The following is a 72089-nucleotide window of genomic DNA, read 5'->3' on the forward strand; positions in this document are numbered from 1 at the left end:
TTTGCATAATTTTAAGTGTTTCACTTTTTAAATTTAAATTTTTGTTTTTCCATTTTTCTAGTTTTTTTTTAAAATCTCTCTCCTATCGTTCTGTCCAATCCATTTCCCTCTCTGAGATTAGGACTTGGTTAAATTCACTCTCCTTTTACCTCTCCACATCCCTTTAATGCTATTTCCCCCCACATTTCTCCCTAAACCTAATAATTTCTGGTTTGACAAATTCTTCTTTGCTGTTCTTAGCCTATTAATCCATAGTTGTTTGATGTTGAATAGATTGTATTTGCAGCCTTTTGGCTGTGCAACTAGAGGACTTTGGTTGATGGTTGCTTTAAAATAGTGTTCTAGCACAAAATTGGTGTTACTTTCATACCAAATGGGCAGAACAAGCCAGAAAAACACAAGAAAAATGGCAAGTCCGGGTATCTGAACTCCCACTCATGAAAATCAGGTGACAGAACAGATAATGAATAATCTAGAGGAGAGTTCCCAAAAAGCTCTACAAACATTACTGGTAAACATGGTGAATGAAAAGATTGAAAACCTGCAAAGGACTCAGTATGAGCATGAGAAGAAGAGAGAGGAAGCAAACCAAAGATCAATACAGGAATTTCAGGAACATGAGGAAGCTACTCAAAGATTGATACAAGAATTGCATAAACAAGTTGAGAACACTCAAAGAGAAATAAAGGAATTGCGTGAGCAGGCTGAGAACAGTCAAAGAGAAAGACAGGAACTGCATGAACAGGCTGAGAACAGACAAAGAGAAAGTCAGCAATTGCGTGAGCAGGCTGAGAACAGACAAAGAGAAAGTCAGGAATTGCGTGAGCAGGCTGAGAACAATCAAAGAGAACTAAAGAAATTGTGTGAACGTGAGGAAGCTAATCAAAGAGTAATACAGGAATTGCGAGAGCGGGATGAGAATAAACAAAGATCAATAGAGGCATTCATGGAATCCATAAAGGAGACCACAAAGGGAATGCTGAATGGAGCCCGACAGAAGGAATGGGAGTCCAAGGAAACCATAAGCAATCAACTAAGTGATTTGAGAATAAACACTGAACACCAAATTAAGGAAGTAAAGAAGTTCATCCAAGATCTAAAACAAAGCTCCAACAAAGAATTTGAAGTCATCAAAGCCGACCAATTAGAAGGAAAAGAAATAAAAACAAAGTAGAAAGTCTTGACAGTAGGTTAGACCATGCAGAAGATTGAATCTCGGAGATTGAAGACAGCGTAGGTATTATAGAGAAAGAACATACAACTATCCAAGACAAATCCAAGAAATATGATAGATCTATTCAAATTTGGAAGACACCATCAGAAGGCCTAATCTGAGGATAATGGGTATAGAGGAGCACCTAGAGACAGAAGTTAATGGTCTAGGAAATTTGTTTAACAGGATCCTAGCAGAGAACTTCCTAAACATGCAGAAAGATAGGCCTATTCAGATACAAGAAGCTTTTATTTTTTTATTTTTTTCATTTAGTTTTTGGGTCCGGTTGTGGGGCCTGAACTCTGGGCCTGGGCGAGTCCCTCAGCTCTGGAGCTCAAGGCTAGCACTCTACCACTTGAGCCACAGTGCCACTTCTGGCTTTTTTCTTCTTATGTGGTGCTGAGGAATCGAACCCAGGGCCTCGTGCATGCAAGGCTAGCGCTCTACCACTGAGCCACCTTCCCAGCCCACAAGAAGCTTTTAGAACCCCAAATAGATCAGACCAGAACAGGACATCCCACCATCACATTATAACACACACAGGATCAATTCAGACCAAGGAAAAGATCCTTAAAGCTGTCAAGGAGAAAAGATCAATCACCTATAAAGGGAAACCAATTAGAATCAACTCAGATTTCTCAGCAGAGACAATGAAAGCAAGAAGAGCCTGGAATGATGTATGCCATGCCCTAAAGACAAACAACTATCAACCAAGAATATTGTACCCAGCTAAACTCTCCTTCATAACCGAAGGTCAAATAAAAATCTTCCATAGCAAAGAAAAATTGAAACAATGTATCTCCACCAAACCAGCCCTACAAAAGATTCTTAAAAATGTCCTACACATAGAAAACCAACAAGACCAAAATAAAGGCCAAGAAACCTCACCCAAACTGAGAATCCAAGAACCATAGGAAGAACCCAGTTGCCACAGCCCCCAAGAAGGTGGATAAAATGGCAGGAACTCCCAAATACCTCTCAGTCCTATCTCTCAACATTAATGGAGTTAACTCTCCAATTAAGCGACATAGACTGTCTAGTTTGATTAAAAAGCAAGATCCTTCTATCTGCTGCCTTCAGAAGTCACACCTTGCCCATAAAAACAAACAACTTTTGAAAGTGAAAGGCTGGAACAAAATCTACCAAGCAAATGGCCCCCATAAACAGGCGGGAGTTGCAATCCTAATATCAGATAAAATAGACTTCAAATTAAAATTAATGAGAAAAAATAAAGAAGGTCACTACATACTAATTAAGGGATCTCTCTTTCATGAGGATATTACAATTCTAAATATCTATTCACCAAACAACGGAGCACCCAAATTTATCTAAGAAACAATACTTTCCCTCAACTCTCACATAGATCCAAAGACATTAATTGTTGGAGACTTTAACACACCACTATCCCCACTAGATAGATTAACTCAGCAAAAACTCAACAGAGAAACAGCAGATCTAAACAACTGCATAGGTCAACTAGATTTAACAGACATCTACCGAATATTTCACTCAGCAGCATCAGAATACATATTTTTCTCAGCAGCACATGGAACATTTTCCAAAATAGATCACATTTTAGGTCACAAAACAAATGTGTTCAAATTCAGAAACATTGAAGTTATACCTTGCAGTCTCTCAGACCACAAGGGAATAAAATTAGAACTCAACACCAAAAGCCACCAAAGAACATCCTGTAACACATGGAGGCTGAACAGCACACTGTTGAATCACCAGTGGGTCATGGAAAAGATTAGAAAGGAAATTCAAATGTTCATGATAGTCAACAAAAATGAACACACAAATTACCAGCTCCTCTGGGACACAGCAAATACAGTACTCAGAGGCAAGTTTATAGCTCTGAGTTCCTACATCAACAAATTGGAGATATCTGAAGCCAACAATTTAACGAGGCACCTGAAGCTCCTTGAAAAAGAGCAACAAGCTAAACCCCAATCCAGTAGATGGAAACAAATAATTCAAATTAAATCAGAATTAAATGAATTAGATTCAAAAAAAAAACATAGAAAGAATCAACAGAATAAAGAGTTGCTTCTTCTAAAAAATTAACAAAATTGACAGACCCTTAGCAAATCTTATCAGAAAAAGAAGAGAACACACCCAAATAAATAAACTCAGAGATGAGAATGGAAACATCATCACAGAAACAACCAAGATTCAGAACATTATAAGGGAATACTTCTCAAACCTTTATGCTAATAAGTTTGAGAACTTGGCAGAAATGGACCTTTTCTTAGCAAATATCGACATGCTGAAACTAAACCAAGATGAACTAAAACATCTTAACAGGCCCATATCAAGCACTGAAATAGAAACAGCAATAAGAGACCTCCCATCTAAGAAAAGCCCAGGACCAGATGGATTTACAGTGTAATTCTACAAAGCCTTCAAAGCAGAGCTCACACCAATACTCCTCCAACTTTTTAATGAAAGTGAAAGAGAAAATTCACTATTGAACTCATTTTAATGAAACCATCATAACCCTCATCCCCAAACCAAGCAGGGACTCATCAAAGAAAGAGAACTATAGACCCATTTCTTTGATGAACATTGATGCAAAACTTCTCAACAAAATTTTGGCCAATCGAATTCAACAATTCATCCCAAAAATCATACACCACGATCATTTCAGGGATGCAAAGCTGGTTCAATATATACAAATCAATTAATATAATTCACCATATAAACAAGAGCAAGGATAAGAACCACATGGTTATCTCAATAGATGCAGAAAAAGCATTTGACCAGATCCAACACCCATTTATGATGAAGGTTCTGGAAAAATTAGGAATCCGTGGAACATTCCTCAATACAATAAAGGCTGTATATGACAAACCTACAGCCAGCATTATACTCAATGGTGAAAAACTAAAACCATTTCCTCTTAACTCAGGAACAAGACAAGGATGTCCACTCTTTCCACTTCTCTTCAATCCAGTATTAGAATGTCAAGCTACAGCAATGACAAGATGCAAACATAAGAGGGATCCAAATAGAGAAAGATGAAGTAAAACTCTCCCTCTTTGCAGATGACATGATTTTGTATTTAAAGAATCCCATGGACTCCACTCACAAATTACTCAAGCTGATTCAAAACTTTGGCAAAGTAGCAGGGTATAAAATTATCCCTCAAAAATCAATGGCTTTTCTGTATGCCAACAATGAGAAAAGTGTGGGTGAAATCAGGAAAGCAACTCCATTTGTAATAGCCCCACAAAAAATAAAATACCTAGGAATTAACTTAATCAAAGAAGTGAAGGACCTCTATGATGAAAACTTTAAAAACCTGAAAAAGGAAATCAAAACAGAACTTACAAAGTGGCAAACCTCCCATGCTCCTGGAGTGGAAGGATCAACATCGTGAAAATGGCAATACTTCCCAAGACTATCTACAAATTCAATGTCAATATTCCAACCTCATTCTTCAAGGAAATAGAAGAGATGACCCCAAAATTCATATGGAATAATAAAAGACCTGTAATAGCAAAAACGATCTTTAACAGAAAGAACAGTGCTGGAGCAATATCAATACCAAATTTCAAACTCTACTACAAAGCCATAGTAATCAAAACAGCGTGGTACTGGCACAAGAACAGACCTTAGGACCAATGGAATCGAATTGAAAAACCCAGAAATGAACCCACAGAGTTATAGCCATCTAATCTTCGATAAGGGAGCTAAAAAAATAGAATGGAAAAAGACAGTCTCTTCAGTAAATGGTGCTGGCAAAATTGGTTAACTACTTGTAGAAAACTAAAACTAGATCCTTATATATATATATCACCCTGCACCAGAATCAACTCCAAATGGATCAAAGACCTCGGAGTTAAAACAGACACTCTGAAAACATTACAAGATGGAATAGGAGAAACCTTAGGTCTGCTTGGCACAGGCTGAAATTTTCCTAATAGAGACCCAAAACACAACAAATCAAAGAAAGGTTGGACAAATGGGATTGCATGAAATTGCGGAGCTTCTGCATGGCAAAGGACATAGCTAGCAAGATCAACAGAAAGCCCATGGATTGGGAGAAGATCTTCACTAGCCATACAACAGACAAGGGTCTCATATCTAAAATATACCTGGAACTCAAAAAATTAAATCCCCCAACAATAAATCCTCAAAGAAACAATTGCCCAATAAATAAGTGGGCTAAAGACTTAAAGAGAGGGGCTGGGAAGGTGGCTCAGTGGTAGAGTGCTTGCCTTGAATGCATGAGGCCCTGGGTTCAATTCCTCAGCACCACATAAGCAAAAAGAAAAAAGCCGGAAGTGGCGCTATGGCTCAAGTAGTAGAGTGCTAGCCTTGAGCTGAAGAGCTGAGGGACAGTGCCCAGGCCCAGAGTTCAGGCCCCATGACCGGACCCCCCCCCCCCAAAAAAAAAAGACTTAAAGAGAAACTTCTCTGAAGAGGAAAGAAGGATGGCCAATAGACACATGAAGAAATGCTCAACCTCCCTAGCCATAAAAGAAATGCAAATCAAAACAACATTGAGATACCACCTCACCCCAGTTAGAATGGCTATAATAAAAAACTCTAATAACAACAGGTGCTGGAAGGGATGTAGACAGAAGGGAACTTTACTGCATTGTTGGTGGGAGTGTAAACTTTTTCAATCACTTTGGAAAGCAGTATGGAGGTTCCTCAAAAGACTCCACATAGAACTCCCATATAACCCAACAATCCCACTTCTGGGCATTTACTCAAGTGATCACAAACAAGACCATACTAAAGCTACCAGCACAACATGTTTATTGCAGCATTATTTACCATAGCTAAGATATGGAACCAACCCAGGTGCCCCTTCAGTAGATGAATGGATCAAGAAAATGTGGTATATATACACAATGAGTTCTATGCCTCCATCAAAAAGAATGACATTGCCCCATTTGTTAAGAAATGGAAAGACCTAGAAAAAATTATATTAAGTGAAGTAAGCCAGCATGCCTTGGGGCTGAGGCAATTGACTAATTTGCTCCATTCTTGATCCATCTTAATCTCCCCACTGCAATAAACAACCCCAACAACTCCTTTTCAATACTGGAATTGCCTGGTGTGATTTAGAAAATCCTGGTGCTCAATTCCACCTGAGGTCCTAACTCAGTTGGTTGGGGAGGTCCAGACTGTAGATGTCCAAATACTTCTTATTGCGTCGGTGGGGACAATGAGGGCAGGGCAGGACTCAGTAGGGGGTGCATGTTGCAGGGTCTGTGCTCAGCCCTGTGCAGGATGCACTGTGCCACTGACATGAATGGATCGCCCACATTCTTGAGGGCAAGGTCCCTGATGCAGGCATAACTCACTATGGTTCCAGGTAGCTTGAAGAATTCATTTGTAAGCAATCTGTTTGTATCTGGTACCCCAGGTCTGGATGACAGAAGGATTTCCTAGGGACGTTTGAAGCAGAGAGAGAGAGACAAGGGAAAAGACAAGAAGGGAGAAATGGAAGATAAAGCTGAGTTCTGAGCATCTATGATCTTTGCCTGAACTCGAGTATTGAATTAGAATTTCTGAAGTCCTTCCTTAGCTACCCAGTGTTACAAAGCACCTGGTGTAGCTAATACCACTTTTGCTACTTTTAGGAACAGGGACAGAAACATCTGCCCTGAATTCCAGGAGTGGCCCCTAGTAGTTTTCCACGTGTTCATGTTTACCAGAGGCATCATCTGTAAGAACCCCAAACCTCACTAATCTCTATATCTACCCAGTCATAATTTCCCTGGATACCAAGTCCCTCATGTCTGAGTGATGGGGAAAGGGGATTCTGTGGATGTCTTGAAACTTTGCAAAGGGTACAACTATCCATTGTGTCCCTGGGAGCCTGAGCAGACCTCATAATTTATGGTTTATATATTAGAAGCTATGATAGAAGAAGGCGTCAAGTTTTCCCAACCACAAATGTGATAGTTCTATACGATGTGCATTCATTATGTCAAAGTTTCTGGGGCTCTATTGCCTGGAAACAGCTTAGTTTTACATAATGTGCATTCATTATGTCAAAGTTTCTATGACTCTGATGTCTGGAATCAGATTTGCTGGGCTTGTGGGGGCTTCTACGTTAGTGTGTGACTTCAGTTTTGTTTGAGGGTCAAGTAGGAATGCTCTATATGCTCTAACCTTAATTGTGTCATCATTCAGGATACAGATCCTTTAAGTTGAAGACTGAAGCCACATATGTATTTCCTAATGTTGATCAGACCTCGCTGCCCTCAGCTTCTAGAGTTCACTTTGTCTTTCTATGTGACATTTTCCAAATAATGGCTCCCATCCTTCAAACTAATTAGAGAGGCAGACTTAAGTGAGGTGACACCAGAACCTCATGTGGAGCAATCATGAACATGCATGCTGTTACCTTTGACATATTCTCTGAGACAAGTTATGGTTCTTCCTCACACAAAGATCTGGACATTAAGCACCACTATAGGATCTACTCTGTGTGGAAGACCACATGAGAAAGTGGAGAGGAAATCAATGAAACCTGCTTGTCAGTACACAAAACACAAGATGGTTGATAATCATGGGTTCATACTTTGCAGTGATTGATAACTGGTTGCCCCAGAAAAGTTTGTCTCATCTTACCGAGATCTTTTCCTACTTCCCCCACACTACAATCATCTGTGAGTGCTTGAACACATTGTCACAAGACTTAACTGCTTAAACAGCACAATTGTAATAGTCTTGCAGTCCCAGGCCATAATTCCATCTAGATCTGGAAGGTTGCATTGGTTGCAGAGGGTCTGGGGGTGGGGGATATATTCCCTTGTGTATTTGCTATTTTGGAAGAAGTTATGGCTAAGAGAATAACTTAAGGGAGGAAGGATGGATTTTGCCTATGATTTCAGGCGGTTTAGTTCATGGTTGATTGGCCTCATAAAGGAACACATAACACCATGGAATTGAGAGTTTCTTCCCCTCATGGTGAACAGGAAGCTGAGAGAGAAGAAAGAACCAATGACCAGGCATGACATTTAGAGGGGGCATTTTCAGCTACCTAATTCTGTCACCAAGATCTTATTCAAACATTAATACCTTACCTTTGCCATCTTTTCCAGTATACTCTCTTTTTGTTTCTGGGGCTTGTTCTTCACCATTCAGTGCCAAGACCATCCATCCAATCTTGCTTCTGTCCTTGACTTCTGTCCTCATGCCTTCATTGAATGTGAGTGATCCTCTGTTTCTCACCTGTAAGAATCTTTGTGATTATATTGTGTTGACTTAAATAAATCTAGGATATCCTCTGGATCTCAAGATACTTACCTTAATTACATCTACCAAGTCCCTCTTAACTTATTCATAAAAACAGGCTGTGGACATCTTTGAAGGGTCATTGTTCAATCTGATCCAGCTTCCATACCCTGCATCACAATGACCTTGTGCCTAACTCCTTGAAGAAAAGCATAAGAGATAGGCACAGATTCTGGCTATCATGCACAGAGTATATTCTATTGTACACAGAATTGTTAAGTGTCTTCCACAGTTAAAACCTTTGGATAGTCTTTTCCCTGGGATACAGGTGTCATCACATACTGTTCTGATATTGGGATATTTGCATATCTACTTTAACTTTCTTGCCACCAATGATGAGTCTTGTTTAATCATCTAGTGAATCTGTGAGAAACTCCAACACAAATGCATAGAGAATCACACTCCAGACTACTTTTCTCTTCACATGAATTGGGTATTCTCACTGTTCCCATTGAAGTTCTTTCATTCTTTCCATGATATTCTTCAGGGTTGCTTCTGAGAAGACTGTAATGCTATATCCATCCACCCTCAGGTGGTGACTGTTTTTTGTGGGTTTTTTTGCAAACCTGTTTTGTTTTTTTCCTTTGTTGCTCATTTCTAAGGAAGTCCCAGGAGGCCATAGATGTAAACTGAGGAAGAAATCACTGAAGTAGATGTTGATAGAGAGGGTTCTGGCTGTCTGTTCATGAAACTCACAGGTGTTCTCTGGTATGAGCCTAGTTTCTTATATGTTATTTTCAGATGATCATAGGTTGCTCATGGAGGGCTTCTTCTTGCACCCTGGAAAGTAGATTCCTAACAGAGTAGCTGTGTTCGCTACACAGTAAGACATACTAAATTCCCATCAATGAAGCCAAGTTGAAGACCTGTAGATGGTGTTCCTTAATTTTTTTTCTTTGAAGCATGGACTTATTGCTCTAATACTCTGTTTTAGCTAACCAAAATGCCCCTCATTGGATGGTTGCATCAGGAAAATGTGATATATATATATATATATATATACACACATATATATGTATGTATGTGTGTGTGTGTCTGTGAGTGTGTGTGTCTGTGTGTGTGTGTGCCTGTGTGTACACACAACTGAATTTTAAAGGTCCATCAGAAAGTATATTTTATCATTCATAAGGAAATGAAAAGACTTTGAAAATATTATATTAAGTGAACTAAAGTGGATCCAGAGAAACACAAGTTGTATGCTTTATCTGATGTGTGGGAGCTACAACCTGCTCATAAATGTATAGGTAAACACACTGGATGGTATGCATATAGGTATAGATGTATTAACTGAAGTATGGTAGATTCTTTGAAGAGTGCAGATAGTATATACTTTTTTAGGAAGACTAAGTCAACGTCTAACAAAATAAGTACCAGCGAATGGGTTCTTGAGAGGAAGAGCAAAGGGAGAAAATTAGGAGAATGAAAGAGGAAAGGCATAGAATGCAAGGAAGAATGCATTGTACGTACCACAGAATTGAGAAAAATAAAGGAAATGGTGGGTCCAGAGGTGTGATGGTGAAAATGTTGAATGGATGACACAAATCAAGGTGCGATGTATACATAAACTGCATTGTTAAATGTAAGCAAATCAATATATAACCTAGCAATTATGAAAAAGGAGGAAAAGGGCATATAGATGAGACTTTTGAAAGGGATGACATTAGTGAAAAGGAACTGTATTCATAACCTATTTTGTTGAATGTTAACTCCTTTGTACAAATACTTAAAGATAATAAAAATATCCAGAAGTATTTGATTTCTGTATTTCTCTGAACACTTACAGGAAAACCATCATATAAAGAAGTAGCACATAGTACATTCTCAGAAAAGGGAAAGCAGAGATTGAGACAGATACCATCGATGTCCTTAGATGCTTTTCTCCCATTACCCAAATGTGGGGTAGTACAAGTATCTATTAGCACATGAAAGAATAAAAGATGTTTGTGGGGCTGGGAAGGTGCCTCAGTGGTAGAGCACTTGCCTTGCAAGCCTGAGGCCCTGGGTTCGATTCCTTAGCACGAGTTCAGCTGTCCAATGAGTGTGTCCTATGAAGAGAAGTATAGCAGTGATTTTAAGAAAGGTCACCTTTCAACCTCACTCTGCTGCAGGGAGGGAATGGATCCTGAGATAATTTCTGGAGTCTCTCCTCCTCATCTGTTTCCTCCTTTGCAATTATTTCCTACCCTCCTTATCTTCCTTCTTTGGCTAAATCAGCGATAACATTAGACTTCTGTCACCCATAGACCTCTCTGAACAATTACTCCTCTACAAATCTCTCCTACCTAACAATGTCAATTTTTACCAACTGAATGAACAAATGTTAACATCACAGCATCTCTCCCCGATTAACCTCTAATCCTACCTTTAACGCTTGCAACAATATCTGACCCCATATAAGCAAATCCCAATAGAATATCAAACTATTGAGTGACAAATCAACCAAGAATGCAGAGAGAACAACCTAACAGGAAGACCACAGCTCTCCAAATTAAAACAAAATAGGGTTCCAAAATTGGTAGAACAAATCACAGAAATACAAGACAAAAAGCAAGTCAAGGAAGTTTAATTCCACAGAAAATACCCAGGCAATAGAGCAGAAAATCAAGAACTTAGAAGACAGTTCTCAAAATGCTTTAAAACCACTGCTGATAAATATGATTAATAGGATGATAGAAAGGCTATACAAGATAGCAATTTGTGAACATGAAGAGACAAGCCAAATATTAATAGAACTGTTCATGGAGTCTACAGACAGAAAGTTAACTGGATTCCAAGACAAGGCAAGAGAGTCCAATGAAAAATAGTTGCCCAGCTAAAGGCTATGAGAGAACACACAGATAAACAAATCAAAGAAGGAGTCAATTCATGACTTAAAAGAAAACTTCAATAAAGAGATAGAAGCCATCAAAAATGACCATTTAGAAGCCAGAGAAATAAAAAAGCAGAGAGTCTTGATAGAAGAATAGATGACATAGAAGAGAGAGTCTTAGGAATTGAAGATAGATTAGACATAATAAAGAGAATACAATGATCCACAACAAATCCAAGAAAGAAAAAAGGAGCCTACAAGAACTTCAGGAATCACTTAGAAGACCTAATGTGAGATGGTTATGTACTGATGAAGGAGAAGAGAAGGCAACTCACAAGATAGGAAACATACTTAACAGAATTCTTGTAGAGAACTTCCCGAACATCCAGAAAGATAGGCCTATCTAGATACAAAAAGCCTTTCGAACTCCAAACAGACCAGACCAGAAAACAAATTCCACCTCCACACTGTAAGTGTATGGAATCAATAAAGCTGTCAGAAAGAAAAGAATGATTACTTGTAAAGGGAAAAACCAGTCAGAGTAACTACAGATTTCTCAACTGAGACTATGACAACAAAGTGGGCTTGAAATGATTTATACCAAACTGTAAAGGCAAACAACTATCAGTTGAGAATAATTTACCCAGCAAAGTTCTCCATAACTGAAGAGCAAATGAAAACATTCCATAAAAAAGAAAAATTCATGTGGGGGCGGGGGGGGGGGATGGGAAAGGATGGGAAGGGCAAACAAAGGTGGAGGCTACAATGCTTGATAAGAAATGTACTCATTATCTTGCCCATATAATTGTAACCCCTCTGTACAGTATTTTCACAATAACCCCCCCCAAAGAAATGTACTCATTATCTTGCCTATGTAATTGTAACCCCTCTGTACAGTATTTTCACAATAAACTATAACCATGAAAACATAGCAATAACTATAGCCAAATCATAGACTGATAAAACTCCTTAGGTGAGTATAAAGTTAATAAATGTTTTGTTACTTAAAAAAATGAAAAATTCAAACAATTTATCTCCACCAAACCAGCACCACAGAAGATACTTAAAGACATCCTACATGTAGAAAATCAACAAGAACACAATAGTGGCAGAAAAAAATGCCTCTAGCCAGGGAAACAGATATAGTAAGAAAACATGAAGCACAGCACCTAGGAAGATGGATACCATGGCAGGACTTACCAAACATGTCTCAGTCCTAAGTTTCAATATTAATGGGATAGGAATATTAACTCTCCAATTTTAAAGATGTCGTTTGACTAGTTGGCTCTAAAAGGAAGACACATTCATCTGCTGTCTAAAAAAGACACATTTTGATGACAAAAACAAACATTCCCAAAGTGAAAGGCTGAAATAAACATCTTTCAAGCAAATGTCCCCATAAACAGGCCAGGTAACAATCCTAATTTAAAATAAAATAGACGTCAGGGGCTGGGAAGGTGGCTTAGTGGTAGAATGCTTGCCTTGCATGCTGGAGGCCCTGGGTTCGATTCCTCAGCACCACATAGGCAGAAAAAAAGCCAGAATTGGCGCTGTGACTCAAGTGGTAGAGCGCTAGCCTTGAGCTCAAGAGCTGAGGGACAGCGCCCAGTCCCAGAGTTCAGGCCCACGCCCGGACCCCCCTCCCCAAAATAAAATAGACTTCAAATTAAAATTAGTAAGAAGAGATACAGAAGAATATTACGTAACAAAGGGAAATCTTCCCAGGCAGATATAATAATTCTAAATATATATGCACTAATTGATGGAGCACCCAACTTTATGAAACAAATACCACTTAACCTAAAAGCACACATAGATCCAATTACCTTTACTGTTGGTGACTTCAACACTTCACTCAGCAAAGATATCTCAGACCTAAATAATTGCACTGACCAACCAGATTTAACAAACATCCACAGAACATTTTACCCAGCAGCATCGCAATATATATTTTTCTTAGCAGCTCATGGAAGATTCTCCAAAATAGATCATATTTTAAGTCACAAAGCAAATCCGTGCAAATTCCAAAGGTTGAAATTATTCATGCATCCTGTCATATCACAATGGAATAAAATTAAAGCCTAACAGCAAAAGTTATCACACAAAATTCTCTCACTTAACGCATAGAGACTGAACAACACATTGTTGAATGACCAGTGGATCACTGAAGAGACTTGAAAGGAAATTCAAACATGCTGCTCCATTAAAAAATTACACTCAATCACTGCTGTTGAAAAGACAAAAAAAGCTCATATTCTCGCAGCTTTCTGGATCAGAAAACTGGAGAGAAGTGCCTCTGGCTCAGTCTCAGCTGAATCTTAGTCAGCCAGAAAAATCAGTGCTTATCACAGCACAGTTCTGTATACCAATCTCAGAAAAGCCTCTCAAAACCTTTGCCGGTTGCCTGTTGGTGTCATTGTTGACATGGGAAATGCAATAAAAGCAAGTGCTGAATGCAGAAGTGTTTTCCTAACATGAGGAGGATATAATTTGAGGTGTGTTGAGAAAATGTACCTAAATTCTTTAGGTCCTGCTGGTCTCCCTGGTGTATGGACACAAAAGGCACACCTCTGGTGTCACAAAAAAATGACCCCATCTACCCCTCAGATGGTCACATAAATTAGGAAGATGGGACACATGCCATATGATGCCCATGGTTAAGAACAACGAAGAAAATAGAGTGGAGAAGTTCACAAACAAGATGCTGAACTTGACACAGGCTTTGTGAAATCTTTACCTCTTGGAAGGGAATTATCTCAGGACTCAGGTCCATCCCTATGCAGTCAGTTGAGGTTGAAAGTTGACCTTTCTTAAAATCACGGCTATACTCCTCTTCATAGGAGACTCTACTGAGCAGCTGATCTCACAGGTGAGATTAAACAGGGAGAAAGAGGGTAAAGAAAGAAGAGGAGACCCATCCCCCAGACAGAAGACCCATCTTCTGTTTGGTGTGGATACATGTTGTACCTTTGGAAGTGACATGCCACCAAGATTTCCTTTAATTCTACTGCTTGCTTTCTGAGAACACAAACTTTTTAAAAATCCATCCATGTGGTGATGGAGACTTGTACTAGTCCCCCATTTGGGTATTGGAAGTAATGTATCTATGGACACTGATGAACTGGTATCTGTCGGAATCCCTGTTTTCTCTTCTTTTGAGAACGTACTACATGCTGCTTATTTAGATGGTCGTTTTCCTGTAACTGTTGAGAAAGTAAAATCAAATAGTTTTTTAAATGTAAAATCTGCTCATAATAATACTCTACACAAGGGCACCAATGTATAGGGAACAAAATCTATACAGCTTACTGTAAGGAAATGCCTCCCTCACAGACTAATCTCCATCCTGGATGGCAGCACCTGGGCAGTGGGTGGGGCACCTCCCACTTCCGGCCCTGATGGCTATTCATAAAATTTTTTTGTTTATTGTAAAGATGCTGTACTGTGGGGTTACAGTTACACGAGTAAGGTAATGAGTACATTTCTTGTCAAACATTGTTATCCATCCCTTTGTTGTTCTCCCACTATCCCTTCTCTTCCCCACTCCTCCCCTTCAAAGTTGTAAGTTCATTTCTGACATAGTGTCTATTGAGTATCATTGCTGACATAGGTCATACTTGTCCTTCTTTCAGCATTTTGTTGTTCCTCTTTCCTTCCTCAAATCAAATAAATGTACATACGAGATGGAGGGTACCAGAAGCAAAGACAGTGATTGCCAGGGTTAAACTAATGGAAAGAGAAAAATGAAATAAAACAACAAAAAAGAACTAGATATAGTATATTTGTGACAACAAAGTCAACAACCAAAAAACAAAACAAAACAAACATTTTGTATGGCCCTATGTACATAGCCATTAAGATATTATGATTCTCTGCCAGGGCTATCCTAGGCATATACTAATTATTACAAATAAGGGAATCCATGGAGCCTATATTTCTTTGGGTCTGGCTTACTTCACTTAATATGATTTTTGCCAAGTCTTTCCATTTCCTTACAAAAGGGGCAATGGCATTCTTTGTGACAGAAGCATAAAATTCCATTATGTATATATATGACATTTTCTTGATCCATTTATCTATTGAGGGGCATCTGAGTTGGTTCCATATCTTAGCTATGGTAAATAATGGTGCAATGAACATAGTTGTGCTGGTAGCTTTAGTGTGGCCTAGCTTGTGATAATTTGGATAAATACTCAGGAGTGGGATTACTGGATCATTGCAGAATTCTGTGTAAAAGCAATTATTTTTTAAAATCAATATTGTTTAAAGTGACAAAGCACATTGTGTTTTAAGCAGTGTCTCCTAAAGGCTTCTCTAACCATCTATGTCCTGGGTACATTCCTCCTTTGCTCTTTGGTAGCATTAAATACTGTGAGGAGTACCTTTGATGTTACACCCAAGGGATCTGCATCCAGAGAGACCCAAAAGCCCATACATACATCCCTGCACAAGAAGTCCTACCCACAGCATCAAGGGCTTCTCCTAGACAGCCTCAAAAGCCAGCTATTGCATCCTTACATGGGACACTCCATAGCTCCTGGAATCTGTACCTAGCTGAAACTGATAGTCTGTCTGTGAAATTCCTTGTGGGATACTCACCCACAGAAGGAGCTCTACAGTCAGCCAGCACAGAAGCCTACTTGAATGTCCTAGCATGAGATGCCATCAACAGCCCATACCACTGTTGTTCATGCCTAACTGGACACAAAAGGTTTCCATGCATCCCCACATATGACACCCTTGGTTACAGTGCAGCCAGAGTCTGCTCTCAGATGGACCCAACAGCCTACCCACACCTCTTCTTGGTACACAGTTACCACAAGACAAACAGGAAGCCCCAACCCATTACCACTGAACCTAATGCCTAACCTAAATGGCCTCTACAAATCCTGAACCCAGATGCATAAATAACAGGGAAAGTTCACAAAATTCACGAGCAATCAAGACAACATGCCATGCTGAAAACCAATAACTTAGGGAAGGACTCTAGTGAGAGCAAAGAAGAAGGGAGGGAGAATAAAAGAACCAATAAAGCTAAGATAAGATAATTGGCCACTGAAATAAAAAGGAAAATCCAAAATAAAAACAAGAATACAAGGAAGAAATGATCAAGAGAATGCAGGACATCCAAGAAGGCATGGGTAAGAAAATAGAAATATTACACACCTCAATGAAATACAAAAGCAATATCCCGAGAACTGGCATTAACAAAGAGCTAGAAAACATGAAATGCTCTATCTCCATATTGCAAAGCAGCATTGAAAGCATAGGCAATATAATAAAGTAGGGTATCAGGAGTTGAGGATAAAGCAGATTTTTTTTAAAAGGAAGGCATGGAGTACACATTAAGAACAAAGCAAAGGGAAATTTAAGAATTTGCAGATTTGGCCAAAAGATCAAATTCACACATTATTGGAATAGATGAGGGGAAAGAATTCAAAATTAAGTCAGTGAAAGCTATTCAACCAGGTGCCAGTGCCTCACAATTGTATTCCTAACTACTCAGGAGGCTGATATCTGAGGATCTCGTTTTGAAGACAGCCCATAAGAGCTCTTATCTTCAATAAACTACTCAGAAAATGCCAGAAGTGGTGTTGTGGCTCAAGTGGTAGAATGCTACCCTTAGGCCAAGAGGCTCAGGGATAGCATCCAGGCCATGAGTTCAAGCCCCAGGACCAGCACAAAGAAAAAGAAAACCTATTCAAGAAAATAATAGCAGAAAACTCCCCCAATCTCAAGAGAGAGTATCTCACCCACCTTACAGGCAGACAGAACTCCTTGAAGACAGGATCTGAAAAGAAATACATTTAGGCAAAACTTAAAATCTCCCTTCTCCAATGGTCCACCTCAAAACATGGTGTTTGCAAAATAGACACACAATGTGTCAAAAAGAAGTTCTTGTAATTCTTGTTTTCCATGTCATGGAGAAAATTATTCCAGTATCCTGCAACTTACTCCCACAGTCTGCCTGGATGACTGAACTTCCAGTACTGGAGCTGATTTCTCCAAAGGCACTGGAGGCAATGGAAATCCCTTGAAGAGACAGCACAAAAATATGCAGGAACAATTGCGCTGATATCTTGTGCGGACTTTCTAAGGGCATCATACCAACATAGTTCTGGGCCAGCAGTGAGTGTTTCATGGACCAGCTGGTGGAGTCACTCAGCCTGAGAAGGAGATTTAGAATGGCAGGAGGACAAAATGGGCAGTCACTAGGTGGAGATGTCTAAGAGATGCTGAACTTTGAGAGATTCCTCTCCTCTCCTCTTCTCCTCTCCTTTTCTCTCCTCTCTTCTGCTCTATCCTTTGATGTCGTCTTCTCCTCTTTCCTCTCCTGTATACTTCTAGTCTCTCTTTTATTTTCCTCTCTTAATTTCTCCTGGTTGAATGCAACTTCACCTGGACCTCGACCTTCACTTCCTCATCTTAACTTCCCCACTTCCCTGACTGGTGGTGGGCTCAGCAGCTTTAGTTGCTTCTTTTCTGTCATTACTAGTTTGCTGCTTTCTAAACCAACAGCTTTTTATTGCATTAACCTGTGTGGATTTAATAAGCTCTGGAGAACAGTTTGGGATGAATGGAGAATGCTGGCCCCTCTGACTGGTCTAGTTCATAATATCCACACAGGAAAATTGGAGATAACTTTCTTTAGATGTTAGACATATTTTGAAGATTTGGTCAGGTACGGTCATCTCAAGGAAATAAGAGGACACTGCTCAAATGATCTCTGTGAACCCCTGGCGCAATGGTTGCTTTGTTTCCTCTTTCTTCCATAGGTACTAAAAGCTTCCCATGTGCCATTCCCCAGTTACTTCCCACAATTGCCAGAATGCCTCCATTCTATGACTGGAAATGGTGAAAACCTATGGAGTAGACCCCTCCCGGACTGTGCTCTTTGGAGACAGTCTAGGAGGTGGTGTTGTGGCCAATGTCAACCAGGCATTGTTGGGCAGAAAAGACCTTCCCTGGATAAAGGCTCAAGTCTTGATTTACCCAGTTCTCCAGAGCATCAATGTCTGGCTACCATCAATTCAACAGATTCCAAATGTCCCATTCCTTAACAAGGACTTAATGATGGTTTGAGTGTGTAAATTTCTTGTCAATGACTTATTATGGCAAGATGCCATGTTACAAGGAGCTTGTATTCCTGCTGATGCCTGGGGTAAAAACAGGAAGTGGCTGAGCTCTGATAACTTTCCCAAAAGATTCAGAAACAAAAACACTTGGTAATGTGCATCTCCTGGGCCTTTCAGTGAGGCTACATATCTGGAAACCAAACACATTTTAATGTAGAAAGTCCTCCCCATGTAGCAGACAATGCGATTTTTTGCTCAGCTCCCTGAAGCCTTCCTGGTGACTTGTAATGAAGATGTTCTTCATGATGATGCCATACTCTACTGGAAGCTCCTGGAAGGCCATGGGATCCCCATGACCTGGTACCATTTAAAAGACAGCTTTCATGGATGCTTAATCTTATTTGATAAGAAATCTTTTTCTTTCCCCTGCTGTTACAATATTATGAATGCTGTAGTTAGTTACATAAAGAACATATGAAGGTTGGTGATGTGGCTCAGTGGTAAAGCATTTGCCCAGCACACATAAAGGCCTGGGTTCAATTTTCAGCAGTACACAAAACTGAATCAATGAAGCAGCACTTTCAATAAAAGCAATTCACAAATAAAAAGGAAACATAGTGTATGATATTAACCCTAGGATCATGAATGAGGAGGCTTGTCCACCTGCATATTGAACATTTTCTTCAAGTTTTGGTTCATACATGTGTTCAGAATAAATGCCACAATTTGCTGATTGGTGCAACCATGCTTCTAATGAAAAATTATTGGAACTGCTCCCTCTTTTTCTCCTCCCACAAGAGAAATCACTATTCTTGACTTCATGGTCACTGGTCACCGTCCAACTCACATTGTCAACAATGGCTTGAGGAATTCATTTTCAGAGGTACTTTCATGATCTAGTGATGTTTTGGGCTTGTCTACAAGAAGTTTTCAGAAGAGTTTTGTAGGGACAGCAAGAGGCAAGAGGGGAGGAATAAAAGTAAAGGTGAGCTTTGTAAGGGGATGTGAGGAGGAAGGAACATTATTGCAGTGTTGGTGGGGATGTAAACTAGTACAACCACTCTGAATGGTTGTTTGGAGGTTCCGCAAGAAACTAAACATAGAACCTCATTTTGACTCAACCATACTACTCTTGGGTATCTATCCAGAACATTACAAGCCAGGATTCAGTTAAGACACTTGCATATTCATGTTTATTGCTGCACTATTCACTAGAGCCAAGTTGTGGAAATAGCCTAAATGCCCTATAATAGATGAGTGGATCAAAAAATATGGTACATATACACAATGGAATTTTACTTATCCATTAGAAAGAATAAGTTTATGTCATTTACAGGGAAATGGATGGACCTAGGACAAATCATGGTAGGTGAGGTAAGCCAAGCTCAGAGAGACAAATTGAGCATGTTTTCTCTCATATATGGAAGACAGACCTGAGATAGGACTGGACATGGAAACTATACAAAATTCTAGGAGGATACTGGTAGGGGAGAAACACAAAGGCTTAACTCCTCTGAACATTTAAAATACTATTTATCAAAAGGAATTCCAGGAAATGGAAATATGGGTGCTTGTGTTGTTGTTTTTGGTGGGGGCATTTCCTTTTGCTTTTGGGCCTTTTTTGCTCATTGTAGGGGGCTCAAGAGGAGAAGCATTGAAAAAGGGAGGAAGGATGGATGAATGCAATTATGCTCTACACAATGTGGAAAATAACATATGCAACATATGGGAAGGTACAGGATGGAGAAACTGGGAGAAAACAAAGGAAAGAGTGACATTGTCCAAGACAGAAACATACTTATTACCAGACTTATGGAGAGCCCAACTGAAGACTCTTTTCTTCCAATGAACAACTAGAGGTCGTCTATTCAAAGGGATATAAACTTAAATGCACCTGGCGCTATGATTTCTAGCACATAACAAAGGTGACAAATTCTTTCTCACATAAACTTACTTCATGCTTTTCCTTTGTGTGCTTTCTGCCTGTCAAGTGACCATGGAATCTAATCAGAGCTGATTTAAAGTCCACTCTACTGGCCATTGCCTTCCTTTAACAAACCCTACACACAATTTCTGTTTCAGATACTCAAGTCCCTGTCAAACCATAGTCATTAAAAATTAAAAGTTTACCCATGTTATTGTCAGCTAGAAGACTTACTGCAGAATCCAAAAATTCACTGCATAGCTGAAGACAGGAGAAATTTTCACAGCCAATAATTGCACTGCAAAAACCCATATGTTGACCCCTAAGTCCAATGCAGCATGTAATCATGCAGAGTGAGCTGTGGAAGTCTTGGCAGCTTAAGAAGGCATCAGTGAACTCTCTCACCTACTGACCATGGTGCATTATACATTGCTGAGTGGTTCCTGGGCCCAACTTTCCCATACTGTGACCTATAAACATCTAAAAAAAAGGGTGGTTGGCTCAGATTCTCATCTAGACAGGCTCTAGGAAGGTTACAACCCTGGCACCTTTCCCTGGGAAAAGTCAGTGTTTCATCACCACCTTGACATTAAGAGATGGGTATGCAGTGAGAAAATGGATTCTGGAAAAGGATGATAACCTCTGGGGAAATGGAGAAACTCGCAAAGGTACATCAAGTGATTTGTGGCTCTTTTCTGTGTTGTGAAACCAGAAGTTAGATAGATCATCTTTGTGCTGAGTGAGACTAGATGAAGAAGAGCACAGTGGGTTTGTGGGAAAAGCAGACATACTCGTTTCTACTGTGCAATCTCAACTCAACAGCCTGATTTGTTCAGTGTCAAAATCAGCTTCACAATCACTTTTTATTTTCTATATCTTCATGCTATGACTTCCAGGGATTTGATGAGGTAAAATAAATGGCCTCGTCCAGGGTTAGCCAGTTTCAATAAATTGTAAATTACTAGTTTCTCAGCACAGTTTTCACATGCAAATCAAATGACAGAGCCCACACTCTCAGTCACTTCTTTTATAGGATTTGCCTGTGCCATTCCACTACTGAAGTCCACAAATACCACAGAGTCAAGTTTTGAACAAGCAGGGAAAGTTCTTTGCTTCATGGTTGCCAAAATTATTCCAACCAACCCATTCTGAGCCTGGAGACACAGCCTTGTCTTTGTATTCCTGTGGACCCATAATAAACACCTATTTTAAAGTGGATGTGTGTGTGTGTGTGTGTGTGTGTGTGTGTGTGTATGTGTGTGTCAGTCATGGGGCTTGAACTCAGTGCCTGGGCACTGTCTTTGAGCATTTTTACTTAAGACTAGCATTCTACTACTTGATCCACAGCTCCACTTCTAAGGTTGTAGGTAGTTAATTGGAGATCAGAGTCTCGTGGACTTTTTGTCTCTAATTTAATTTATTTGGGTGATGTTTTCTCTATATATCATGTTTACTAAAGGCATGTTTTCTCTATATATCATGTTTACTAAAGGCATGTTTTGTTAATTTTTTCAAAGAACCAGCTTTTTGTTTTGTTGATTTTTTAAAAACTTATTTTAGTCTCTAATTCATTTATTTGTGAGCTACTTTTTGTTATTGCTCTTTGTCTACTGGTTTTAGGTCTGGCTTATTTCTCTTTTCCCCTAGGAAAAGAGATACAACTTGAGCTGTATCATTGAAGAATTATTTTGAGATATTTCCAGTTTGTTTGTGTAGACACTCATAGCTATGAACTTTCCTCTGGGTACTGTGTTTACTGTGTCCCAGAGAAACTGGTACTTCAAGTGTTCATTTATATTGAGTCGCAGAAGTGTTTGAATTTCCCTTCTTATGCCTTTGATGACACAGTGATCATAAGGGAATACATTGTTCAGTTTCCATGTGTTTGAATATTTTGTGTAATGGCTCTTGCTGTTGAGCTCTGTTTATTTCTTTGTAATATAACAGAATGGAGGGACCAATTTGGATATTCCTGAATTTGCAGAGTTTGCCTTGGTGATCTAGGTAGGCTCTATTTTGAAGACTGTTACATTTTGTCTTGCTGCCATCAAAAATGCATATCATGATGCTACGGGGTGCAATATTCTGTAGATGTCTGCTAGCTCCTATTTAACTCTGATGTTTTTTTGCTGTGTTTTTGCCAGAGTGATCTATCCATCGGTGATGAAGGTGTATTGAAAACTCCAACCATCACTGTGTTTAAACTGTGCGTGTTTAGGTCAACTAGTGCGTGACTTGTGAAGTTGAGAGTACCAGCATTTGGTACATAGATGTTAAGGATTGTTCTGTCCTTCTGACAGAGAGTTCCTTTTCTTAATATGTCCTTATTCTCTTCTAGTAAGCTTTAGGTTGAAACCTGGCTTTCCAAATACTAGTATTTCTACTCCGACTATTTATGGGAGGTATTTACTTGGAAGATTTTGTTCCAGAGTTTAATTTTGAGTATGCATTTGTGTTTGTTATTTTTGTTTGTCTCCTATAGACAGTAGATGGATTCAGGTTGCCTTTTGATCCAAATAGCCAATCTATATCTCTGCTGTTGTTGTTTCTGGGTCTTGAACTCAAGATCTAAGTGCTGAGCTTTTCTGCTCAGCCTGGCACTCTACCACTTGAGTCACAGTTCCACTCCCAGCTGTTTTGGTGATTAATTGAAGGTGAGAAACTTAGGGACTTTGCTTCCCAGGCTGGCTTTGAACTGTTATAATTAGACTCATCCTCCTACCTATTTGTGGTTGTGTCTCTTCAGTGCTTCCTATGTTTATCTCTGAGATAAACATATCTGGGAGAATCGTTTTCATCTGTGTCTATTGTGTTTCATATTGATCTTCTGACCACCTTTTAACTTGAACGCTATTTTTCCTTGTCTAATGTCTATTTCCCAAGTATGTAAACTGCCTTTGGTACAAAGCTGACAATGGTTTCAATCTTAATTAGTACCCTAAAGTGTTCAATTCAGTTAAAAATTAACAAGATTATTTAACCAGTTGTGTTAAAACTCTAATCATGTAAATAAATTAACTATTATTGAGGTTTTTTTTTTTTTGCCAATCCTGGGATTTGAACTCAAGTTCTAGACACTCCCCAAGGGCTTCTTTTGCTCAAGGCTACCACTCTTCCACTTGAGCCACAGCACCCCTTCCCACTTTTTCTGTTTTTGTGGTACTGAGGAATCAAACCTGGGGCTACATGCATTCTAGGCAAGCACTCTAACACTAAGGCACATTCCCAGCCCCTACTATTGCATTTTATCATTACAACTATTTTTCTTCTAGCCTAAAATCTTTAAAAATTTATATATGTTTTTTATTGTAAAAGTATTATAAAGAGGGATTACATTTACATGAATAAGATAATGAGTACATTTCCTTTCTAGCTTTGTTACCTCTTCCTTTGTTTTTCACCTACCATTCTTCCCTGCCCACTCCTTAACCTCTCCCCCCCAACTTGTAAAGCTTTTATTCAACAGTCTCTTTTACATCTCACTGTTACAATGGATCAACCTGTATCCTTATTTCAGCATTTTGTTATTTCCCTTCCCCTCCCCAAATTAGAAAATTGTATATACAAGATGCAGGGAACCGGAATCAAATACAAAAGAAACAAAAAAAATCACATAATACATTACAAACACGTTAAAAAACAATAGCAAGCAAGAAAAAAAAACTTGTGTCCCTATCTTGGGGTTCATTTCACTTAATATTTTATATATCATTAGAAATTTTAACCTCTGCCGCATTTAGTCCACACACAGTGGGATAAGTAAGTCTGATAAGTATTTTTTGGTGAAACTTAGATTCTATTCTTAACCAGTCCCAGGTAATCCCTGCTTAAAACTGTTTCTATCTGTCTCCGTGTTGCTTCAACTGGGAGTAAGGAGTGATCTAGGTATCATAGTTCAAAGTCATCCTTGAAAGAAAAATCCTTGTGAGAATCTTATCTTGAACTAACAAGCAAAATGCTGGAAATAGTGCTATGGCTCAATGTGGTAGAGTGATAGCCTTCATCAAATGAGCTCAGGAACTGTGCCCAGGCCCTGAGTTCAATCCCTGTGACTGACAAAAGAAATGCTAACCAGGACAAGGCATCTCAGAAAAAAGCACCTAGGCTCCAGGACTATGGAGTCACTTTGTCTCACCATCTCAAAATTAACTAGAGTAAGGAGATCAAAAGAATATAGTTAACAAGCATGCCTATTGAATGATCATACCTGCTTTTCTTCTAAATGGATGTGAATCTATAGTGGTTCTTAGATTCAGGATGTTTGCTTTGGCACCTTCCTGGATCTCCCATCCCTATAATCTAGACATCTATAGTCCAAATACAGGCAATGATCGAGGCATCCTACTGATACTTTAACCACCCCAATCTAGCCCCAGCTTCTGACTGCTTAGTATTAACCACTCAACTATGCTCTTCTCTACCCAGTTGCCAATGTCAATCAATCAGAAGTTGTTAGGGACATTTTCCACAAACTGCAGGACAACCTGGGATGCAAGAGACAGGAAGTCATCCAGTTTTTTTTCTTTTCCATACTTCCTTCTGCCATTTGTGAGCCCAATAATCATGATTGTACTGACAATATCTATAGGTCCATGTGTTTTCAAATGTCTTTCTGATTTCTTCTGGTAACACAAGCAAACTTTCGTATCCCAGAGATTGACAGAGTTCCTCATGTCTGCAGAATACCTACCCCCTCACAGAGATGATACTGGGCCCACAGAACTCTAGCCCCTCAACAAAGAAGAGGCCTAACCAACATATGACCTAGTGGTATACCAATGCTCAAAATGACTCCCTCAGGTCATCAGGAAATAGCCTGAAAAGACAACCATCGACTTCTTTCCCAGTTTCCTTTCCCAGCCCAATCTCTCTCTCCCCACTCCCTTTTTTTAATCGGTCATAGGGCTTGAACTCTGGGCCTGGGCATTGTTCCTAAGCTTTTCACCTCAGGGTGAGTGCTCTACCACTGGAGTCACAATGCCACTTTTGGATTTCTGGTGGTTAATTGGAGATAAGAGTCTCACAGACTTTTCTTTCCATGCTGGCTATGAACCATGATCCTCAGAACACAGCCCCCTGAGTAGCTAGGATTACAGGCATGAGCCACTGGTGCCCAGATCCAGTCCAAAGTTTTTAATCTATCCAAAGACCCTATATGAAGGGCTTTCCTCTTCCCTCTTGGTCCAATCTTCTTATGTATCTAAAGATGGAATATGAGGTCTTGACCCCTACCCTATTATAGTAGATATGTGCAGATTGCTTGATGCAGGCAGCACAATCCACCTGAGCCTGGCTGTAAGCATTCCATTGTTGGTCCACTTCCCTGAACCTAATGGCTTTTTCAATAACCTCTCTCTCCTTGTTCAGACCCCATAAAAGATTAACTCCAACCCTACCTCCTTGCACAACCTCAGATCCTGTGGGAAGGTTGTTGCCCCTCATTGTTCTTCAATAAGCAGTCCTAGCCTGTTGAGAATGAGGCTGGCCTTTGCCTTTTTCTCATTTTTTTCCCCCAAACACTTACCTACTTCAATCAAGACACTACAGCTGAGGAACAGCCATGATTGGAGTCACTGGATGATTAATTGGAGGCTCATCTATAGTCATTCACCTGGCAGTCTGCACATCACATATAGTGAAACACGTCATGTTTTCTTTCATGCCCTTTATGGTGAATTGGACCTCTGCAGTGTCCCATGGGAGCAGCACTACCTCTGTTTACTATCTGGGTAGGGGTTGCAGGACCAGTGCTTCCCACAGGGTCATCCTTGCCATAGTTAGCCTCCTGTTGAGGTCAGAGAACCATGTGGAATCTGCCAGTTTCCCAGTTATCTATCTGCAATTATACTTTCCAACACAAAAGTCACAAAATACATGCATCTTTGGATCAAGGAGCCTACTGAGAAACAGATTGTAAGACATCTGACCTCAGTTCACCCCTATTTGACTGGGAGGAACCACATAGCATTGTAGGTCACCTGATTTATTGTTAATTCAGAACCCATGTCTAGTAAGTCATGGAAAATATATAGGGCAGGTTCAATTTGGTAAAAGCTACAAATCCTTTTAGCCAAATGTTGCATGGAGAATTGCAATATATACCTGAAATGTAGATGAAAAGTTGCTTTTTCCCAGAAGATCTGTTCTCTTTTTGAATTGAGGCCCCTGGACTGTGCACTAACTTAAGATATGAAAAGGATGAGAAGCCATGGATTTCCACTGTTATGACTCAAGTTAGGGGTTTGGTTATTGTCAATCATGCTGCTCTATAGTAGAGTGGTCATGTATTTAATTCCTGGGACAGACACCATGCCACATAAGCAATTTTTTCTGTGAGCAAAAGCATTCTTGTTGCTGGAACATATCTGTTCTCCTCCTGTGTATGTATGTCTTCCTTGTTTGTCATAGTTAAATGCATGTCTTGTATTTTGCTCATCTTTGATTTCACTGGCCCATTGAAGTCAGAAAACCTATATCAATATAATTAGTCAGAATTTGCCTGTCCATAATGCAAACCAGAGAGTTTTGAAAGCATGCTGGGCAAGTTCTTGCTGATGTATTTTTCAAGAGAAGGGTAAGACTAGCTGAGGTTTAGGATGTCTAGTTTGCAGAAGATAAATTCAGTCCAGTATGTTCCCTCTTCTGAGCATTTGGAATCTGTTTGGCACAAAGTGCAAAAAAACCCTCTCTAATATGACATCCTTATAAATAAAGATCAGCACTGATTCAAGTCTTCAACTACTGACAAAGAAGCTATTACTCTCCCCATTCTACCCCCATTTATCAGAAAAACAAGTACAACACATCTGGCTCTCTAGCATGAACAACACAAAGATGTATTTCTGTGTAGACTGTTGTTTTATTTGAGCCTCCATAGTGAAAATACTTAAAATGCACTCTTTTGAATACTTACTACCACAACCCTGTACACTCTTTATGATGACAAAGAAACCTACTCCTACCTGTAGTGCTCACGATGTTTTTGATATATGTAATCAACGTTTTGTAATTCCTTTGATCTGTAGAAGAGTTTCTGTGTAACTGTGTAACAGTGCTACATTCTCCATGAAACAAGATTTATGAGTCTCATGATAAAAGTGGTGAGTTTACTTGGAGCAGTAAAATTGATTTCTGGGACATCTTCCCAAGAAGTTTTTGAGCGCTCACAGGCATGAGAGACCAGTATCCTATGAAACAGAAAAGGTAAGCTACATTAATCAGCAAGATATTATCCTATTGACTTTGAGGCTCAATGTTTCAATGTTTTCTAAATTCAAATGTACTACCCCACTTTTTGGTGCGTGTGCCATTTCTTGGGCTTAAACTCAGGGCCTGGGTGCTGTCCCTGAGCTTTTTTGCTCAGGCCTAGCACAATACCACTTGAACTACCATTCTACTTTGGGCTTTTTTGGTAATAAATTGATAAGAGTGTTACAGAATTTTCTGCTTTTGCTGGCTTTGAACTAAGATCCTCAGATGTTAGGCTCCCGAGTTGGTAGGTGTGCTGGTGTGAGACACTGGCACCTGGCAAGAGCCCACGTTTTATACTTCAGAATAATCCCCTTATGACTTAAGAACTGCACATTAAAACCCAAGGACATAACCGAACCAATCCTCACAACCATATTATAGTCTATCACCTGCGTGATTTCTTGCAGTAATTCTGTATCAATGGTGACCAAGATGGAAGCAGACAGCACACAGAAATTTGAACAGAGAAAGTGAATATAAAGAACATTTTAGTTGCAACAGAAGATTGGAAAGGTAGGTTTCTGGCTGAAATACATAACAAAGCAAACGAGAAAAAGCTCTAAGGAACAGAGGAAGCACAGATGTAAGGAATAGCCACCACTGGTGTAGAACCTGGCTTCATTAATGGGAATGTGAGTATGGCCCTGCAGAGCATGAGCACAGAAGTACTGTGTTTGGAATCTACCCTCAGGAGTGCAAGAGGAAGTCTTCCTTGAGTCACTTCCTTGGTCACATGTAAAGAATACGTAAGACACTAGGCCCAGACAGGACCGGAGAGCACCTGTGAGTTACATGAGTAGATAGCTAGTTCTTTGACCATCAGCGTCTACTTCATTGGCTTCTACTTCCTCAGTGTATGTTTAGGGCCTCTAGATGTTTCTTAGAATTGGGAAACAGAAGGAGAAAAACAAACAGTTTTGGTTTGCAAATAGACCTGCAACAACGTTTGGGTACCGCTTGAGGGTAGATGGGTGCAACAAAATAGACTAATCAGGGGTGACCATGAAGACAATCACAGAGAAGGGAAGGACATCAGTGGGGTTGTGGGACTGCAATCTGGTTCTTTTGTTTCCAAGTATCAGAGTTGTGTCTTAGTAAATCTCTGTCCCTGGTGGATGCTACATAAGTAGGTATTTTAACAATTTGATGGAATCCTGTCAAACCATTTTATCAACAATGACCAGAACCTTGACTGTGATCTTAGGCCAATGCTGACTACCCAATCATCTTGGCCCAGTTGATTCTCCTTTGGCAGTGGAGGAAAGGATTTCCCTGAATAGTCTACATAGTTTCCCTTTCTTTCTCTGTACATAGCTTTATTGGGTATTCTTGCATTCCTAAATATTTTTTTTCTTTGAAAAGAATGTATCTGACCTTATGTTAAATTGGAAATCATTTAAGTTTCCCTTACTTCAAGTCCATCACTTTAGTTCACTTACTGATTGACTAAATAATACCCCACAGCAAACTCAACTACAGAGACTACTCTTCAATCGAATACAGCTTTTCTATCCATTGCCCAGCCATGAAGTGGTTCCAGGAATCTGTTGTTTTCCTCAATGCTGTACCCAGTTGTTTGGGCTCATTTTCAAGTGTATCTAAAAGGTGCTATGGTAAAGGAGGTCATCATAATAGTAGGAGGATAGGATAGAGCAACGGTGATCACATAGTGATAACCATAAAACAGAAGGGGATGGGAAGGGTCAGGGAAAGATATTATTTTACAATATACACCCAGTGACCTACTTTCTCCAAAATAAGACCCAACTATTAGCACTTCTAAATAATGCCATCAGGTTATTAATCTAACGGCAGTGTGATGCCTTAAATCAGAGCCTTCTTAATCCAATTACCTCTCAATTATTGCAACAATCAATTGTGGCACAAGCACTGAGCCCATGAACTTTTGTGGATACTTTATAGCCAAACCATAAGGTTTGGAGGACACTGAGGACTCATAGAACAAGAAGGTCCAGGGGAATACCAGAGAATTAAGGCAGTCATACTTACCATTGTTTCTTTTTGTTTCTTCTTCAGGAGACTCAAAAAGAAAGGAAACATTCTTAGCATGTCTTGTGCTTCTCCATGAGGATATAAATTAAGGAACTGGGCTGTTCTTTAAAAAAGAGGAATTAAGGAAGAAATTGCTCCTTGATTACAGCACCACATAAATCAGAAAATGGAGAGGTAGAGTGCTAGGATATCTAAGTGTGCAGACAATTGGATGATGATTAAAAAAACCCAACATCCTATTTTGCTGACATTAATGGATATTCTTGTTTTTCCAGTGGATGATTCCCAGCTGAAGATAAAAATATGGTGTTTGTTGCTGGGGATTGAACCAAGAACCTCATGCATGCATGCATTCTATTCTTGAGCAATACCACAATGAATGGGTTTATTACTAGACAACTTGAGATTCAGTAAAGCCACTGGTTCAATAGATGATTTCCATAGAAAACAGAACTTTTTCTTCACAGTTCCCATGAGGGTGGCATTCGTATCTGGGACAGGCACCAACAGTGAAGCACAACTGCTCAAGAGGCAGAAAGATAGGAGGTAACATGCACAGAATTTTATATGGTGTGTCTATAGGAAGACAAAGCAAGGCTAAGTCACCTGATTTACAACTCAGTGTCTGAAATGATTTCAGTGTGTACTAGGGCAAAAGTGTTGCCCTTGGTGTCTAATCCCTGGTCATTGTCGAGTCATGGCAGGTGGACAGTGGCTTAGCACTGAGAAGCCAAGAATGGTGGTGGTTGAGGGTGTGGGTTCTGCACTTCTTGGATTATGTATGAAAAGTGTACTCACAGGGAAGCTGTTTGCTGTCTCTCAAACCTAGGAATTGCTGTCCCTTTTGGATCAGCAAGGCCATACATGTCAAAACATGTATAAAAAAACAGGTCACTAATATAAAAACTAATTGTGAGGTTAGTTTTTAGGTTAGCATACCCGGGAATTGAGGAGGAAGAGCAAGACTGGGTAAGGGTGATTGTTCTTCCTCTTTTACCATGCAACCTTGGTATCTCTGATTTTCCAACTGAGCGGAGAGACGAAGGGCTCCTGATAGGACTTAATGTTTTCCCAATCTCTTAGCAGCCTGGCCATGACTTAGCAACATCATGCATAAGTCTCTTTACCTCTACCTGTCCTTCTTCTAACCAGATTGGAGAATACTAGGGTTGTGTGATAATACACAGGCTTGACCTTGAACAAGGGGTCAGGGCTCTGCACATACTGGGCTAGGACTTGTCCAGGTCAGGATATGATGCAAACTCTTTTCTGTTTTACTCAATGTGCCCAAAACTTTATAGTGGTGATTCAGACTTTGCAAGATATAAAATGCCTGGCACTTTGGGCAAGAGATAATCTTAAGACCTTCTCCAGGTGGCAGGAGTTCCTCAGCCCATTCTGAAGGGACGCTATGATTGCTTCATTGGTGGTCCTTATCACTGTGGTGTGCATCATGGTTCTGGGGTTCAGCTTGTGGACTCTTCTAGAAAGTTTTCTGACTATTGATGTTCCTCCTGCCATTGGCCACACTGTGAAGTTTCGGATTATGCACTGCTTGGCCCAACTGATAAAAACTTGGGTAAAGTTGTTTTTTAATTATTGTATCAGGCAACAGGAATGAGAAATGGGAAGACATTTTACAAAAAGCCACATGGTCTAAAAGTACAGGCCAGTGTGCTTTGGTCAGTGAAAATATGCCAGACTTTTTGCTCTGGGCTCATTGTAGAAAGACAAAGGCAAATACAGTGGCAAACAAATGGGTTTTGATTCTCTTCTGTGTCCACTTGCCCACAGAAAGTAAACAGAAGAAACTCATGAAAGAATCTGTGGTCTTTTTGAGTTAGATAATGAGTTGGTATAGTGCATGGTGGCCCTGCCTGTGCAGGACAGAATGGATTAAACAGTCCATACCAGACTGGGTAAAACATATCCGGTTACTCATCCATAAGAAAAGAGCCTTTAGGTGGGTAAATGAGTCTTCAGTATATGTACAGGTCTTAGAGTCTGTGGCTGTTAATCTGTTTTGGAAGATTGGAACCCGCAGTTATGAACCACAGTAATGACTGAAAAATCTCCAAGGCAAGGCTTTGCTGCCTGTGAAATATTACTCTTTCTTAAAAATGGGGAGGATAAAAATGTTATCAGTAATCTAATAGCACGTGTCTTGGAGCTTTGAAATGTAGACAAGGCAGAAAGAAACAAGACTAATGTATGATATTAATACTTTACTATTTTAATGTGGCAATATTTGTGCTAGAACTCAAGGCCTCACACCTTCACTCAGCTTTCTTGCTCATGTCTGGTACTCTAGCTCACGAGCTGCACCATTTTACTGTTTAATTAAAGAAGAAAGAAGTCTCCTAGATTTTCCTGCTTATGCAGGATTCCAGTCATGATTTTTTGAATCTTAGTCTCTTCAGTAATTAAGATTAGAAGCATAATCATCCAGTGCCCAATGAATATTAATCATGAGAATAATGGCTTTCCTGTTTCTCGGTTCTCAGAACTCCTTGACCAGCTTCAATATCCATAAACCTTAGGAGAAACTGATGAACTCATCTCCATATGGGAGCTGTGTGCATGCTGATTTTCTGAGACTGGTTTCAAAATGGCTCATAGAGCTCATTGAAGGAACTGAGTCATCAAAACAGATGACTCAACTTTGTCTCCAACTCTCCTCCAGGGGTGTATACTTGAGAAGCTAAGAATTTGCTCAATGGCCAGATTCTGTCAATTTCTACAAGATCTTGTGCCAATAAGGAAGGACCCTAGAGTGGTGGTGACCAACCTGCGATTTGGGACAATCCGCGTGAGGCTGTTCCAGCCGAAGGCAGTGTCCTCCTGCCCTGGTCGAGGCGTCATCTTCTACCACGGAGGGGCTGCAGTGATAGGCAGCCTGGTAAAGAGCTTTCCTGTGGTGTGTGGTCATGGAGGAAGGGCCTCATTACCCATCAGCCTCAGCTAGCTATCCAGTGACTCCTGGGAGGGGCCAATTCTAGCAGTCAATGAAGCTTAGTGCAGCTCAACCAATTAGGGGCAAGAAACACATCATCAATGGGGTTGCAGGTTCCTGGCAGTGTTCAATTTTATTATGTCACTCTGCTCGCTTTTGTTTAGCTACTGGAGTATTATTCAGGAAGTTAATTCCTAATTCAAAAAATTGTAGTAGTTTTCTTGTTCTTAGGGAAAATGCTATGGAAGTTTTCCATGAAGAACAGTCCTGGAAATGTTTCAAAGTTTCAAGAATTACATTAAGGTCTTTGAGGTACTTGGAATTAATATTAGTAGAGTGAGAAATGATCTAATTTCAGTCTTCTGAATGTGGATATTCAGTCCCCCCACTACTATTTGTTGGTGAGACACTCTTTTCTCCAATGTGTCTTTTGGTCTCTTTTCTGAAAAGTCAGTTGGTTCTTGGTGCATGGATCTGTTTCTGGGTCTTTTAAATCAGTTCTATTTTTCTGCATATCTGTTTTTGTGCCAGTACTATGTTGTTTTTGTTACGATGGCTCTTGAGTATAGTTTGAAGTCTGGTATCATGATACCTCAATAAAAATAATAATAATAAATAGTATTTTTGCTCAAGATTTCTTTCTGTATTCAGGGCCTTTTGTGTTTCCATATAATTTTTAGAATTACTTTATTCTATCACTATAAAAATAATATTGGGATTTTGATGGGTAATGAATCAAAGTTGTAGATTAGTTTTGGTAGTATGGATATTCTCTTGATATCGATTCTAACAATCCAAGAACATGGGAGTTCTTTTCATCATCTAGTGTCTTCTTAAAACTTTAATTTCTTCATTTGAGGGTTTATAGTTTTTTTGTAGCAGTTCTTCACCTCGTTGGCTAGCTATATTCTTAGGTTTTAATTTTTTCCCACTATTTTGAATGCAGCTGTTTTCCTATTTGCCTACCACTTGAGCCACAGCACCACTTCCGGCTTTTTTCTTTTTGTTTATGTGGTGCTGAGGAATCGAACCCAGGGCTTCGTGCATGCAAGGCAAGTGCTTTACCACTGAGCCACCTTCCCAGCCCCCATGAGTACATTTCTTATCAAACATTGTTGCCTTCTCCTTTGTTTCCCCTTACCATCCCTTCCTATCTCCCCCCCCATCCCCTCCTCCACACCAAAGTTGTAAAGTTTGTTTTTCGACATAATGTCTTGTACATCTCACTGTTGCAATGGGTCCACCTGTATCCCTATTTAAACGATTTGTTTTTTCACTTCCCCTTCACAAATTATACCAACATCAAATACAATGAAAACAGGAGTTATAATGTGGGGGAAGAACATACAAAGCAACAAAGAAATATCTTATAAATATGTTAGAAACAATAGCAAGAAAGAAAAAAACATTTGAGTCCTTATCTTGGGATTCATTTTGCTTAACATCAACTTATCTGACCGTTTCTACTTGTCTCAAACATATTATCCCATGTATTTTTTACTCATGTTGGCAGAGGATTAACTAATTTAAAAGCTATTTGTTTTTGTTGGTCGTGTGGCTTGAACTTTGGGCTTGGGCACTGTCCTTCCGTTCTTCAGCTCAAGGCAAGTGCTCTACCACTTGAGCCACAGTGCGGCTTCCTTAAAAACTGGAGTCCCATGGGGCACAATGTCCGGGACAGAAATGAGGAAGAGAATACCCACATGTGAATATCCATGTGACCTCAAGAAGAGAGACAAGGGAAGGATAAAATGCTTAAGGAGACTGAGAAAAACCTGAACCACACTGTGTGGTTCAGATATCAGCACTATTAGACAATTTATGGTCTGAGTCCCAGGCCTTAGCCACTAGCCTGTGGCCTCATGTTTTGAGCCTTTTTTCTTCTCTACAATGTATGCATAGGAAGAGAGGGTTTACATTTTTTCTCTCTATTTACTTCAGAATATTGAGATTAAGAGAAACATAAAACACAGAATTTCAGTAGCTTTGTGGTGAAAAATTAAAGTACACATTTCCTTGGGTCAAATGTCACTGCTTGGCTTTTGTCATCCCTTTCAAAATGATTTTATAGGGTAGAGGTGAAGGGTGCCAGTAGCTCCCACCTATAATCCTAGGTAGAGGATGCTTTTTATAGTCATGATATGAGGATTAAATAGAAAAGCAATGAAATAATCATCACAGTGCTAGGAATTTACAAGTGCTCAGTCCAAGTAGCTTGTTAGTAGTGTGTTTATTAAGTTCCCAAAGGAAAACATTAAGTTCTGTTAAACAATTAGAGATACAAAGATTGGTAAGATTGCTTTTATCCAACTAAGAGATAAAGAACTGGAGACTCAGCTCATTGGTGAACTGTTTGCCTAGTGTTAGAAGCTGTGGCCTTGATCCTAAGAACTACTAAAAAAATAACATGAACAATAATGTGACAGACACTAGTGATATTAAAGGAGTTTTCTTGTTCCAGCTTTTAAACATCAAATATTGTATATTAACAACAACAGTATTCCTCCTAATTCCACCTTTGTCCTAACTTGCCAACTGGGATTAATGTGAACACATGTTTAGAAATATCAAGCCAAAACAAAGCAGTGGCCTATGTCATGACCTTTCAGAATATGAGATCAGGAGGTTTCATATCCAAAATTCCTTGAACAAATGTTTATTACTCTAGATGTTGGAGAACAAGAGGTGGACGGTTGTGGTCTCTTCTCACAAGGATCCTTCAATTTGTGGGTTGGGACACATCTGCATAATCTCATCCATGCAATACAATCTGAGGCAGTGTAGAGCAGGAGAGAGAGGGTTTTACAGTGAAATACCTATGAGTAAGATTCGGAGGATGATGGCTTTCTAAAGATCATGATACCTGGGATTATAGAGGAAAGATAATTGGGTGCCATCTAACTAGAGGATATGTTGAAAGTCTCCCAGACAAAAATAGAAGGTAGGAATGAGCCAAGAATGTGTGTGGAAAATATTGTTGCAGAGGTCAGATGTGGTGCTAACCTGTTCAACAAGAAGTGCCTTTCAAGGTATTCAGCACCAAGGAGCTCATCCATCCTGGAGTTGAAGTGTTCTCAGATGCTTTCCATATATGAAGGAAAATCTAGGCCAATTAGTTGGCTTGAGCTACTGTCTTTTGACTCAAGCAGGTCAAGAAATTTCCAGAGTATTCTTTGGGGAGCCTTCATGTAGTGAATGCATTGGCTTATCCTACTTGGGACAAGAAAAAATGCACTCAAGAAAGACACATTGAACTGTTGATGAAGTCATCCATAAGGCCTGGTCAATCTATCCTACCACTTCCTCCTTGATCTAATACTTGGCTTCAGTGTGTCTTACACTGTAAATGAGACTGAGTGAAGCTCATCGATTATCATAGATACTTTCTCTCACTTGGTTGGTGGTTTGACTGCAGAGTGAAGCTCTTTCTGGTTCACTAGTTAAGAACATACGGTCTCCTAGTCACTGAAAAATTGTGGGAAGCCTCTTTAGATTTCCACATGTCTCAGTTTCCCATTTGGTAAATGAAAATTGATAATTTTACTTGTACTTGAATGGTTTGATAACTATAAGAATGTTAATCCATTTGGACTAACACCAGCACATTTTAGAGATCTAATGAGTACTGGCTGTTATTTTGAATATTACCTTCCCTTCACACTGTTCTCCTTATGATGAAGATATATCCCCAAAGTGAGGTCCCTTGAGGAAAGAATTCAATGTTACCATTAATGAATCTAGTCATGCAATTGATATCCTGTAACTCTTTCACAAAGATTGAGACACTCGCTTGTAGAAGGTTTACAGAGGAGTTTAGGAAACTCTCTTAGCCCTGAGCCATCACTGAACCTTCCAGAGCCTATAACACATATACCTAATTGATCACATTACTCTATTCCATGGAGCATAAACACAAGAAAAGTATCCTTTGTCACCAGAACTCCAGGTGTGCCATGCTGACTGTTGACACAGATGATGGACTGTCTTTTCCACCTCACCTGGATAGAGCCCAACACAGAGTAATAGAGCCAGTGAACTTAGGATCAGGTGTTCAGGACAATTGGCTGAGTTTTCTCCACTTATCCCCAAGCTGGGTTTCCACCTTGGCAAAATCATTCCCATCCTAGTCTTTTTGCCTGTTGCTTTAACAATACCACAAAGTAGATGATTTATACAGAATAGAAGCTTATTTTTCTTATAGTCCTATCACCACAGTGAGCCTTGTGGTTGCATTGTCCCTTAGCCAATAGGCAACTGTCTTGTTGTTTCCAAGGGAGTAAACCCAGGCAAATTTACCATTAAGTATCTTATCTCCAACAGGGGAATATACTGGAGAAGCTGGGAATTTGCTCCATGTTCCACTTTATCCAGTTTGTGGAAAGCCTACTACCCATAAAGAAGGACCCTAAAGTGATGGTGACCAAGCTGCAATTTGGGACAATCCCTGTGAGGTTATTCCAGCCCAAGACAGCATCGCCCAGCCTTCGGAGAGGAATCATCTTCTATCATGGAGGAGGCTCAGTGATGGGCAGCCTGGGTAAGGGCTTTCCCCCTGGTATGCGTTAGGAAAAGAAGGGCTTCACTAATCCCTCAGCCTTGCCAAACTAAATTGAGGACTTGGGGAATGGGTGAAGTAGCATTGGAGTTTGGTGTAGGAGGTCAGATAGAGGCTGAGGGTCAGGACCATCCATAGAGTTAGTTGTAGGCTGTCTGGAAATATTCTGTAAGCAATGGTATCCTAGTCCATGTGAGGACCTTGTCAGTGGGGCTGCCCAGGTCCTGGCTGTGACTGTTCTTCTCCTTCCCACTCATAACCTCAGTCCTGACATAAAAGTTTCACATGAATGCAAAATGCATCTGTTTCTCTCATCTGTGCTGGATAACCATCATCTGAGTCCATGTTTTCTTAAGCCTTGTAATTTCAAATTAGGAGTTTTATCCACATCTTATGAATAGATATCACAGTTTGTTACTGCAGTTCTTCCTTTATTACGCCTCTGACATGGTCAATTGCATCATTTTGAGCTTGTCATATCATAGGCCTCCACCTCTGTGCACTGGAGATGCACAGGATTGCTTCGCCTTGACTTCTATCTTTGCCTATTTCTAAGCATCAAAAGATGTCTTCATCTCTGACAAGGCATAACTGACAAGTCCTCAATCTTTCTTCACATATCGATTGTCCTTTCCAACAGTGGCCTCTTTGAACATCTTACCTAAAGAACTCTCATTGTAGCTCCGAGGTCAGAGGCTGTTCCCTAGTATCTCTCCTTGGCATGTATCTTCTATGTTACATGTCCTGTGGCACGTGTCCCCATCTGAGTTCATGTAAGTGTATCACAGTGTCTTTCTTGTTCCGTTTATCTCTGACTTCACTAAAATTGGGGAAGTCAAAAGGGCAGGGTTGACCCCTGTTGTGTTTTTGTCAATTTCCTCAGTGTCTTTTCTATTGTTTATAAATGGTTAATTTTGATTTTTGTAAGAACTACATCAAATGCTATTTATTTGGAAGACAGAAGTTCTTATGGCCTAATTTACCCCCTTTTTTTTTTGGGTCCGGTCATGGTGACTGAACTCTGGGCCTGGGCACTGTCCCTCAGCTCTTCAGCTCAAGGCTAGTTCTCTACCACTTGAGCCACAGCACCATTTCCGGCTTTTTTCTTTTTGCTTATGTGGTGCTGAGGAATCGAACCCAGGGCCTTGAGCATGCAAGGCAAAATTTACCCCATTCTTGTCCGATGTTAGTCTTCCTACCACAGTAAGCACCCCCAACAACTCCTTTTCAATACTGCAATTTAGAAAATCCTGGTGCCCAATTTCCACCTGAGGTCCTAACTCAATTGGTTGTGGCAGTGCAGGCTGTGGATGTCCAAAGACTGCTTATTGCATCAATGGGGACAATGAGGGCAAGGCCAGACTCAGTAGGAGGTGTATGTTGTCAGGTCTGTGCTCAGCACTGTGTTAAGATGCACTGTGCCACTAACATGAAAGTATCTTCCACCTAGAACTTTAGATGAACTCGCTACTCATAAAAATGTCCCATTGTGAATCATTCATGTCTTAGTATAAATATATGAAATTATTAATTTTCCTGAGAATTTCATCCAAACTCCTTAGTGTTGGCTTTGCCCATTTTAGAGCTCTTATTGTGCCTGGACCTCAGTTTTCCACACTGCAAGTTTGTGAATTGTAAACCGTAAGTCCCAATTTTGACTTGAGTTTTGATACTGAATAGATTGTGGAGGGATGTAAGTTTGCCCAGGTAGAGGAGGCAATGGTTACTTAAGAGGAGGCAAATGTAGGAACTGAGTGAAGATATCAACCCTCCAGCCTCATTGGCAGTGTTATTTCTGGCACAGTAGTGGGAAGCTATAAACTTTCTTTATGGACCATTCTGGGTCTTTTCTTTTTTTTTTTTTTTTTTTTTTGCAGATTCTTACCATAACCTGTGCAATGTTCTGGCCAGGGAGACAGACTCGGTGCTGATGGCAGTGGGGTAAGTGGCCCAGGAAAGAGGCTTATCTATAGTGATGGAGAAGGTAAGGGTGAGTCCCGAGTAATTGTAGACATATATTGTGGGTTCACATTGGAAAAGACATCCTGTATTATTCTCACAGACACAGGCATCACAATGTCCTAAACAGCAAAGCCTGGAATGATGCCCATAATTACAGAATGCAGAGCTTAGAGGTCAGAAATACTATCTGGCATAACTACCATTAATCCTGTCCGTATTGTTCCATTTCTGTCATGGTGTCAAATGCATGAGATAAACAATATGCACAAGATGAGATTTATCTAAGCTCATGGACTCAGAGGGTCAGTCCATGGTCAGCTTGTTCCATTGCTGTGCGCCTGTGATGGATCAGAACATCAGTCAAGGCAATGGGAAGACATACAGAGGAAAGTTGTCTCATGGCAGCTGGGAAGCAAAGACAGAAAAAATGGCCTGGGAAAAGGAAACCTTTCAAACATACATCCCAGTGACCTACTTCCTCCAGCTTGGCTTGAACTTGGCACTACTCCCGTACTTTCCTCACACTGACTCTTTCCTTGGTGAAGTCAGAATAGTCGTTATCCAATTGCATGTCAATGATTGAATTCACCAACGGTGTAACATGAGCAACTGAACCCATGAGCCTTTTGGGGATATTTCATGTCCAAACCATAAGAATCTACCATGGCACCAAGAGCACAGAGCCATTTCATAAGACAGAAGGCACCTAGTATTTCTCCAGGAATCTCTAAGGCTTCGTAGTTCCAATACTGTTCTCAAGTTCTAATCTCATATCTCTTCTGAGAATCAAGGCAAATTATGAGCTGTGAATCTCTGTAAACTGAAGAGGAAGTTAAATGTTTCTATTGATCAATTGCACTGAATATACATCTCCATTTCCAAAGGAAGAATGGAGACACATCAGAGCAAGACCAAAACACATCTGGGAAAACATTAAATCCTGTAGATTCATGTCCACCGTTCAGGGCAAATGATGATGTTATGTGGTCTCTAAGAGTCTTACACAATACTACTGTAGCCTTTCATGCTGCAGCCAACTCAGCCGCTCTTGAGATGGCTTTGATCACAATTTCAATTTTACTCAGCAGAAATTACAATTTTACTGTTCATTGATGGCATCCTCAACTTTCATGGGTCTCCATAGGTTTTATGCTCACACCTTCACCCATCAATCCCCTCTTAGGGATTGCCTGCAGGGGCTCTAGCACTGCCATTATTGGCTACATTTCCAGGTTTCCCTCTGATATCTAGGTGTAAGTTATCTGGCACTTTAATCATTACTATTGCAATCATTACCACATGGATGATACCAATAGCTGTCTACTAGTAGCTCAGGAGGTAGCTGGGCCCCTGTGTGCCACTGTTGCGGTTTTTTCCTATTGCATGTGTTGTGGACCACTGTGAAATGAATCCAACAGACAGAACTTTCCAGGAGGCCCTATGCAAGCAGTGTGGCCTAATGGTGAGCTTTTGTCAAAGGAAAGTCTTTCAAATGAGTATAAACTTATATGATTCAGAGCCTAAGAATTGTGAGGTCTGGTTACTTCCTGAGATATCCTCATGACACCTGTTCTATTGGTCTTAAAAGAAATATTAATTTCATTGAATGGGCAATTCTCTTTAGCAACCACATTCTGCTCTTCCATAATGTTCAATACACTAGAGTTTCTTTTTTAAAAAGTCTAATTGGGGCTGGGAAGGTGGCTCAGTGGTAGAGTACTTGCCTTGCATGCATGAAGTCCTGGGTTCGATTCCTCAGCACCACTTAAGCAAAAAGAAAAAAGCCAGAAGTGGCTCTGTAGCTCAAGTGGTAGTGTGCTAGCCTTGAGCTGAAGAGCTGAGGGAGAGTGCCCAGGCCCAGGGTTCAGGCTCCATGACCGGACCTCTCCCCCCCCATCCCCCCCCCCCCAAAAAAAAAGTCTAGTTGCAAAATTTTTCAGATTCTTCTGGTCTACTAATTGTTCCTCATCTTCACTATCAATCTGGATAAAAGGACCCAGAAATAACTATAACACAGCTTATAAGATGAACTACCTTGGGCCTGGGAAGATGGCTCAGTGGTAGAGTGTTGCCTTGCATCCATGAGGCCCTGGGTTTGATTCCTCAGCACTACATAAGCAGAAAAAGCCAGAAGTGGTGCTGTGGCTCAAGTGATAGAGCGCTTGCCTTGAGCTGAAGACTGAGAGACAGTGCCCAGACACAGAGTTCAGGCCCCATGACTGACAAAAGAAAGACAAAAAATATGAACTGCCTGAAATTTCCTTCACCACATAAATTAGTCAAACAATTTCAAACTCAAAGTCTCAAGGCATGTTCAAATATAGACAGCTTCTCTGTCATCATGTAACGTGAATAACATTTAGTCCAAGTTCCAATAGAATCATGCTTTCATCTGAGACCTCATGAGCACAATCTTATGCCTACATTCCTATTGGCATTCTGCTCTTGAAATCTCAACCTAGTATCTTATTTTCCCCTTGTACTTCCAGAATTCTTGGTCATTACCAGTATACATTTCAAATGTTTCCAAATTCCTTCCACAAACTGGTTCCAAAGTCTTCCTAACCACGTTGTGAGGTAGTAACAGAAACTTCACTTTTCTGGTATTGGTCTCCTGTGTTTCACTTTTTCTTCCCTGTGATACCTGAGGGAAGAACATTTTAAGAGAGGAGGAATTTATTTTGTCTCGTGGTTGAGAGATATTAGTCCATGAGCATTTTGCTCCATTGCTGTGAGTTGGGGTAAGACTAAAGACGGTGGCATGAGGAGAGCCAAATTGTTTAATCAAATGAGGAAAACTAAAGCAGAGTGAGATAAAAAGGAATCAGGGACAAAATTACCTTCGAAGGATTAGATTATCTTCTAAGTAAGCCTGCCTCCAATCACCACCCAATGATGACAAGAGATTATGAATCCATCAGAGGGTTTAACCTATTAATGAACTCACAGCCCTCAATATGGTATCATATCTCAAAGATTTCACCCACCAGCTGGGAACCACGATTGAAGCAAATGTGCCTTTTGGGGATACTTGTATCCAAGATATAAAAGTGACTGAGATACACATTGGTCTCCTGAAAGGAATTTAGTTAACAAACTACAAAGGCATACCCATTCTTAGAAGAGGCAGGAATGGAGATGATAGGGTGGCAGTATTGATCATGAAAGTTCTGATCAAGGTCTGGTTTGTTGTTGAGTTGATGGTTCCTCATACTGATTGCAATTAAAATATTTACTTATATACCTACCAATTTAAGCCAGGCAGGTATTGATGGAGAGTGAAGCTGAAAATCCAAGTCTGGTCTATTGGAAGGCAATGGAAATTTGAGTAAGGAAAAGGGCAGAAGGCCATGAGCTGTATAATTCTAGTTCTTCCACCAAGAGATAACAAAACATTAACAGGACACAGTTTGCAGAAGCAAGTGAGAAAAATGAAATCTTCTTGTTTTCTGCCTCAACTGCTGAACTCATTTCATCTTGGGGGCCTCTAGGCTGGGTATGGTATAGCAATGTAATTTACAGAACTTAGCATCTCTGGTCCTTTCTGAGAACAATGAGGAAGACAGCATTTGGTATTTGGTAACTTCCACTTTCTTGGCTGCCCTGGTATCTGATCTTCCATTAGTGAAATGCAAATCTCCAAAAGTCTTAGAGACAATGAAGATCCTGTGAAAAGGGTGCACAGAAAGGGGTGCAGAAATAACTTCATTTGTTTCCTGTCCAGAATTTCTCGAGTAATATTATGTCGGACACTTGCAGAGGTAAATCTTGTTCCTAGGTCACTCATTATGCAGACAATCAGATGGGTGCAATGGGCAAAGATTGGAAGGAAATGAATGAGTTGCTTAAATACAAGAAGATTTTCTTCAACTCTCACTTTCCCTCTATTCCTTCCTTTTTCCTCCCCTCTGTTCCCGCTACTTGTCTCCTCTCCTCTATTTTGTCCTCTCCTCAGATTCTCTGGCTAAACAACTTTACCTTAATTGAATCATACTGTTATGTTCTACACAGTTTTGCAAACACTGTGGTAAGATGGGGTCTGGTGATGAGACAGAGAATAACAGGAAAGTTTCAATTTCTCTCATTTCCTTCTTTAAATGGTGTCACTCAAATGTTTCATGATCTCTTGGTGTAAGAACTGGAAATGTAGAGATCAGGCCTCTCTGCCACTATCTTCACTGAAATCCCCATTCGTGTCCTAAGGATCAGATTTTAACTGTCTTTTTTATGTTTTTTTTTTAATTGTAAAAATACTGTACAGAGGTATTTAATTGTCTTTTGCTTCCCAAAGCATTGCTGTTTTTCTGCTTCCAAACAAATGCTGTTCCATTTGAAAAACCTTGTTGGGGATTTATTCATATCTGGAAGCAGAATATGGGTTTTGTTGGAAATTGTCCAACTATAGACAGATTATTCACATCCACACATAAACATGGAGATAAGAATCCTTAGTTGTTGGTCACAATCTTGGGATTTGATCAGGTATGACTCATGCAAATGGTGGGGAGGGGTGTAGAAGACAAGATTCAAGGGGCCTTCGTTGACCTCTGGGTTTACCTGTGTACCCTTTCCTCCCTAGATACCGCAAGTGTCCTGACTACCATTACCCCATCATTTTCTGTGATTGTCTGAATGCCTCCATCCACTTCCTGAAGTCACTGAAATTCTATGGGGTGGACCCCTCCCGGGTTGTGCTCTGTGGAGACAGCATTGGAGGTACCATAGTGGCCAGCATGACCCAGACTTTGATTGGCAGACCAGATCTTCCCCACATCCGAGCTCAGATCCTGATTTATTCATTTTTCCAGGTCATTAATCTACAGTTACCTTCATTTCAGCAGAACAAAAATATTCCATTGCTCACCAGAAATTTGATGTTGATGATTATGTGTAAATATCTGGCTATTGACCTGTCTTGGAAAGATGCTCTATTGACTGGTGCTTGTATTCCTGTGGATGTTTGGGAGAAGTACAGGAAGTGGCTGAGCTCTGACAACCTTCCTGAAAGGTTCAGGAAGAAAGACAACCAACAATTCAAATTTCCTGCTCCTTTTAATGAAGCTGCCTATCTGGAAACCAAATGTATCTTTGATAGGGAACATAAACCCCTTCTAGCAGATGATGATATTTTTGCTCAACTTCCTGAAGCTTTCATCGTGACCTGTGAGTGGGACATCCTCCGAGATGATGGCCTGCTGTACAAAAAGCGCCTGGAAGACCAGGGGGTCCCTATGACCTGGCTACATGTGGAGGATGGGTTTCATGGATGCATAAATTTCTTTGATAAGAAGATTTTCTCTTTCCCCTGCTCCCTGGAAATTGTAAATGCTGTAATCAGTTACATAAAGAAAGTCTGAAAGGAACTTTGCATCCTAACAAGGGTTAGGTAGGTGGCCTGGCCTTCCTTATCATCTCTGACCTTCATGAATTTGTGTGTGTGTGTGTGTGTGTGTGTGTGTGTGTGTGTGTGTGTGTAAATTCTGATTCATTGCATTTCCCAAGGACAGACAAGGCAGAAACAAAGATCAACTGGCTTCTTATTCCTGAAAATCCAGTCTGTTACTTTTGAATACCAAGAATATTACAGCAATGTTCTCCACCATTCTCATTCAGGTTAAATAAATGTCAAAATGATATATACCTTTCAGAGGGTAAAGTAGGGCACAGAAATGGACAAAGGATATACAAATGCAGGAGTGGTACTCAATAGACAGTGTGTTGAAAATGAACTATACATTTGTGGGTGGGGATGGGATGGAAAAACTTGGAGAGGGCAAGAGAAGAGGTACACTGTCCCAAAAGAAATGTACTCTGGTGAGCTGGGAAGTTGGCTCAGTGGTAGAGCACTTGCCTTGCATGCCTGAGGCCCTGGGTTCGATTCCTCAGCAACACATAAGCAAAAAGTAAAAAGCCGGAGGTGGCGCTGTGTCTCAAGTTGGTAGAGCGCTAGCCTTGAGGTGAAGAGCTGAGGGACAGCGCCCAGGCCCAGAGTTCAGGCTCCACGACCGGACCCAAAAAAAAAATTAAATAATAAAAAAAAAGAAATGTACTCTGCCCAGGCCCTGAGTTCAAACACCAGGACTGGCAAAAAAGACAGAAATGTACTCTTTACCTGGCTTATATAACTGTAATTCCTTTGTATATCACCTTTACAATGACAATAAAAATTTAAAATTATCAAAATGAGGAAAATGATCTTAAAATTTTCTTGACGTTTTAACTAACGTGTTGATGCAGAATAAATATCACCCTTGGTCATACTGTCAATGGTGAATCTATACCTATGATGAAGAAACATTGCTGATCCCTCCCTTCCTGCTGGAGAAGAAGTTACTGCATTGTTCTTGAGGGTAAGGTCACTGATCCAGGCTTAACTCACTATGGTTAGAGCTAGCTTGAAGAATTCATTTGTAAGCAATCTCTTTGTCTCTGGTACCCCAGGTATGGATGACAGGAGGATTCCCTAGGGAAGTTTGAATCAGAGAGACAAGGGAAAAGACAAGAAGGGAGAAATGGAAGATAAAGCCGAGTTCTGAGCATCTATGATCTTTGCCTGAACTCCAGTCTTGAATTAGAATTTCTAAAGTCCTTCCTTAGCTACCCAGTGTTACAAAGCACCTGGTGTAGCTAATACCACTTTTGCTACTTTTAGGAACAGGGACAGAAACATCTGCCCTGAATTCCAGGAGTGGCCCCTAGAAACATCTGCCCTGAATTCCAGGAGTGGCCCCTAGTAGTTTTCCACGTGTTCATGTTTACCAGAGGCATCATCTGTAAGAACCCCAAACCTCACTAATCTCCATATCTACCCAGTCATAATTTCCCTGGATACCAAGTCCCTCATGTCTGAGTGATGGGGAAAGGGGATTCTGTGGATGTCTTGAAACTTTGCAAAGGGTACAACCATCCATTGTGTCCCTGGGAGCCTGAGCAGACCTCATAATTTATGGTTTATATATTAGAAGCTATGATAGAAGAAGGTATCAAGTTTTCCCAACCACAAATGTGATAGTTCTACATGATGTGCATTCATTATGTCGAAGTTTCTGTGGCTCTGATAAATGGAATCAGATTTGCTGTATTCTGGGCTTGTGGGGGCTTCTATGTTAGTGTGTGACTTCAGTTTTGTTTGAGGGTCAAGTAGGAATGCTCTATATGCTCTAACCTTAATTGTGTCATCATTCAGGGTACAGATCCTTTAAGTTGAAGACTGAAGTTGAAGACTACTGTTGATCAGACCTCGCTGCCCTCAGCTTCTAGAGTTCACTTTGTCTTTCTATGTGACATTTTCCAAATAATGGCTCCCATCCTTCAAACTAATTAGAGAGGCAGACTTAAGTGAGGTGACACCAGAACCTCATGTGAAGCAATCATGAACATGCATGCAGTTACCTATTCTCTGAGACAAGTTATGGTTCTTCCTCACACAAAGATCTGGACATTAAGCACAATCATAGGATCTACTCTGTGTGGAAGACCACATCAGAAAGTGGAGAAGAATCAATGAAGCCTACTTGTCAGTTCACAAAACACAAGATGGTTGACAATCATGGGTTCATCCTTTGCAGTGGTTGATTACTGTTGCCCCAGAAAAGTTTGTCTCATCTTACCGAGATCTTTTCCTACTTCCCCCACACTACAATCATCTGTGAGTGCTTGAACACATTGTCACAAGACTTAACTGCTTTAACAGCACAATTGTAATAGTCTTGGCAGTCCCAGGCCATAATTCCATCTAGATCTGGAAGGTTGCATTGGTTGTAGAGAGTCTGGGGGTGGGGGATATATTCCCTTGTGTATTTGCTATTTTGGAAGAAGTTATGGCTAAGAGAATAACTTAAGGGAGGAAGGATGGATTTTGCCTGGTTTCAGAGGGTTCAGTTCATGGTTGATTGCCCCATAAAGCAACACATAACATCATGGAATTGAGAGTTTCTTCCCCTCATGGTGAACAGGAAGCTGAGAGAGAAGAAAGAACCAATGACCAGGCATGACATTCAGAGGGGGCATTTTCAGCTACCTAATTCTTTCACGAGGATCTTATTCAAATATTAACACCTTACCTTTGCCATCTTTTCCAGTATACTCTCCTTTTGTTTCTGGGGCTTGTTCTTCCCCATTCAAAGCCAAGACCGTCTATCTGATCTTGCTTCTGTCCTTGACTTCTGTCCTCATGCCTTCATTGAATGTGAGTGATCCTCTGTTTCTCACCTGTAGAAATCTTTGTGATTATATTGTGCTGACTTAAATAAATCTAGGATATCCTCTGTATCTCAAGATACTTACCTTAATTACATCTACCAAGTCCCTCTTAACTTATTCATAACATCAGGATGTGGACATCTTTGAAGGGTCATTGTTCAATCTGATCCAGCTTCCATACCCTGCATCACAATGACCTTGTGCCTAACTCCTTGAAGAAAAGCATAAGAGATAGGCACAGATTCTGGCTATCATGCACAGAGTATATTCTATTGTACACAGAATTGTTAAGTGTCTTCCACAGTTAAAACCTTTGGATAGTCTTTTCCCTGGGATACAGGTGTCATCACATACTGTTCTGATATTGGGATATTTGCATATCTACTTTAACTTCCTTGCCACCAATGATGAGTCTTGTTTAATCATCTAGTGAATCTGTGAGAAACTCCAACACAAATGCATAGAGAATCACACTCCAGACTACTTTTCTCTTCACATGAATTGGGTATTCTCACTGTTCCCATTGAAGTTCTTTCATTCTTTCCATGATATTTTTCAGGGTTGCTTCTGAGAAGACTGTAATGCTATATCCATCCACCCTCAGGTGGTGACTGTTTTTGTTTTTTTCAAACTTGTTTTGTATTCTTCCTTTGTTGCTCATTTCTAAAGAAGTCCCAGGAAGCCATAGATGTAAACTGAGGAAGAAATCACTAAAGTAGATATTGATGTTGAGAGGGTCCTTGTTGTCTGTTCATGAAACTCACAAGTTTTCTCTGGAATAAGCCTAGTCCCTTATATGTTATTTTCAGATGATCATAGGTTGCTCATGGAGGACTTCTTCTTGCACCCTGGAGAGTAGATTCCTAACAGAGTAGCTCTGTTTGCTATACAGTAAGCCATACTAAATTCCCATCAATGAAGCCAAGTTGAAGACCTGCAGATGGTGTTCCTTGCTTTTTTTTCCTTTGAAGATTTATTGCTCTAATACTCTGTTTTAGTTCAGCAAAATGCCCCTCATTGGATGGTTGCATCAAGAAAATGTGATATATATATATATATATATATATATATATATATGTATATATACATATATGTGTGTGTGTGTGTGTGTGTGTGTGTGTGTACACACAACTGAATTCGAATGATCTATCAGAAAGAATATTTTATCATTCATAAAGAAATGAAAAGACTTTGAAAATATTAAATTAAGTGAACTAAGCTGGATACAGAGAAACACAAGTTGCATGCTTTATCTGATGTGTGGGAACTACAATGTGCTTATAAATCTATAAGTAAACACACTGGATGATATGCACATAGGTATAAATGTATTAACTGAAGTATGGTAGATTCTTTGAAGAGTGCAAATAGTATATACTTTTTTAGGAAGACTAAGTCAACGTCTAACAAAATAAGTACCAGTGAATGGGTCTTTCGAGGAAGGGCAAAGGGAGAATATTAGGAGAATGAAAGGGAAAAGGAGTAGAATGCAAGGAAGAATGCATTGTATGTATCACAGAATTGAGAAAAATAAGGGAAATGGTGGCTCCAGAGGTGGTGGTTGTGAAAATGTTGAATGGATGACACAACTCAAGATGCATTATATACATAAACTGCATTGTTAAATGGCAAGCAAATCAATACATACCCTAACAATTATGAAAAAGGAGGAAAAGGGCATATAGGTGAGACTGTTGAAAGGGATGACATTAGTGAAAAGGAACTGTATTCATATCCGACGTTGTTGAATGCTAGCTCCTTTGTACAACTACTTAAAGATAATAAGAATATCCAGAAGTATTTGGTTTTGTAGTTTTTCTGAACATTTACAGGAAAACCATCATAAATAAGAAGCATTCTCAGAAAAGGGAAATAAGATGCATTCTCAGAAAAGGGAAAGCAGAGATTCAGACAGATACCAGTTCATTGATGTCCTTAGATGCATTTCTTCCAGTACCCTAATGAGGGGTAGTAAAAGTCTCTATCAGCACATGAAAGAATAAAAAAAGTTTGTGTTCAAATACACATTAAAATATTATTCAGCCAAAGGAAATAAGCAGTAGAATTAAAGGAAATCTTGGTGGCATGTCCCTTCCAAAGGTATGACATGTATCCACACCAAACAGAAGATGGGTCTTCTGTTTGTGAGATGAAGTTCCACTTCTTTCTTTCCCTTCTTTCTCCCTTTTTAATCTCACCTAGGAGTTCAGCTGCCCAGTGAGAGTGTCCTATGAAGAGGAGTTTAGCAGTGATTTTAAGAAAGGTCACTTTTCAACCTCATTTGGCTGCACGGGATGGAATGGATCCTGAGATAATTCGCGGGGTCTCTCCTCCTCATCTGTTTTCTCCTTTGCAACTATTTCCCATACTTCTTATCTTCTTCTTTGGCTAAATCAGTGATAACATTAGACTTCCGTCACCCATAGATCTTTCTGAACAATTACTCCTTTCCAAATCTCTCCTACCTAACAATGTCAATTTTTACCAACTGAATGACAAATGTTAAAATCACAGTATCTCACCCCGATTAACTTCTAATCCCATCCTTAATGCTTGCAACAATACCTGACCCCATATAAGCAAATCCCAAGAGAATATCAAACTATTGAGTGGTGAATCAACCAAGAATGTGGAGAGAACAACCTAACAGGAAGACCACAGCTCTCCAAATTAAAACAAAATGGGGTTCCAAATTGGTAGAACAAATCACAGAAATACAAGACAAAAAGCAAGTCAAGGAAGTTTAATTCCACAGAAAATTCCCAGGCAATAGAGCAGAAAATCAAGAACCTAGAAGACAGTTCTCAAAATGCTTTAAAAACACTGCTGATATATATGATTAATAGGATGATAGAAAGACTATAGAAAGGAGCAATTTGTGAACATGAAGAGACTACCAAATATTAAGAGAAGGCAAGGGAGTCCAATGAACTAATAGTTGCCAGCTAAAGGCTATGAGAGAACACACAGATAAACAAATCAAGGAAAGAGTCAATTCATGACTTAAAAGAAAACTTCAATATGGAGATAGAAGCCATCAAAAATGACCAATTAGAAGGCAGAGAAATAAAAAGACACAGAAGAATAGATGATATAGAAGAGAGAGTCTTGGGAATTGAAGATAGATTAGATATAATAAAGAGGATACAATGATCCACAACAATTCCAAGGAAGAAGAAAGGAGCCTACAAGAACTTCAGGAATCACTTAGAAGACCTAATGTGAGATGGTTATGTACTGATGAAGGAGAAGAGAAGGCAACTAACAGGATAGGAAACATACTTAACAGAATTCTTGTAGAGAACTTCCCGAACATCCAAAAAGATAGGCCTATCTAGATACAAAAAGCCTTTCGAACTCCAAACAGACCAGACCAGAAAACAAATTCCACCTCCACACTGTAATTGTATGGAATCAATAAAGCTGTCAGAAAGAAAAGAATGATTACTTATAAAGGAAAAACTAGTAACAGTAACTACAGAGTTCTCAACTGAGAACATGACAACAAGGTGGGCCTGAAATGATTTATGCCAAACTGTAAAGGCAAACAACTATCAATTGAGAATAATCTACCCAGCAAAGGTCTCCTTCATAACTGAAGGGCAAATAAAAACATTCCATAAAAAAGAAAAATTCAAACAATTTACTTCCACCAAACCAGCATCACAGAAGATACTTAAAGACGTCCTACATGTAGAAAGCCAACAAGAACACAATATTGGCAGGAAAAAATGCCTCTAACCAGAGAAACAGATAAATATAGTAAGAAAACATGAAGCAAAGCTCCTAGGAAGATTGATAACAGGGCAGGACTTACCAAACATGTCTCAGTCCTAAGTTTCAATATTAATGGGATAGGAATATTAACTCTCCAACTTAAAGACATCGTTTGACTAATTGGATCTAAAAGCAAGACACATTCATCTGCTGTCTAAAAAGACACATTTTGATGACAAAAACAAACATTCTCAAGGTGAAAGGCTGAAATAACATCTTTTAAGCAAATGTCCCCATAAACAGGCCAGGTCACAATCCTAATATAAAATAAAATAGTCTTTATATTAAAGTTAGTGAGAAAAGACAAAGAAGGGTATTACATAATAATAAAGGAAAATCTTCTCAGGAAGATATAAACATTCTAAATATATACATCAAATGATGGAACACCCAACTTCATCAAACAAATACCACTTAACCTAAAAGCACACATAGATCCAAACTCCTTTACTGTTGGTGACTTCAACACTTCACTCAGCAAAGATATCTCAGACCTAAATAATTGCATTGACCAACCAGATTTAACAAACATCCATGGAACATTTCACCCAGCAGCATTGCGGTATATATTTTTCTCAGCAGCTCATGGAACATTCTCCAAAACAGATCATATTTTAGGTCACAAAGCAAATCTGTGCAGATTCCAAAAGGTTGAAATTATTCATGCATCCTATCATGTCACAATGAAATAAAATTAAAGCCTAACAGCAAAAGCTATCACACAAAATTCTCTCACTTAACTCATGGAGACTGAACAACACATTGTTGAATGACCAGTGGGTCACTGAAGAGACTTGAAAGGAAATTCAAACGTGCTGCTCCATTAAAAAATTATCTTCAATCCCTGCAGTTGAAAACACAAAAATGCTTTCTGGATCAGAAAACTGGAGAGAACTCCATGATATAACCCCTGATTTCACTGAAAAAAAAAAGAAAAAGAAAAAAAAGAAAAGTGTAGAGAAGTGCCTCTGGCTCAGTCTCACAGGCTGAGTCTCAGTCAGCCAGAAAAATCAGTGCTTATCAACAGCACAGTTCTGAATACCAATCTCAGAAAAGCCTCTCAAAACCATTACCTGTTGCATGTTGGGGTTACAGTTGACATGGGAAATGCAATAAAAGCAAGTTCTGAATGCAGAATTGTTTTCCTAACATGAGGAGGATACAATTCAAGGTGTGTTGCGAAAAACGTACCTAAATTCTTTAGGTCCTGCTGGTATCCCTGCAGTACGGAGACAAAAGGCACACCTCTGGTGTCACAAAAAATGACCCCATCTACCCCTCAGATGGTCACATAAATTAGGAGGATGGGACACATGCCATATGACGCCCATGGTTAAGAACAACAAAGAAAATGAAGTGGAGAAGTTCACACACAAGATTCTGAACCTGGCACAGGCTTTCTTCACCTCTTGGTAGGGGATTATCTCAGGACTCAGGACTCAGGTCCATCCCCATGCAGCCAATTGAGGTTGAAAGTTGAGCTTTCTTAAAATCACTGTGTACTCCTCTTCATAGGACACTCTTACTGAGCAGCCGAATTCTCAGGTAAGAGGGCAAAGAAAGAAGAGGAGCCCCATGCCCCAGACAGAAGACCATCTTCTGTTTGGTATAGATACATGTCTTACCTTTGGAAGTGACATGCCACAAGATTTCCTTTAATTCTACTGCTTGCTTTCTGTGAACACAAACTTTTTTTTTACCCATTCATATGCTGATGGAGACCTGTTCTTAAAAGCAGGGAGAATAAAAATGTTATCTGTAACCTAATAGCACTTGTCTTGGAGCTTGGAGATATAGACCTGACACAAAGAAACAAGACTAATGTATGATATTAATACTTCATTATTTTTAATGTGACAATATTTGTGCTAGAACTCAAGGCCTCACACCCTCATTCAGCTTTCTTGCTCATGTCTGGTACTCTAGCGCATGAGCTGCACAGCTGGCTCACCATGTTGCTGTTCAATTAAAGAAGAAGGAAATATCCTAGATTTTCCTGCTTATGCAGGATTCAAGTCATTATTTTCTGAATCGCAATCTCTTCAGTAATTAAGATTAGAAGCATAAGCATCCAGTGCCCAATGAATATTAATCATGAGAATTAATGCCTTTCTTTAGGCTTCCTGTTTCTCGGCTCTCAGAATTCCTTGAACCTTAGGGGAAACTGATGAACTCCTCTCCATGTGGGAGCTGTGTGCACACTGATTGAGACTTGTTTCAAAATGGCTCATAGAGCTCATTGAAAGGAACTGAGTCTTCAAAACAGATGATTCAACTTTGTCTCCAACTCTCCTCCAGGGGTGTATACTTGAGAAGCTAAGCATTTGCTTGATGCCCAGATTTTGTCAATTTCTATTACACCTACAGCCAATTAGGAAGGACCCTAGAGTAGTGGTGACCAACCTGCGATTTGGGACAATCAGCGTGAGGTTGTTCCAGCCGAAGGCAGTGTCCTCCTGCCCTTGTCGAGGCATCATCTTCTACCATGGAGGGGGTGCAATTATAGGCAGCCTGGGAAAAGAGCTTTCCTGTGGTGTGTGGTTATAGAGGAATGGCCTCATTACCCATCAGCCTCATCTAGTTATCTATTGATCCCTGGGAGGGGCCAATTCTAGCAGTCAATGGAGCTTATTGTAGGGCAACCAGGTAGAGATGAGGAACACATCATCAATGGAATTGCAGCTTCCTGGCAGTGTTCTTCACAATATGGTCCTTCCGTGCCCCTAGGGCTCAGGTATTTCCTAAAGGGGCTTCTAGATACATGGCTATGACTCCTCCCTTCTTTTCCATTACTGCCTTTCATATCATCTTGTTATGCCTAGGTCGCAGGATCCCCACCAAGAAGACCATCGAGAGTCAGACTTTACAGCTGTTTTAAGGTTTTTTTTAAATGGGCTGCAGCTTGGGCCTTGTCCTACATTGTGACACAGCGGAGCCTAGGAGGAGAGCCCTGAGCTAATTTGCAGAGGTTATAAAGGACACAACCAACCAGGTGTTTGGATTACCACCACGTGTTGCTCTGCTAGAAAGAAGCAGCAAGTGCTCACTGCCTCAAAACTTTAACCTTTCATTCCTCCCTTTGACTTATGGTCCTGAGACACAATCTTGTGGCTGAAGAGCTGAGGGACAGCGCCCAGGCCCAGAGTTCAGGCCCCACAACCGGACCCTGAAAAACCGGGGGGTACCTTTTCTTTTCCTCTTTCTCAGTTTCTTTTTGTAAGTCTAGGGGGCTAGATGGAGTGGTGCCCATGGTTTCCAGTCCCATCAGTTGTACAGTCCAAAAAACAATAAACAGTACAAACAAAACACATGCAGGCCTGACAGTTATGAAAAAAAGCTTACAAAGTGGAGATCTCCCGAATTGGTCCGCTGACTCCTGTAATGGGACACCCATCCCCCACAGCAGAAGGAGCAGACCCACAGTAGGTGAGCCCGAGGCCCTCTTGGTCAGTTCTGGCCCAAAACCGAACCGACCCCTGCCCCACAATTCACACAGCAGGGTTCCAAGGACCCCTTCCCCATACGGCGGGGTTCCAAGGACCCCTGCTCCACACAGCAGGGTTACTTCCGACCCACAAGAGGATCTGGGATGTCTCCCAGTTCCTCCAGGGTTGTTGTGCAAGCGAGTCCACTTTGACAACCCTTTACGAATCGGAGCGGCTGTCCTCACAAGGGAAATGAAAGTAAAACAGACAAATGACAGGACAAGACTAATTAACAAAGACAACGCTGTTTTACCTTTGGAGTCTGAGGACTCGAGGGTCTTTGGGGGATCCGGGATGAGCCCCCACTAATATGTTATGTCTAGGTCGCAGGACTCCCACCAAGAAGACCACCGAGAGTCAAACTTTACAGCTGTTTTAAGGTTTTATTTAAATGGGCTGCAGCTCAGGCCTCGTCCTACACTCAGACACAGCGAAGCCTAGGAGGAGAGCCCTGAGCTAATGATTTGCAGAGGTTATAAAGGCACACAACCAACCAGGTGTTTGGATTACCACCACGTGTTGCTGTGCTAGAAACAAGCAACAAGTGGTCACTGCCTCAAAACTTTAACCCTTCAATCTCTGCATTATAGAATCTGTGACAAACCCCTGTATTAATCACAGTGGGCCACCCAGAGACACCTACTTCCTCACCAAAGTGAATATATAAAATTGTTAATTTTTCTCCTCCTAGTCCAAACTCCTTAGTCCAAACTTCTAGTCCAAAATCTACTTCAGATGCCTAATCCTTCTAGGTTTCAATTTATCCTATTGTAAAATTAGCATTGCAGAAGTTAAAATTCATGGTCCACTTGAGTTATGACATGTGGTAAATTGTAGCTAGATATCTGAATTTGCCTACATAGAGCTTCACAGTGTTATTTCAGAGGAGGCAATAATAGGACACAGACAGTCTGTTATCCAGAGGCCTATAACAGCAGCTGCTCTCAGTGGGGCTGTGCTGGCAAGTGTTCATCCCCATCATGACCTGAACTCTGGTGTTCCTGTCTTGCAGATAAAGGAGCCCTGACCACAGGTGCTCTTTTATACATTCACTCCCAGACAGAGGTAAAGTGCCACAGGACTTCAGAAGGTGGGAAAACATGACCAACACTGGGCATGCAAGGAACAGCTGTGGTAGAGTAAATACAAGTTTACATCCTTCCATTTTACACATTTTCATTACCTTAAAAAACACAGGAGAAACCTATTTTAAGAAGAAATAGGATTTATTTTTCTCATTTAGTTGAGAGGTTCAGTCCATCCAAATAGGCAAGTTTGTTCTATTCCCATGTCCATCTCTTTTTTTCCCATATATATGTTTTATTGTAAAAATACTGTACAGAGGAGTTACACTTACATGATTAGGGTAATGAGTACATTTCCTATTAAGCATTGTTACCTCCTCCTTTCTTTTCCCCCTACCATCCTTTCCCTCCCCACCTCCCCAACTCCTCCCTCCCCTCCCCCAGAAATTGTAAAGTTTGTTTTCAACGTAGTGTCTTGTACATCGTATTGTTACAATGGGTCAATCTATGTCCTTATTTAAGCATTTTGTTATATCCCTTCCTTTCCCAAATTATAAAAATGTATACAGAAGATGCAGGGCACCAGAATCAGATACAGTGAAAACAGGGGTTATACCATGGTAGAAGAACATACAAAAGAAACAAAAGAATCACATAGTGCATTATAAGTACATTAAAAACAATACCAAGAAAGAAAAAACATTTGTATCCTTGTCTTGGGGTTCATTTCACTTAACATCATCTTATATGGTCATATGTACATACCTTTTGACTTGTTTTTGCTTGTCCTAGACATGTACTAGTTATTGCACATATGGGAAACCATGGGACCTATGTTTCTTTGGGCCTGGCTTACTTCATTTAATATAATTTTTTCCAAGTTTTTCCTAACAAATGGGGCAGTATCATTCTTTTTGATGGAAGCATAGAATTCCATTTTGTGTGTGTGTGTGAATACACACACACACACACATATATATCACTTTCTTGATCTATTCATCTACTGAGGGGCATCTTGGTTGGTTCCATATCTTAGCTATAGCGAATAATGCTGCAATAAACATGGTTGTGCTGGTAGCTTTGGTATGACCTTGTTTATGATGGTTTGGGTAAATGCACAAAAGTGGGGATTGCTAAGTTATAGGGGAGCTCTATGTGGAATCTTCTTTTTTTATAAACATATTTTTTTATTGTGAAAATACTGTACAGAGGGGTTACAATTACATGGGTAAGATAATGAGTACATTTCTTATCAAGCATTGTAGCCTCCTCCTTTGTTTCCCCTTCTCATCCCTTCGAATCCTCCTCCCGCCCCCCCCCCCCCAAAGTTGTAAAGTTAGTTTTTCGGCATAACGACTTGTCGTTGCAATGGGTCCTCCTGTATCCCTGTTTTAACGATTTCTTTTTTCCCTTCCCCTCCACATATACCAACATCATATATAGTGAAAGCAGGGGTTATACCGTGGGGGAGGAACATACAAAGCAACAAAGAAATAATCTTATAAATACGTTAGAAACAATCGCGCGAAAGATCTCTCTCTCTCTCTCTCTCTCTCTCTCTCTCTCTCTCTCTCTCTCTCTCTCTCTCTCTCTCTCCCTCTCTCTCTGTCAGTCATGGAGCTTGAACTCTAGGCCTTGGAGCTGTCCTTGAGCAATTCAGCTCAAGGCTCATGCTCTACCACTTGAGCCACAGCACCACTTCCAATTTTCTGGTGTTTTTTTTTTTTATTGTTATTACATAATTTCCCAAATTTCACAGTATTGTGGGATAGTGATGCTCAGTTAAAGTCACAAACACATTCTAACTTTCCTGGAGCAAATTGTTTATCATGGTCTATAACATTTAACGGTGTACACATATACACCATACATGTGATCAGCAGCATGGGCATATTTAGTAGTGGTTCGACAGATGAGTGGGAGTTCTTTGTTTCTTAAGTCCTGTTAATTTTGTTGTATCACCTAACATTTTGGATTTAACATTCACTTATCAGGGAGACCATGTACCGTTTGTCTCTTTGCTCTTGGCTTAACTCGCTCAATATGATTTCTTCTAGGTCCATCCATTTCCCTGCAAATGTCATTATTTTGTCATTTCTAATAGCTGCATAATATTCCATTGTGTATAGATACCACAATTTTTGGATCCATTCATCTGTGGTGGGACATCTGGGTTGTTTCCATATCCTGACTATTGTGAACAGTGCTGCAATAAACATGGAGGCGCATGTATCCTTGTATATTGGTTCCCGTTGTTCAGGATAGATGCCTAGAAGTGGTATGACTGGGTCTAAGGGAGGTCAATATTCAGCTTTCTGAGGACCCTCAAGACCGCTTTCCAAAGTGCTTGTATAAGTGTACATTTCCACCAGCAGTGTAATAGGGTTCCTCTTTCTCCACATCCCCTCCAGCATTTGTCGTTGGCTGACTTGTGGATGTGGGACATTCTGACTGGAGTAAGGTGGTATCTTAGGGTTGTCTTTATTTTCATTTCCTTCACAACCAGGGATGGTGAACATTTCCTCCTGTACTTTTTTGCCATGTTTATTTCTTCATCTGAGAAGTCCCTCTTTAGTTCCCTTGCCCATTTAGTAATTGGTTTGTTAGGTTTGGGAGGAATTAGTTTCTTGAGTTCCCTGTATATACTGGATATTAACCCCTTGTCTGATATATTGATGGTAAATATTTTTCCCCAATTAGTTGGTTGTCTTTCTAGCTTGGTTGCGATAGCTTTTGCTGTGCAGAAGCTTTTTATTTTAAGGTAGTCCCACTTCTCAAGTCTCTCTCCAATTTGTTGTGACCCTGGGACTCTGTTCAGGAAGTTCCTTCCTGTGTCTATAAGTTCAAGTGTCTCTCCTACTCTGTCCTGCAGTAGTTTCAGAGATTCAGGCTTAATGTTAAGGTCTTTGATCCATTTTGAGTTGATGTTGGTGTATGCTGATAGGGTGGGGTCCACTTTTAGTCTTCTGCATGTGGCCGCCCAGTTTTCTCAGCACCAGTGGGTGAAAAGGCTGTGTTTCTTCCATTGAATGTCTTTGGCCTGTGGATTTATTTCTGGATCTTCTGTTCTATTCCATTGGTCTTCTGGTCTGTTTTTGTGCCAGTACCATGCTGTCTTTGTTATTATAGCTCTATAGTAGAGTTTGAAGTTCGGCATGGATATCCCTCCCATGTTGTTTTTATTCCCTAGAATTATTTTGGCTATTCTAGGTCTTTTGTTGTTCCATATGAATTTTTGGACTGTTTTCTGTATCTCAGAGATGTACGTCATTGGGATTTTTAATAGGAATTGCATTGAATTTGTATATTAATTTTGGCAGTATTGCCATTTTCACTAAGAGCATGGGAGGTCTTTCCATTTCCTAGTGTCTTCTGTAATTTCTTTCTTTAACTTTTTTTTTTTTTTTTTTGGGTCCGGTTGTGGGGCCTGAACTCTGGGCCTGGGCGCTGTTCCTCAGCTCTTCAGCTCAAGGCTAGCGCTCTACCACTTGAGCCACAGCACCACTTCCGGCTTTTTTCTTTTTGCTTATGTGGTGCTGAGGAATTGAACCCAGGGCCTCAGGCATGCAAGGCAAGCGCTCTACCACTGAGCCACCTTCCCAGCCCCTCTTTCTTTAACTTTTTATAGTTTTCATTAAATAGTTCTTTTACATCTTTGGTTAGGTTAATTCCTAAATATTTTATTTTTTGGGAGGTTATTGTGAATGGGGTTGCTTCCTTTATTTCTCTTTCTGCTTGTACATTGTCAATGTATAGGAAGGCAACTGATTTTTGTGGGTTTATTTTGGATCCTGCTACTTTGCCGAAGCGATTTATGATTTCTAAGAGTTTGGGGATGGAGTTTTTGGGATTGTGAAGGTATAGTATCATGTCATCTGCAAAAAGGGATAGTTTAACTTCTTCTTTCCATATGCGGATCCCTTTAATGTCTTTTCCTTGCCTTATTGCCCTGGCTAAGGGTTTCAGGACTATATTGAAGAGGAGTGGAGACAGTGGGCATCCTTGCCTTCCTGATTTTAAGAGAGTTGGTTGTAGCTTTTCCCCATTAAGTATAATATTGGCTATTGGTCTGTCGAAAATGGCTTTTATTGTTTTAAGAAATGTTCCTCTATTCCTATTTTCTCCAGAGCTTTTAATATGAATGAATGTTGAATTTTATCAAAGGCTTTTTCTGCATCTGTGGCGATAATCATGTGATTCTTGACCTTGGCTCTGTTGATGTGCTGGATTACATTTATTGACTTATGTATGTTAAACCATCCCTGCATCTCTGGGATGAAGCCTACCTGGTATGATTTTTTTTATGTGTTTCTGGATTCTGTTAGCTAGAATCTTGTTAAGAATCTTTGCATCTGTGTTCATCAAGGAAATTGGCCTGTAATTCACTTTTTTGGTTGGGTCTTTGCCTAGTTTGGGGATGAGTGTGATATTGGCTTTGTAGAATGAGTTTGGGATAGCTCCCTCCTTCTCTGTTTCTCTGAAGAGCTTGAGGAGTATGGGTATTAGTTCTTCTTTGAAGGTCTTATAGAATTCTGCTGTGAATCATTCTGGTCCTGGACTTTTTTTTTGTTGGAAGACTTCTGATTGCTTCCTGTATGTTGTCATAGGATATTGGCTTATTTAATTGATTTACTTCTTCTTTGCTCAGTTTGGGTAACTTGTATTTCTCTAAAAATGCATCCATTTCTGCCAGGTTTTCTTTCTTTAGAGAGTATAACTTTTGAAAGTAGTCCGTTAAGATTGTTTGGATATCTTGGGTACGTGTTGTGATTTTTCCCGTGGCATCCCTAATCCTGTTAATATGGGTTTCCTCTCTTCTTTTTTAAATTAATCTTGCCAATGGTCTATCAATTTGATTTATTTTTTCAAAGAACCAGCTTTTTGTTTGATTAATTCTGGCTATGGTTCTCCCATTCTCTAATTCATTAATCTCTGCTCTTAGTTTGGTTATCTAGCTCTGTCTAGGAACTTTAGGTTCCATTGTTTCATGTTTTTCTAGCTGATTTAATTGCAACATGAGATTAGTTACTTGGTTTGTCTCTATTTTCTTGATGTGGGCACTGAGGGCAATAAATTTGCCTCTCAGGACTGCTTTTGCTGTGTCCCACAAGTTTCTTTGCGAAGTGTGTTCATTTTCATTGAGTTTTAGGAATTTTTTTAATTTCTTCTTTGATCTCTTCCTTTACCCAAGCATTGCTTAGAAGTGTTCTGTTCAATTTCCGTGTATTAGAGTAATTTCTGCAGTACACTTTGTTATTGAGAACTAGCTTGATTCCACTGTGGTCAGATAGGATACAGGGGATTATGGTGATCCCCTTGTATTTGCTTAAGTTCCTCGCATGATATGGTCTATTTTGGAGAAAGTTCCATGAGCTGCTGAGAAGAATGTGTACTGTGTTTTTTTTGTTTTTTGTTTTTTGTTTTTGTGGGGGGGGGGCCCGGTCGTGGGGTCTGAACTCTGGGCCTGGGCGCTGTCCCTCAGCTCTTCAGCTCAAGGCTAGTGCTCTACCACTTGAGCCACAGCACCACTTCCGGCTTTTTTCTTTTTGCTTATGTGGTGCTGAGGAATCGAACCCAGGGCCTCAGGCATGCAAGGCAAGCGCTCTACCACTGAGCCACCTTCCCAGCCCTGTGCTGTGTTGTTTTATGGTGAAATACTCTGTAGATGGCTCCACTTAATTCGATAGCTTCTTTGCCAATTCTCTGGTTGGTAGACCTGTCCTTTGGTGAGAGTGGGGTGTTAAAGTCTCCTAGTATTATCGTATTGGGATCTATTTATTTTGTAAGTTTGAGAGTATTTGCTTAACATCTCTGGGTGCACCAATGTTTGGGGAATATAAGTTGATGAGGGTAATATCCTCCCCTTGGATTGTTCCCTGTATTAATATGTAATGTCCATCCTTGTCTTTTTGTATTGATTTTAATGAAAAGTTTATTTTGTCAGATATCAGGATAGCTACTCCTGCTTTCTTACTGGGGGCATTTGATTGGTAGATCCTTTTCCAACCCTTCACTCTGAGTTTGTTTGTATGTTTGGCTGGGATGTGGGTCTCCTGAAGGCAACAGATGGATGGGTCATGTTTTCTGATCCAATCTGCAGTTCTTTTTCTTTTGGTTGGTGAATTAAGCCCATTAATATTAAGAGATAGTATAGTATATTGTGGTCCCTGTCATTCCCTGTTTTTCTTCTCTCCTTTCCTCCTGTGCTTGCTCAGTTAGACTTCTATTAATGCCTGTCTGGGTGCAGGTCCCTGTTCCTGGTTGCTTTCTTCAGGTTGTGTTCCCCCTCTTAGTATTCTTGTAATTCTGGCTTAATGTTTATGTATTTATTTAGTTTTTCTTTGCTATTAAAAATTTTCAGCTCTCCATTGAATGTGAATGCTAGCTTTGCCGGGTATATCAGTCTGGGTTGGCAGTTATTGGCTCTCAGGGCTCATATGGTCCTTTCCCAGGCCTTTCTTGCATTCATTGTTTGTGTGGAGAGAGCTGTAGTGATTCTATTTTTTCCCCGTTGTATTATAGCTCCTTCTTCATTTTTGTTGCATGGAAGATTGTTTCCTTATTATTCAGAGCTATCATTTTTACTATAATGTGTCTAGAAGTGTTTCTCCTGGGATCTTGCTTGTTGGGTGTTCTATATGCTTCTGTTATGTAGGTAAGATGTTCTTTTTTGAGGTGGGGAAAATTTTCACCGATTATCTTGTCGAATAGGTGTTGCATTCCCTTGCTCTGAAATTCCTAACCTTCGTCCACTCCAATTATCTGAAGGTTAAATTTCTTGGCACTATCTGCTTGAGTGATTTTTCCATATCTGTCATTTTTTGGTCCAGTTGCTGTATTCTGTCTTCTGTATCTGACACTCGACATTCCATGTCATTCACTCTGTTAACTGTGGTTTCCATTGTAGTTTGCATGGAGGAAATGGACTAATTTATGGATTCGATGTTACTTCTCAAAGTACTGATCTCACTTCTTAATGAGGATGTACTGCCTCTATTTTCGCATTTATCTCACTTCTTAGTGAGGTATGTACTGCCTCTATTTTTGCGTGTACCTCATGTTTGAGATCCTGCATCTCTTTCGATAGTTCGTCCCTGTGTTCTTTCAATTTCTGGTCTACTTCTCCCTTTATTTCTTCAGTCATTGCCTCCAGCATCCCTTGGATGTAGCTTTTGTCTTCCATTCCTGCTTTGCTTCCACTGGGGCTCTCCCCTTAGTCGATGCTGGCTATTGGGGATAGCTTGCTAGCCTGGGTGTTGATAAACCTTGTAATTTTTCTCTGTGATTTTCACATGGGGGTTCAGGGATTATTGGAGACTAATCTGAAATTTTGTTTTGGTCAATAAGTGTCTGTCTTTGCTTGGTTGCTGTTTCTGTGTTGGTAGAGAGTCTGTACCTGATCTCGGTTCTGTTGGGGGCTGACCTCCAGCTGCTGGTCTGACCCACATAGGGTTCTCGGCTCTCTGCTGTAGATCACTGGCAGTTCCCACCTTTGGAAAGGTTGAGCAGCCTAGACTGCTCCTGTTTGCTCCTACAGGTGCTCTTGGCAAGATTGGATGTGCTGGATGCACTCTCCCAGATTCTGGAGTCTGCTATGGGCTCCTGATGTTTTTTTTCAGGGGGGGGCAGTTGTGGGCTTGAACTCTGGGCTTGGGTGCTGTCCCTCAGCTCTTCAGCTCAAGGCTGGCATCCTACTATTTGAGCCACAGCACCACTTCTGGCCCTTTCTGCTTATGTGGTGTTGAGGAATCAGATCCAGGGCCTCATGTACCCAAGACAAGCACTCTACTGCTGAGCCACCTTACCAGCCTGAGCTCCTGCCTATTATCAGGTGCTGGTGGCCTGAGTTGTCCAATTCCCAGCCTAGAATATATGGGCCGGGTTCTGGTGGGGTTTGGGCTTCTCTTGTCCTGAGCTCCTGGGTCTTTTGCTGTCACAGGCGTGCTTCCCAGGGGGTGCAGTTCCCTGTTTTTCTCCCCTCTGCTGAGGCTTACGCTCAACTTCTGACTTCACTTGGGAGGGGTTGGTTGTGTTGCTCAGGCACCAGATCCCCAGGCCAGGTCCCGGCCCCCGGCCTGGGGCTCACCGGTTGGACCTGTGCTGCTGTGTATACCACCTAGGTTATGCAGCCTGGGGTACACAGTTCAAATTTCTTCCACTGTTGGGTGTCTTGACCCAAATCGCTGTTCCTGGCTTGGGCGTTTAGGCTCCCTTCCAGGGGTGCTCTTGCTCTAGCCTGCCAGCTGAGTGTGCTCCATGGGCTGGTGGAGCTCTCGAACAGTTCCCAGGTTTAGTGGGTCCTGTGGTCCAGGTGTTGGGGTAGGGAGTCTGGGTCAGGGTCTGGGGATTCCCACTTGCTCTGGTCTCCCGTGAGGGATACACTGTCCCCTGCAGGGTACTCACCCTGGAGCTAGTTGTTTCTGTGTGATGTAGGTTGTTGGTTCGTCGGTTGCCCTTGCAATCAGAGTTCAGTTGAGGTGGTTGCAGGCTGGGCCGTGGTGGCTCTGTGTGTTTCTCTTCTGTCTCTGCCTCGGTTGATGCTGTTCAGGTCCATGCCGCAGGATGGGCCTCTGGCCTCCGCCTGAGGGGTGGGAGAGGGGCCTCCGTGCAGACTCTGAGGGCTGGGGTTTGTCTCTGCTCTCTCTAGATCAGCACCAGTTCCTTGCAGGTCTTCTGCTCTGGGATTCCCGTGTAGCTCTGGGGCTCCCGCTGTGGGGCCGAGTTCCCAGCTTTGAGGTTTCTCTGTTACGATCAGCGAGTCTGACACCGGTACCTCAGGTGGCTCCTGCATGGGTGATCTGCAGACAGTCCCCTGTGTCTCTGGGACTCCAGCAGCCCCCGCCGGCCGGCTGGCCGCGGCTTGGCGCACTGCTGTGTGGCCACTAAAGGTTGGGGGAGGGGTCTTCACACTCCTCTATTCTGAAATTATTCTTTTTATCTTTCTTTTTTGTTATTTTCCACCTCCTGTTTTTCTCTGGGTGTTCGTCTTTTTGTTGTTGTCAGTCTCTTGGAGAGAGTAAGGATTGGAACTCGAACTTTCTTTTTGGTTGGGGAGAGCTGTGGTGTTTCCCTACTGCCCTGTCGCCATCTTGGTCCCCCCTTTCCATGTCCATCTCTTAAGGGAGGTCATCATTGTTGTTGGATGGCATGGCAAAAGCAAAGGTCAGTACATAATTGTAATCAGGAAGCAGAACAAGGCAGGAATGGATCAGAAATTAGAAAAATTCAAACACAGTAACCTACTTTCTCCAAGTAACACTCAATTCTCATTATGTCCAGAAATTACTAATACCGTGAAATTACTAATTCATCAATGGATGAATCAATTGGTGGATTCAGATCCTTCTTTGTCGTATCATCTTTCAATAATTGGTTCCAATAGCTACGGAGCAAGCATTCAATCCATGAGGTTTTAGGGATACAATGTACCAATCCACAACATTCTACCATGGACTTAAAGTGCTCATAGCCATCTCACAATGCAAAAGACATTGGTCCTTGTCTAAGAGTCCTCAAAGTGTTATGAGTTACAAAATTGTTCAAAAGTCCAAGTCCAGGGGAGAGTGCTTGCCTAGCATGCATGAAGCCCTGAGTTTGATACCTCAGTACCACATACACAGAAAAAGCCAGATGGTGCTGTAGCTCAAGTGGTAGAGTGCTACTGAGCAAAAGAAGCCCAAGGACAGTGAATGCTCAGGCTCTGAGTTCAAGGCCTAAGACTGGCAAAAAATTTCAAGTCCAAATTACTATCATGTGTCCTTGAAAACTTAAGAGCAAGGTAAATTCCTTCAAGATGAAATGGCACAGAGTAAATATTCCCATTCCCAAAGGGAAGTATGGGAGTCCCAGAGCAAGTAGAAGAACAGAGCAAGACCAAACCAGAGCTGGGAAAACATTAAGCCATGTGGTTCCCTTTCCATCATCTGCAGCAAAAGTTGTGTGGTGTGATCTCCAAATGTTCCTGTGGGCTGTGAGATTAAAACCCAACTTTTTCTGTGTTGCACTTGCTCTCATTACCGCCTGCAGATTTACTTAGCATATAACCTATTTTCCTGACATCATCAACTTCTTTGTGTCTCCACTGAAGCATAGCTTCACCCTCACACCTTCCCCCACCAATTACCCATCTCAAGGACTGCCTGCCTATGGGGACTCCAACACTATTCCACTTTGCCTAGCTTCTCAGGCTTTCCTTTGAGGAAGTATACAAAACTATCCAGAGTAGCCGTGGATGATGACAACAAACAACTGTGTACTAACAGCATATGGAGTAGCTGGGCCTCTGTGGACCACTGTGGCATTAGCCATCTACTGCAAGGATTACTGACTATGGTAAAAATGAATCCTGAAGACATAACTTTCTATAGGTTCTATGGAAGGAAGGTGCTCAAGTGTGAGTAGTATAAACTTTTACTCTTGATCGCCTAAACAGAGAGGTCTGGTCAATTCTAGAAATACTCTAAAGGGATCTTTCTCATTCCTTAAGTAAAGTGTTGTTTCCTTTTACTTAGTATTCTCTTTACTTAACTATTGTCTTTAACACCATACACTCATTGTCCAACAGTTTTAGTATAGTTTTAATAATAGTTGTCTAAGAGTATCTAGTTTTCATATGTTCCTGCTCTGACTCTTTGTTTCCAATTGTCTCTCTCTCCCACAAAGTCTCAAGGCAAGGGCAAAATGGAGAGTTCTTTGCCATAATGTTACATGAATGGCATTTAATCAAATTCCCAACAGAATCATGTCTCCACCTCAGACCTTACGAGCACAATCTGTTATGTCAACATTGCTATCAGCATTCTAGTCTTCAGATCTTCTCCCAGAATCACCTACTTCCCTCTAGGTCCACACTTGGGGGCCTTGCCACCTTACATACCAAAGTTTTCCATATCCCTTTCACATACAAGTTCCTAGGGCTTAAGAACCATATTCTAGTGTGGTCATAGCAGCCATCCTACTTCTCTGGACATCAGTTCAAAATTTTCCTCACTCTGCCCACTTTGTAAAGATTTATTTTAGCTCATGGTTCCCAAAGTATTATCTCATAGCCAACTTGCTCCACTAATGTGGACTGATCATAAGGTCAAAAACCAGAGCAAAATTCTCATCGGGTGGTATCAGAAAGATGACAGTGAGAGTCAGTGTCCAGAGCCAAGGTATACTTGAACAGCACCTTCAGTAATCTACTTCTTCTAACAAGGTCTGACCACCAGTTACTGCACTTTAATGCTGAGAGATTGTGAGTCAAGAAGTTTTCCATCCAGTGTTGAAGTAAGACTCTCAACATCTTGTTACCAGACTGCCATCTCAGTTGGGTGCCAACTAGGTTCACATAATCTCCAGCAAAGTATTGAATAAGACATACATGACCTGTGATCCCAGCTATGCAGGTGACTGAGATCTGAAGATTACAGTTCAAAGCTAGCCAAGGTAGATATGTCTCTGAGACTTGTATCTCCAATTACCTGCCAATAAGGTCAGGTGTGTACCTGTGGCTCAAGTGCTACAATGGTAACCTTGAGAAAAAGAAGCGTAAGGACAGCTCTGAGTTCAAGTACCAAAACAAAACACCACACGCGTGAGTAATGAGAGAAGCAGAAGTTCATTGAAGGGAAAGTGAGCTATAGTGAGTAGGCTACACTCCCCAGGTAGCCAGTGAACCTGAGCAAGAGAGAGGCAAGGCCAGAGGAACGTTGGCTGGGATGTTAGGCGGTTTAGGTAGAGGGAAAGGGTGGAGAATTCCCCCCACAGGAAGGATGCTTCGTCATAGGACAGATTTGAGTGGCTGCTGGTGGTAGTGTAATAGTTATGTAACTGTGTGTCTGTCCTAACAATGCATTCTGTTACAATTATATTAATGTTATGTAGCACATAAACATAGGAGTTAATTGTAGGGGTGTTCTGGCCAGTATTCTCTTAAGAATACCCCAGCAGTGCACTGTGCATATGATGTGACACAAAGTGGAATTTTACTTTGCCAACCAATGCAAATTGTTGCCAACAGGCTATTTATCACTACCTTTTGATAGTTATAAAATGTGAAATTATATGGTGTCTTGGGGTATCTTTAGGCAAGGCAAACCAGTGAGCTGCTCTTACAAGTGACTATGAGAACAACAGCCCCAGTTTTGTCTGTCTGATTCAATCAGGTCATTTCTCAAAGATTGGATCTACCAAGTAGGAAACAAGACTTGGCTAAATGAGCCTTTGCAACATATCTCCTATCCAAACTTCAGGATGACTGAGCTATTAGGGAATACTCAAGAGGTATTTTTATGTATTTTTTATTGTGAAAATACCATACAACAGGGTTACAATTACATGGGCAAGGTAATGAGTACATTTATTATCAAGCATTTTTGCCTCCTCCTTTGTTTCTCCTTCCCATCCCTTCCCATCCTCCCCCACCACTCCCCACCATGGACCTATGGTTCTTTGGGCCTGTCTTACTTCACTTAATATAATTTTTTCCAAGTTTTTCGATTTCCTAACAAATGGGACAATGTCATTCTTTCTGATGGAGGCATAGAATTCCATTGTGTATATATACCACATTTTCTTGATCCATTCATCTACTGAGGGGCATCTGGGTTGGTTCCATATCTTAGCTATGGTAAATAACGCTGAAATAAACAGTTGTGCTGGTAGCTTTAGTATGGTCTTGTTTGTGATCATTTGGGTAAATGCCCAGAAGTTGGATTGTTGGGTCATAGGGGAGTTCTATGTGGAGTCTTTTGAGGAACCCCCATATTACTTTCCAAAGTGGCTGAACAAGTTCACACTCCCACCAACAATGCAGTAGAGTTCCCTTCTGTCCACATCCCCTCCAGCATCTATTGTTATTAGCATTCTTGATTAAAGCCATTCTAACTGGGGTGAGGTAGAATCTCAATGTTGTTTTGATTTGCATTTGTTTTATGGCTAGGGAGGTTGAGCATTTCTTCATGTGTCTATTGGCCATCCTTCTTTCCTCTTCAGAGAGGATTCTCTTTAAGTCTTTCACCCACTTATTTATTGGGCAGTTGTTTCTTTGACGATTTGTTGTTGGGGGATTTAATTTTTTGAGTTCCAGGTATATTTTAGATAAGAGACCCTTGTCCATTGTATGGCTAATGAAGAATTTCTCCCAATCTGTGGGCTTTCTATTGATCTTGCTAGCTGTCTTTACCATGAAGAAGCTCTGCAATTTCATGCAATCAAGTTTGTCCAACTTTTCTTTGATTTGTTGTGTTTCTGGGTCTTTTTAAAGAAAATTTTGGCCTGTGCCAAGGAGACCTAGGGTTTCTCCTATTTCATCTTGTAATGTTTTCAGAGTGTCTGCTTTGACTCCGAGGTCTTTGATCCATTTGGAGTTGATTCTGGTTCAGGATGACATACAAGGATCTAGTTTTAGTTTTCTGGAAGTGATTAACAAATTTTGCCAGCACCATTTACTGAAGAGGCTGTCTTTCTTTAATTCTATATTTTTTTTTAGCTCCCTTACCGAAGAATAGATGGCTATAGGTGTGTAGGTTTATTTCCAGGTTTTCAATTATATTCCATTGATCCTGAGGTCTGTTCTTCTGCCAGTACTAAGCTGTTTTGATTACTATGGCTTTGTAGTAGAGTTTGAAATTTGGTATTGATATTCCTCCAGCACTGTTCTTTCTGTTGAGGAAAGATGGTAGGGAAACAGCACTGTCTGCAAGCCTGGGTCAATGTCCTTTTCACTGTACAACATCCTTGATAGTTCTGCAGGTTGCCAGTCATTTGTTTGTTTAAATACCTACTTATTTTTACCTACCTACATACCTTTTTATGTACCTGCCTACCTTCATAGGTACATACTCACCTACCTACCAACTGCCAAGAATGCAGAGATGAATGTGGAGAGTAACTAAAAATAAGTCATTGTTGTTGGAGAAATCAAGGTATCATTGGAGTGAAGAAAAAAGCAGTAGGCACTGGTCAGTATGATTGTGAATCTAAGTCTAAAAGATCAGGACAAGTCAATATGATACACTTTAGAGAAGGGAATGAGTGAAATTTTTAAAAAGACTATAACTTTATGGACTCATTCCATTTGGATTTCCTCTGCATGAGGTGCCAAGGCAGCTGTAGGATTCCAATAAGTTACTAAGCATCAGTAGACTATTTTCAAATCACTAAGGAGAGCAAAATCTTTCCAGTGTTGAGACCTGATCTAAGCTGGCTAACATGCTGTCTGGGCTTCTAGCACAATAGTCGATGATCCAAAAAGCCTTGCAGAAAAATGAAGATTCCCTCGAACAGATACCACAGAAAGGTGTACTTGAGCCAATGCACTGATGCCTTGGAGGACTTTCACAGTGTGTCATAGTAGTTACTAGCAGAGATCTGGCCCATGATCAGAGCAGATTGATGGACTGTTGTAGAATTGCTCAGGAAGGAAAGGAGATTCAGACTTGCCAGAGGGCTGCCATAGGATGAGTCTGGGAGAAGATGACTGAGATCCTTCAACTCAGGAATACCTCTCCTTCTTTCTTTCTTTCTTTGTAAAAATACTGTTCACAGGGGTTACAGTTACATGAGTAAGGTAATGAGTACGTTTCCTATGGTGCATTGTTATCTCCTCTTTGTTTTTCCCCTACCATCCCTCCAGTCATCCCCAACTCCTCACTCTCTCCCGCTGAAGCATTAAAGTCTGTTTTCAACATAGTTGTACATCTCATTGTTACAATGGCTCAACCTGTATCCCTATTTCAGCATTTTGTTATTTCCCTTCCCCTCCCCAAATTAGAAAAATGTATATACAAGATGCAGGGCACTGGAATCAAATACCATGAAAACTGGTTATCCCATGGGGGAAGAACATGCCAAAGAAACAAAAAAATCACACACTACATTATAAGTACATTAAAACAACAGCAAGAGGGGCTGGGAAGGTGGCTCAGTGATAAAGTGCTTGCCTTACATGCATGAGGCCCTAGCTTAGATTCCTCAGGACCACATAAGCAGAAAAAGCTGGAAGTGGCTCTGTGGCTCAAGTGGTGGAGCGCTCGCCTTGTGCTCAAGTGCTCAGGGACAGTGCCCAGGCCCAGAGTTCAGGCCCCACGACTGCCTCTCCCCCCCCCCCCCAAAAAAAAAACCCAAACAAAAACTAACGACAAGAAAGATAAAATTACTTGTGTCTCTGTCTTGGGGTTCATTTCATTTAGCATCATCTTATATGGTCATATGCATATAGGTTTTGACCTTTTCTTCTTGTCCTAGACATATACTAGTTATTGCAAATAAGGGAAACCATGGCATCTATGTTACTTTGGGCCTGGCTTACTTCACTTATTATAATTTTTTCCAAGTCTTTCCATGTCCAAAAGTGGGATTGCTGGATCATAGGGGAGCTCTATGTTGATTTTTTTGAGGGACCTCCACAATGCTTTCCAAAGTGGTTGAACAAATTTACACTCCCACCAACAATGTACTAGGGTTCCCTTTTGGCCACATCCCCTCCAGCATCTGTTGATATTAGATTTCTTGATTCTAGCCATTCTAACTGGGGTGAGGTAGAATCTCAATGTTGTTTTAATTTGCATTTCTTTTATGGCTAGAGAAGTTGAGCATTTCTTCATGTGCCTATTGGCCATTCTAATTTCCTTTCAGAGAACTTTCTCTCTAAGTCTTTAGCCCACTTATTCATTGGACAGTTGTTTTTTTTGAGGATTTGTTGTTGGAAGATTTAATTTTTTGAGTTCTAAGTATATTTTAGATATGAAATCCTTGTCCATTGTATGGCAAGTAAAGATCTTCTCCCAGTCTTGCTAGCTATGTCCTTTGCCATGCAGAAGCTCTGTAGTTTCATACAATCCCATTTGTCCAACCTTTCTTTGATTTGCTGTGTTTCTGGGTTTCTATTAAGAGAATTTCAGCCTGTGCCAAGGAGCCCTAGGGTATCTCCTATTCCTTCCTGTAATGTTTTCAGGTGTCTGCTTTGATTTCAAGGTTTTTGATCCATTTGGAGTCGATTCTGGTGCAGGGTGATTACAAGGATCTAGTTTTAGTTTTCTACAGGTGTTTAACCAATTTTGCCAGCACCATTTACTGAAGAGGCTGTCTTTCTTCCATTCTATTTTTTTTAGCTCCCTTATCAAAGATTAGGTGGCTGTGGGTCTGTGGGTTCATTTCTGAGTCTTCAATTCTATTCCATTGGTCCTGAGGTCTGTTCTTGTGCCAGTACCAAGCTGTTTTGATTACTATGGCTTTGTAGTAGAGTTTGAAATTTAGTATTGATATTCCTCCAGCACTGTTCTTTCTGCTAAGGTTCATTTTTGCTATTCAGGGTCTTCTATTGTTCCATATGAATTTTTGTGTTGCTTCTTCTATTTTGTTGATGAATGATGTTGGAATATTGATTGTTATGGCATTGAATTTGTAGATAGCCTTTGACAGTATTGCTATTTTCCTGATGTTAATCCTCCAATCCAGGATCATGGGGGGTTTTCCCACTTCTTTAGTTCTGCTTTAGTTTCTTTCTCAGGTTTTTAAAGTTGTCATTATAGAGTTCCTTCACATCTTCTTTTTTTGGGGGGCCCTGTCGTGGGGCCTGAACTCTGGGCCTTGGCA

At 40.5% G+C, this 72089-nt stretch overlaps 1 protein-coding gene across 1 annotated transcript; it reads left to right on the plus strand.

Moving 5' to 3' along the window:
• The first annotated feature begins 30021 nt into the window (after positions 1-30021).
• Positions 30022-44376, plus strand: LOC122121426 (arylacetamide deacetylase-like 4). Its single transcript, XM_042695646.1, has 5 exons — positions 30022-30095; positions 30954-31128; positions 36823-37039; positions 38935-38998; positions 43599-44376. The coding sequence occupies exons 1-5, from the start codon at positions 30022-30024 to the stop codon at positions 44374-44376; spliced, it is 1308 nt and encodes a 435-aa protein (XP_042551580.1).
• The last annotated feature ends 27713 nt before the right edge of the window (positions 44377-72089 follow it).

Source organism: Dipodomys spectabilis, unplaced genomic scaffold (assembly GCF_019054845.1).
Source record: "Dipodomys spectabilis isolate Male_0828 unplaced genomic scaffold, ASM1905484v1 ptg000188l, whole genome shotgun sequence".
NCBI classification, from domain to species: domain Eukaryota; kingdom Metazoa; phylum Chordata; class Mammalia; order Rodentia; family Heteromyidae; genus Dipodomys; species Dipodomys spectabilis.

Bases quoted from the DNA above. Each gene is read 5' to 3' on its own strand.
- LOC122121426 (XM_042695646.1), top strand. From the start codon at position 30,022: ATGAGGGTGGCATTCGTATCTGGGACAGGCACCAACAGTGAAGCACAA. The intron at 31,129-36,822 runs GTAAAGTTGTTT...TATCTCCAACAG, and splicing joins CCCAACTGATAAAAACTTGG to GGGAATATACTGGAGAAGCT. The intron at 38,999-43,598 runs GTAAGTGGCCCA...TTTCCTCCCTAG, and splicing joins TCGGTGCTGATGGCAGTGGG to ATACCGCAAGTGTCCTGACT.